Here is a 72089-nt window from a genome sequence, read left to right as displayed (position 1 = left end):
AGCAACCAGGCGTGGCACGCCAGTGTCATTCAGAGAGCAAAGAAGCATTGGGGCGTGCCACTTGAGTTCGTGGCGTGGCACGCCAAACAGAGGAACCACTCACTCACAAAAGGGGCGTGGCACGCCAGACCCTGGGCATGCCACGCTAGTGCAACTTTCCAGAGAAGCTTAGCCAAGCATAGATCAAGGGCGTGGCATGCCAGACCCTGGGTGTGGCACACCAGTTCAAGTTTCCAAAGGCAAAAAAAAGTGGAAAAAGGCAAAAGGCGTGCCACTTGAGTTCGAAGGCGTGGCACGCCAACACAAGAATTCCACTATGGCGTGCCACTTGAGTTCAAAGGCGTGGCACGTCAAGGTTGATGGAGAGATGAGCGTGCCACTTGAAGGATTGGGCATGGCACGCCAAGCTAGAAATGAAGGGCACGTGACACACCAGTAAAGCGCCAGCACACGCCAGCTGAGAAGTCACGCTTATTGAGTGTTTTCTTTTCCCTACAAAATGTAATTTTCTTTTTTCACTTTTGTGATTCTTTTATTTTACTAGGAGTAGTATAAATACCCCCAAGGAGTACTGAAGAGGGGGTTAAGCAGTTAGTTTTGGATCCACTTTTTACACTTCACTTTTGAGTACTTTTTGAGCTATGAGTAGCTAACTTCCCTCTCATTGAGAGAGGGAGCTCTATTGTACTTGATGGATTGATAATAGTAAAATTCTTCTTCTCTTCATCTTCTCTTTGATTTACTAGAAGGAATTTTGTTCTTAATGCTTAGTGTTCAATTATCTTGAAAAAGAGATTGAATGCAATTGGGTTTCATGGGAACCTTGGGAAAGGAAACATGAAACCATTCTTGAAATCCCTTCTCACACTTGAGTAAAATCTGTGTTTTGGTGTTTGGATATGTGACATATAATCCTCCCTCTACTTGGACCTATAATAGTGTGTGGTATAATCAGGGACCAAGCATATCTCTCTTCATGAGCAATTAGACCAAGGAATTGGCTATTGATCAAGATCTGAGAGATTGAGTCACCAAGGGATTGGGGCTCAATCAATCATGATTGCCAAGAGGTCAATGAGTTGCATGATTGAAGAGGATATAAGCTAGATTTGATCCAAAGAGACAACATCTCCCAATCTCAATGAATTTCCCCATTCTTATCTCTCCATTTCTCTATAGCTTAATTTTACATTCAGCAATTCCCCATTCCCATTTACATTTAAGTCATTTATGATTCTGTACTTTACATTCTGCCATTTATATTTCTGCACTTTATTGCTTTTCTTTATATTCTAGTCAGTTACATTTATGTCATTTACAATTCTACACTTCAGAATCCTATTGATCCGCTTGACTAATTCATCAATTAATTAAAACTGCGCGAATTTGCCAATCTCTATGGATATGATCCCACTCTACTGTGGGTAATTACTTGACGATAACTTTGGTGCGCTTGCTAAAAGAACTAATTCACCAATTTTTGAATGGGGTGTGAATTGGACTCATCAATCCCCTCTGCTACAAGTTGAACACGGCCATGGCCAGTGGTTGTGATATTCAATCTGACGAAGGGTAAAGCGCATAGCAATCCATTCTCTTGGCAATCCTACTCAAAACTCCACAGACAAGGTAGAATCTTTTGGATCAGAGAACGCTGCTTCTTGGATCTAGCCTATACCACGGAGACCTTAATCTCCATGGAGATCGGCTAAACTGGTGTCTCAAGAAGTCCTCAATGAATACGTGGATTAACCATCTGAGAGATGTAAATCCATAGCTTTTGGCTCGTGCTTTTCTTCCAGGTACTCACGCGAACCCAAGTAGACGTGGGTGTTTCTCAGACTCGTTCATCTTAATGTGATAAACAGAGCCAATTTGTCAGATTGTCCTGTTCACCACGATGAAGATCGAAATATACATCTTAGAGATAGATCAGACACGGATCGAAGAAGAAGAAATAGTACTTTTATTAATTCATAGGACTCAACAGGGCTCCTCCCCTCAACCTAGGAGGTTTAGAAACTCATACTAAAAATAAAAACAAAGATAAAACCTTGAATGATGCTCTCCTGAATCGGAGAGTCTGTAAAATTCTGTGAATTACATGAATAAGATCCCTTAAATACTAAACAGATGACTAGTAAGGATAAAACAATTTATTTAGTGCTAAAATCCCCTTCTGATGCCCACTTGGTGAGTGTTTGGGCTGAGCTTTAATGAGATCCACGTGCCATGAGGTCTCTGGGGCGTGGAATGCCAACTAGGGGTCCTCTCTGGGGCTTGGGATGCTAGGCTCTGCTCTTTGGGCGCTGGATGCCTGGAAGGGGCAGGAAGCTGGCATTGGACGCTAGTTTTAGGCCTTCTAATCTGAAGCAAAATATAGACTATTATATTTTTCTAAAACGCTCCAGAAGTCAGCTTTCCATAGCCGTTGAGAGTGCTCCAGTTGGACCTTTGTAGCTCCAGAAAAGCTCTTTCAAATGCAGGCAGGTTAGATTTGGACAGCATCTACAGTGCTTTCTCTGTCTCTGAATTAGACTTCTGCTCCAGCTCCTCAATTTTAGCCAAAAAATACCTGAAATTGTACAAAAATACAAAAACTCATAGTAGAATCCAAAAATTTCAATTTAAAATAAAACCTATAAAAACTCAATAAAAAATAAATAAAAACTACTAAAAACTATATGAAAGTGTTGTTAAAAAGTGTATAAGATATCCGCTCATCAGTTAGCAAGGGCTTTAGGCATGTTTTTTAGTAGAATTGGAGTATGAGTCATACCTGGGGCTCCAGTGTATTTATAGTGGTGTTTGGTGATCTTCTTTGGGGGGAAGATCTTTATCTTATCTTATATCTTGTTGGTAAGATCATATCTTTCGGTAACCGCCTTCTAGTAGACGGTGACCTTGCTGTATTTGGTCTCTTTGGGCCTTCTGATAGTCTTCCAATCTCTTCTAAAGTGAGAGGGACCGCCTTGAGATCGGCCCCTTTCCCTTTTGCCGACCCGACCCTAAAGCTCGGGTTAGGGTATGAATATTTTCGTTCCACCCAGATTCATAATATTAAGAACGAAAACAACCCCATAGAATTGAATCAAATATTAAATGTAATAGAAGAATAATAATATTAATCCATAGAAATAAACAGACTTCCTAACCTTAACCAGGAGGTTTGGTTGCTCATGACTTACAGAGAAAATGCAGAAGTGAGGAGTCCCCTTCCCAGAGGAGAGATCGAATATGTCATTGGGGAGGAAGGAGGCCCCTTATTTATAGTAAAAACCTCTAAGACTAATCCTAGAATTCAAATTCAAACTAAATCAAAACAAAATCAAATCTAGATCAAATCAAATCTTTTGATTTGAAACTTGAATTCTAAACCTAAAAGATATTGTTTGTAATTAAAAATTATAAAAAGAAAAGATAAGATAACAATTAAGAGCTAAACCCAACTAAAGATGCTCCATGAGTGAAGTGGGACTTATGCTACTAGCATTCAGCGCCAAAAAGGGGTAGTTCTAGCATTCTGGTGGGCATTCAGCATCGGGAGGGAGTGCTGGTTATGTCCCTCTTGGGCGCTAAACGCCAAGCTCGGCGTTTAGCGCCAGTTTTGGTAGTGATTATGGAAGAAAGTATAGACTATTATACATCGTTGGAAAGATCTAGAAGTTAGATTTCTAAAGCCGTTGAGACCACATCAATTGGACCTCTGTAGCTCAAGTTATGCTCGTTGGAATGCAAGGAGGTCAGTGTTGACAGCATCTACTATCCTTTCTTCGTCTTTGCACAAGACTCTTCCAAATTCGCCCAAAATTCACCTGAAATCATAAAAACACCACAAAAACTGAAAGTCATCCAAAGAGAATTTTTGCACTAAAATATAATAAAACTTAATAAAATCTAACTAAAAACAACTTGAAAATGCTAGGAAAAAGGGTATAAGATGCGGACGCATCAATATGCCTCAGCGAGGTGCCTCACGTCCTGTATTTGAAAACCACAAAATATGTATGGGGTGAGAACTAGAGGTTCTCAGTATGGTAATGGTGCCCACATAACTAACATATAAGGTCCCAGAAAAGGCAGAGGTGATCCTAGAACTTTTGACAACAGATTCAAATTTAAAACTAAAATTGAAAACCATAATTAAGGTGAAGTATCTAAGGATTATTAATTCTATCTCAAGTCTAACTTAGTCCCTAAATTCATAACCTTTCCTCCAATCCTCTGAAATACCAGTGGAACTGTCCTCGTCACTCCTCCTCCAAACAAGGGACATCTCAGTTACACAGACAAACAATGCATACAAGAAAAACACGGGTAGTTTATAGATACAGCAAACAGAACATATAGTAGTTAAGCATGAATATCAAATAGGCAAACCCAAGAATGCAAACCAAAGCAAACAGACAAATGTATATGATGTATGCCTGCCCTATGGCTGATGAGTCTCATCTGACGTGTGCCCCTCGCGTACGCGTGCATAGCAGAAGTTGCAAAAAGCTGCTATGTCCAGAATTCCTATTTTGCACACCAAACTTCGGACGCGCATAACTTTTTCATTTTAAATCATTTTTCATTCATTCTTAAAACAGTGTAAACCTCTCCGACCAAATTTTTATTCTAGACAAGTTTGATAAAAATCGAAGATCCAGATACTGAATTATGGCTCGTCGAAATTCATCAAAATCAAAGATTTCATTACAATACCAAATATCAACTTTCAAAACATTTAAATCCCAAACCCTTTAAAACTTAGCAAATCTTACCATAATGGCTCCAAACCAACCTCAATTATATCACAACACTTCTCAATATACTAATTCACCATCTCCATCAAGTTTTCAATCCAATATTTCAAGTTCAAAATAGCATTCTAATATACATCATCATCATCATTTATCAATCTCATATACAAGAATAAAGATCACAAATATTATAGCATACCACAACCTCAAATTGCTAACCCTCATAATCTCAATCATCAACATCATAAATAATTCAACCTATCCTACAAATAACTAACCTAAATTTTCACAACATATTATATTTTAGTTATGAGAAACCGAAGCCATACCTTGGTTGATTCCTCGTTAATGCACAGAACACCTAACAGTTCAGCGTTTTCCAAGCCTCAAGACTCCAAAACCACACTAAACGGCCCTCTAGCCACCAAAGTTCAATCCAAGCTCCACATTTTCAATCTTGACTCCAACCAACAATAAATTTTCAATCTAACATCACAATTATCACCACAATCAATATAAAGTTCACTAATTTAACATTCCACAAAGGATTTGAGGGTTCATACCTGACCCACAGTTGAAGTGAGCTAGACCTGACAATTCTCGCAAGTTAATTCGAATCTAAAACACCAAACCAACAAAATCTCAACATATACTCTCATAATTTTGAAAATTAAGGGGTACAGCAGCTGGGGTGAAAATGAGGGTTATCTATAAAATTGTTCCGATGGATTTGTAGAACCCGACGCGGTGGTCAAGTGGCCGTAAATGGTGCGGCGATCGGAGCTCCGAATTGAAAGTTATCTTGATTTGAAATCAAGCTTAGGTTTTGATAATCTCCTTCCTCCTCCCATTTTCTTTGTGTAGCGTGAATAGCTTATGAGGGAAGAAGAGGATGCTGAGTTCATTTTGTTTAATGAGGCTTAGGTTGGGTCATGGACTCGGTTATGGCCCAGTTCAACTTGTTCGAGCCAATCTTAGGACAAATTCTTTAAAATTAGTGTCAAAATTCATGTTTCAATTAATTTTACCACATTAAACTATAAAATTCCATTTTCTAAATTTTTGGATTAACAATTAATTTATTGGCTAATTATTTATTAATTATGTGAAGTTAAGAACAAGAACACTCAATTCTGTATCTCTCTCTTTTATGTCTTATTTTTAGTATCTTGTCTTGTCCTATTTTCAGAAACAAACGCAGTATAGAGACGAAGAAGCTATACCAGATGAAAAAGATGGACAACGCGTCGCGAAGAACGACGGGAAGATGGTAGTAAGAATGACCGCGATAATAAAAGCTAGAGTTTGTCACCTCTTTTCTTTTTTTGCAAGAGGGAAGAGCACTTGTTCTGGTTTTTGACGAGAGGAAAGAATTTAAAAAAAAATTTTAAAAATTTTTTAAAATTTTTATTTTTTTAAAAATGTCCAAACAATACCGTTTTAAAATAATTGGTTAAATTTTGATTCGATCTAACAGTTCAGTTTTTGAGCAGTTTAATTATTTTTTATTGATTTTTATAATTTGCAAACTTTTTATTAAATCAAATAAAAAATGTCATCGATTTTTAGTCGGACCAGCCTTTTAAAACATTAGTGTATATTATCACAAATTCGAAATAGACTAGTATTTTTTTTTTTTTAAGTATGGTTATTACGTATAATTGTCTAATCTATTAATTATGTAGCATTTTTAAAATAAATAAAATAAAAATTAAACAATTTAAATTCTTTACTTATTTTACATTTTTTCTTTCCTCCTCGTACTCATATTTTCATTTACATCTCCATCGCAGCTAGCGCCTAGCGCACTGATAACTCTAAATAATGAAACAAGTAAACACGAAAAATTTTTATAAAATAATTTTATTTTATTTTATTTTATTTTATTTTCGTTCTTTGGATTTTCTACAAATGGATAATTTGGTATCCTCACGTTTTGTTTGTGGTGCTAATTTGGCATCTTAAGCTTCAATTCAACTCAACAGTGTGAGAGAACACGTTAACCATAGTAGCACCAATGCAGTAACGCTGCACAGAAAAACCAAAGTGCGGTGAAGATTCTTAGGCTAAGTTTCCAATCATCAATGGCTGCATGTTCAAGCCATCAGTCTCACTAGCGTAGCTTAGCTTAGGTTACAATTGCAACCGAAAGAGAAGGAAGAAGAAAAATAGGGGGGAAATGCAATCGTTAAGCATAAAGAGTTTAGGGGATTTACGGTTATTGAGCTCGACCACGACGAATCGGAAGAGGGAATGGGCAAATTGCAGCATGAGAAGGAGAGTGACGATTTTGGCGTGTGCTTCGGAGAGAAACGGTTATGGAAGTGGCAGAGAAGACAGCACCACAAGCTCCTTTCAGTCTCGGAGCCACACTTACGCACTCTTAAAGCAGCAGATGGAAGTAGCTGCTAAATCTGAGGTGATGATCTTTTTGGAATCGCCAAAATGTTTATTGTAGCAGCAGATTTTCTTTGTTTATTTTCTGTTCAGTTTTTTATGATTATTTAAGCTTTTCCTTCCTCCCCCCCCCCCCCCCCCCCCCCGAAAAATTCATTGGCGTATGTAGGATTACAAAGAAGCCGCTAGGATTCGAGACTCACTCAAGCTGTTTGAGGAGGAGGAGCCTGTTTTGCGTTTAAGGAGATTGCTCAAGGAAGCCATTGCTGATGAGAGATTCAAGGTCTTTATTCTTATTTTTATTCTTTCAAGCATTTCATTTATTGTGCCTAACTAACTTTTCAAACTAAGCTAGTTAACTACTCTTCAAGCTGTACATGTATTCACGGTTAGTTGCTAACTGACTAACCACTAGGGAGGAAAATAACTAACTTCCTGTGTGAAGCTAACTAACTGAACTGACAAGAGGTTTTGGGGGGCATTCTGTTATGTGATTTCGATAGGTGAAGCTCTCAGGTAACAATTGGTCTTGGAGTGGAGTACTTGACTATAGGATCATTGTTTCGGTTGGTTAAATTTCTTGTTCAACTGGAAAATGTTTAAATAGGAAGCTTGCCCATTTCATATTTTGAATTAGAACATTAATGGGATATAACTGCATATCAATGTTTCGACATACATTCTGAGACTGAGACTGAGAGACAGAGATTGGGAGATAGAGACTGAAAAACAGACTAAATTAAGTCTCTGTACTGTGTTTGATATAAAATGTACTGGATTGAGTTATGTCTAACTATCATATTTGGCTTAAGATAAATATAAAGATTGAGGGGTAGATTTAGAATTTGAAAAATTAAATGAGAGCCTTTTTTTTTAAAAATATTATTAAAGTTTAGTCTCCATTTTCAAAAATTTCGGTCCCCTCTGTTCCCCACTTTCTGGAGGTACTGAAGGGACTGAACTTTTGTGTCTGGGACTGAAGTTTTAGTTCAAGTCTCTAACTACCAAATATAATACTGAGTCCTAGTTTCCCAGTCTCAGTTCCAGTCTATGGAAATAAACACTACCTAATAGTTTCTCGTTGTTTTGGTTTGATTTACTGTTGGTATAATTAGTTGTATACTATTACTGATCATGGGCTGCACATTATTATTAGAGTTCAGCTTTTTAAGTAGTATGGTATATGAGTAGGCTTGATAATCTTGCAGAAGAAAGCTTGATTGCATGCATGTATGCTTGAGTTCTGCTTGGTTATTCCATGAATACTGTCGGCTCCATGTGTTTTCAAAATCAGTAACTATTTGTTATAAAGCCAGCCAGTAAGCAAACAAAAGTTCAAGCAGTTATGCTTCTATGCTCAAGCTGATAGTAGCTCACTAGCACCATCTGACTTGAAATTAAATTGTCCTATTCTTCTCAAGTTGAATTTTCGTTCAAAGTTTGTTGGACTGAGATTGGTACCCTTATCCTTCATCTTCTATTGTGAATTGACAAAACTTGGCCTCTTTCCAGTGTTTGTGCTGTTACACATATTTTCTTAAAAATATGCATTCTGATGTACTCTCCCTTTTTCACAGGATGCAGCGAAATACCGTGATGAACTAAAAAGCATTGCCCCACATTCACTTTTAAAATGTTCAAGTGATGCTACAACATTGGTATGACCGCTACATTCAGTTAAATACTAATCTCATATTTTAAATTATTCGATCTTGACGTAATCTTATATCTAAACTGAATTAAATGTGACTTCCCTTTTTAAAACAGTGTTTAGATTCGATTGCCTTGATTAAACTATTAGTTTAATATAATTTCAAACATGGAAATGTCGATTCAGCTCTTGCCAAAATGTTCCAAATTTCTTTTTCTTTTTCTTTTTCTTCTTCTTTTCTTCTCTTGTAGAAACTGTTAAACTTGTCATTTCTGGGAGTAAATGCCTTTAGCGCTTTATCTAATCTGGGACATCACATGCTAGGACACAAGGGAATTCTGAACTCTTGACATATATTTCAACTTATTCAGGGAATCAGGGTTCAAGTTAGGAGTGTATATATAGAGGGAAGAAGTCAACCTTCGAAGGGGCTATACTTCTTTGCATATAGAATAAGAATCTCCAATAACTCGGACCAACCTGTTCAACTTCTTAGAAGGCATTGGATTATAACAGATGGTAATGGGAAAATGGAAAATGTCTGGTGAGCTTATTATCTTTTCCTTTTCTATTTTGTTGTATTATGCTTTCTAGGTGTTTCTTTTTCCTTTTGAATCCATGGTGTTTCCAGTTCAACATAACTTCTATGCTTTGTTTTTTAAATATCACAGGGGGAGTGGTGTTGTAGGTGAACAGCCAACAATACTTCCCGGGACTAGTTTTGAATACTCTTCAGCATGTCCATTGAACACACCAAATGGTAGAATGGTAAGAGATGCTTTTCTTTCAATTTTATTTATTTCATTATTTTGGGCAATTCTTTGTTCTCTAATGATGCAATAACTAGTAACTACCACTCTTTAATAACAAGGGTCAAAATGATTAATGATATAAAAATACTTTTTACTAATATCACTATTTGAAGTTTCATAATGACAATCAATTTGGAATATCTATAATTTTATAGAAACACTATCATTTAGAAATTGAGGAAGTAGTAGTAATATAACCACAGTCCACAACGAAGGATAGAAGCATAAAATTTCTACCCTTTACTTTATTTATATATTCCTGGAAAAATATTAATCATTTTGCTTCAATAAAATAAATTGTCTACTCGAAGTATATACATGACAGTTTTTCTGCTAATTCCCCATTGTTATAGTTGTTTATTTGATTCAAGATTGATTCTGAATTTCAAGCATTTGCATATATGCCTTCGCATCAGTCCCACATAATAAAACCATATTATACCTTAAATCTTGTCATTTTGGATTTTTATAATGCAGGAAGGTGACTTTGAGATGATACATATTGATAAAGTAGGCTCAAGATCGTTTAACGTGGCCATTGCCCCTTTTTCTCTGTCACTCCTTGGAGATGATGAAGGCAATTCTGTTTGAGACAGAATTGCAATACCACTTTCTGAGGTTTTTGTGTCGAATTAGCAGCCGAAATGTGATCAAGGATTGAAAGCAGTCAGAATTCATATTTGCATTATTATTTAAGTGTAAATTTTTGCCACTGTTGCGAAACGACGATCAACAAATATTTTTCCATGCATATGTACATAATGATGTGAAGAATTTGGGGATTTATACTATAGATAGTTCAAAGTTCCAACTCTGCTATTTCCAATCACTATTTCATTTCATCTCAATGTATGCAGAGGGCGGCGAAATTACACTATATTTTGTGTTTTTTGTTGACCGAGGTTTGCATTTTTCTTCTCGACAGTTATTTGAAGTGGTTGTAATGAAAATGGAGAAAAGCAAACAATGTTATCACCTTTTGAGGGATCATCTCACTATATGGATATGTTTTGGATGTCAGCAACCATGGGACAATATCTTTCCACTTTCAGCATCGTATCTGCTCGCCAGGAGTGGACAATTTCTGATCGATAGTGTGTGTATGTTGGGAAGGTAATAAGACTTATAGCACAGAGAAATATTGAGTGTGAAAGACTATTTTTTAGGGTTAATGATCAAATTGGTCCCCGAAAGATTGTACGATCGTCATTTTTGTCCCCAAAACATATTTTTAATCAAATTAGTCCTCGAAAGATTTGACATCAATCACGTTTGTCCTTCCGTTTATGGGCTCACAGCTTCCGTTAACGGGGAGTACACGTGGACCGTTAAGTGACAGGTATATTAACAGATGTGTACCCAGTTGGAAGCTTGTAAGATATGTTCACCTATTATGTCAAAATAGTCCCTATTCCCATTTTATAAATCGTAATCCCCAAATTGAATGGAAACGTTAATCCATCTTGAGGAGTGGTGTTGCAGTGGTGCAAAGACATCACCCAGGTTTTAGAAGCCATGATGTGTAACGACCCAATTTTCAGTATGTTTAGATCATACCGGAAACTGAGCGCTACTAACTTGTCCTCCTAATTATTACCTATTATTTATTACTAGCGGCTCAACAGGCACTAACGTGCCTGTTCAGCCGCCTTTCTATTGTTTTTAAGAAATTAATTTTATTTCTTTATTAATATATCATTCACTCTTTAAATTTATTAGATAAGTATTTTTTTTATTTTAATGTTGATGTGACTTTAAATATAATACTCTGTATAATTAATAATTTAAAAATTAAAAAATAATATTATCCCATATTATGAAGTAATTTAAAAAAGAAAAAATAAATTTAACAAAATATTAGACTTTTTCAATTCATCATTGATAGGTATAGATATATTTAAAAAAATAAAGAATACATATAAGATGAAAAAAATTAGTTCTTTCTTGGTAAGAGAAAAAGATAGAACACTATCTTTGTACGTAAAATATTGGAGACAAATTAAAAAGGTAAAAGAATGATGAAAATATTAATTGGGTAAGTAAATTAAAGAGAAAAAAAATATAGGTGGAAGTTATACGTGAATGTAGTAACTATAATAAAACTAAATGAAATTTGTAACGATGGATGTGATGAAAATTGAAATAGATGGTATTGAAGGTAAAAAAATAACGACAGCAAGAGAAATATAACAAAGTGTATTGAGAAGTAAAAAAAAAAGTAGTAGAATGGATGAAATTATAAAAAAAAATAAAAAAGATATATTCTTTATGATTACAAAAAAATTCTAATAGAATAATTAGAATGAAGATAAACTGCTAGTCAGACCATTAAAGTACAAACATACTCAAAATAACACTATACAAACAAAAACTAACATAAAATTAAACAAAATATAATTTAAATGAATACTTCAATATAATAAGATCTATACAAAAAACTATTTATCACCCCTGGTTAAACACTTGTTGGCTTCTAATTATTCTTTTTCTCATTTCATATATGGCTATGAAAATAAACTTTTTGACATCGTCTTTATCTAGTTTAAGATGTCACAAAAACTTATTTAAATAATTATTCCGTACAGAGAAGAGTTCATAAGATAAAGGAGAATTAGAAAAAAATAAAAAAATAAAAAAGAGAGATTGTGAGAATAAAAAATTGAATAGAAGTTATGCGTAAATTTTTGTAACTGTTAGTGAAATTTGTCAGTGAAATAAGTAACCGTAAAATATTTTTGAATTTTTTTAGTAGGGTTAAAATAAGAAATAGAAAATTGGACACCAAACTACCATGTATTGGCATTATATATTGTTATAGATATACAATTGAATATAAAAATATTGTAATATTGAATACCTCCCCTATTTTTAACACTTATTTGTAATCATTCTTAATCTTTCTCTAAATCTAATATGTCAACTTCTATGTCTCTAACTAATAATATTTTTAAGATTTTCTTAAAATTTTATTTAATTTCAAAACAAAATTGTAATTTTTATATTGTTATTTTTTTTAATATTTTTAGAAAATTAATTTTTATGCTTTTAAATTATAAATTTGAGATAAAAAATAAAAATTTTATAAGTTATTTATTTTTTAATGTATAGAATAATAAAATTTAAATTAATTTAAGTATGATACTAAAATTATTATGTTATTTTTATATGTAACAATTAAGATAAAGATTTATAAATATTTATAAATTTATTTATTTTTTCAATATTATTTAATTTGAAGCAGATATAAAATTTAAATTTATAGAACTCTTTTTCTCACATAATTTTAATTACTTTTTTTATTTTATATTCAATATGTTAAATTATCTTTTGTTTCATTATTTTTTAAAAAAATTTAATTTTTATTTTTATTATTTTTTACCATTCTCCATAGTCCATACACATATTTATCATTATTTTTTTTAATTAAGTGAAATAAAGATCGGGAGAGAGTACTATATGTACTCTATAGAACAAAGAAAAAGACAACGTGGGTAGAAGTTATGTGTAGAATAAAAAAGTAACTGTACAAAAAATAAAGGAAAATTAACTAATAATTCTATTTTTGACCAAATTTTAAGACGAAAATTATATTAAACACGATTTATCAATAAGATTAAGATAGAAAAGTGAAAATTGGACACTAAACTCTCATATTCCCTTTATATATTGTTATAGATATTTAATTTAAAGTACATTAAGATATTATAATAATATCTATAACAATTTTATTTAGGACAATTATGGAAGGTTTATCGAATCAAAACTTAAGAAAAAATAAATTATTATTAATTAAATAAATATACAGGATTCTTACCTATATTTGGATCATTCAGTCTATTACTTGGACCAACTTCACTATTGTTATTAGTACCTGAATATTTAAAAAATTTGTTATTAGCATGAAAATATATTGTAAAAGATAATTCATATTAAATGATATACTAACGGCAAAAATTTATTAATGGGATGTATAACTTAACTGGCACGCCGCCTTCTGGCGAAGTATTGCTGCCTTTGTTTTTCGCTCATGTTTTATCTTCGTCGCCACGCATAGTCTTGCCAAGTCGGTCGACCACTTCCATTAGTATCCTATCAACGGTAATTAATCAAAACAAACATATAAACATAGTTTCACACTTTTATTTAATGACAAAAAATAAATTATATTAGATGAAGTAAGAAAGATGCATGAAAAGATGAATGAGAAATGAAAGAAGTTTTTCTAGTAATAGCAACTTAAAGTGAGAGAGAATAAGGGAAGAAAGAGATAATTATTATAGAAGAATATGTGTTGTTAACGGTGGAAGTTTTTTATTTAAAATAACCGACGCATGCATGTACGGAGAACTTCTATCATTAAGGGTAATATTGGAACATAAAGTTGGACACCAAAAACTCTGTTTTGGCATTATATATTGTTATAGATGAGCCTAATTCGTTGTTAAAAACGTAGTTATTCTGCGAGGTACTTTTTCTTTTGAATGTGTTTGGGTTAATAGACGGATTCATTCATAATCAATTCACAACTGAAAACAGATAAAACAGTTATAAACAACCACACATAAATACATTTCAAGCACTTGATAACATTTCGTGAAACAACCTTTATTAGAGTATAGACTTTTAGTTAGAACACCCCTAGATATAGCTAGATAATAACTATATACATATATATACATACAACATCCCAGGCCCTGACCTGTACAAGAAGTCCCTAAGCTGGCACCCAGGCTAGCCTAGAATCTATACTCACCTAGTCCCTCTAAACTACCAAAGTGAGGGAAAGTACGTTCTAGGTCTTCAAAACTCGAGTCAGGTCAAATGTCATCAAAAGATGGGACATCATCTACTACTCCTCTGCACAATCAAACATTGCCATATGACGTTCCTCTGGTATCTCATCAAGTAGCCACTTAACAGGAGTCTCGTACACAGGATTTAAGTAAAAGTTTGCATACAAACGGGGTGTAGACGTTGGCTGGTCTCACAGTAAATATATATAAACAGGTAACAGAGCACTCTAGACTTAGAAGACTACCTACAACAGAGTCCTTTTTGCAGAACGATCATCAACGAACTACGGAAGGGTACTCTTGCTCCTATCTGAGGGGGAAAGGAGAGAGAAGGGGTAAGAACTAGGGAGTTCCTAGTAGGGTCGGGGTTATTAGTTACGTTCATTAATTCCGTGTTGTTTGGCAAACGAATAACAGAATATAGAGAAACAGTTAATAGAAGATAGATAAATAGAGGAAGTAGAGAAAATAGAAAACAGAACACAAACAGAAGAATACAAGAAAATAGAACACAGACACAGAGAATAAAAAACAAGCAAAGAAAGCATACATTCATACAATAATCATAATAGAGAAAATGCACAACCAAGTATGATGCATGTCTGTCCCAAGTATAGGTTCATTAAGTCTATACTGAAACAGTTTAACTTTTCATATAATACCTAACCTTAGTCGCAACTCAAGGACTAACTATGTTGCCTTAGTTCGTTTACTAATCTCTGTCTGTTTTTCTGTTATTAAAACTTTACAGACTTTTTCTTTGATTTTTATCTCTTCTTTAACTTTTTATCTTTCCTTTATCTTTGCCTCACTAATATGTTTTTACCACTTCGTAAGTGTTTTATGAATGTGATTATGAGATTCCGAGCTTAAAGTTGTCTTTCTAAAAGTTTTACGAAAAAATGCTTTTTTCGCATTATTTTATTATTTTTATTAAAATATTATTTTTAATTAAATATTATTATTTAATATTTTATTATTATTTATTATTTTATCATTAAATTTTTGAAAATTACCCCACTCTAACTTTTAACCTTTAAAATTCAATTTTTACCACCCGTAACTTTTAATATTTCTACTTTAACCACCCTAACTTTCAGAAATTACCAAGTAACTCCTCAAACACCAAAATAATTACAAAATTGCTCTTTTTAAGATCTAAATGGTGTTCTTCAATTTTCTTCACCACACTCAAAGTTTTCTTCGTGTTCTTCGTAAATTCTTCAGATTCTTTCTCTTTTTTCATCTGTTTTTCAGTCTTTTCAGCAACCGATTTTTACCATAATTCATAATAAAATTGAAGCCACCAAAGCCCCTTGTTTCCCACTTAATTTCAACACAAATTCAACCCTAATTTAAGGGTTAGGATTCGTTTTTCCAGCAGCCATGAAGAACATAAATTCAAAGTTGAATATCATCAAATTTCATCAAAATTTCAACAAAATTTCACCAAGAATAACTCATATAAGCAATCAATTTCAAGCATAACCAAACCATATCATAATCACACATCTCAAACACAACTAATCAAGATTAATTTCATCAAACCCTACCTTGATTTGCTGCTCCAAATCCGGTTACTCGTTGAAGTGTTCTTAAAGCACTTTTTCCTCCTAAAACACATCAAGAACAACTTTGAATCCAAAAAACCTCAACTGAACAAACCTTAATCAACATGTTAGGAAGGGATTTCTCATCTTAAACGAGTTTGGAATTGAATATTCTTGGCTCACGAGTCAAGCTAAGCAAGAGATCTAAGGAAGAACATCAAGAAAACACATGTTTAAGCATGTTTCCTTGAAAACCGATCTGAAGAGGGAGGGAGACAGCCATCTCACCTTATTTCCAACCTTGATATGTTATATGGTTATGTAGAGGATGAAGAGAGGATCATTTTGGTGAAATCGGAGTTTTGATATGAGTTTTAGTTCAGAAGAAATCAAGCTTTGAAGATTAAGTGTTCATAGAAGTTTCTCTCTTTTCTCTCTTTTTATTTTCAGCCAAAATGATGAAATGAGACAGCCTTGGAGGTCTTGGGGATGTAGGGTGAGTTGTGATTGGTTGGCTTGGAGGTGGGTTAAAATAATATTAAAATATCTCAGGTGTATAACTACTAAAACTAGATGTATCGGAACACTTGTAAAAACATCTCTAAAAATTATTTCTGAGCTACTAGCATAAATGACACTAGTAGCATATTTATTATGAGAATATAATATGTATGATGAGACCTTAGCATTGCTAAAATCATCAGGGAGTGTTGGTGTTAAGCTACACCAGTAAACTGTGAACCCGGTTAAATCGATTTCCTATTTTCAACTAAAACTGACCAGGTAAAACTATAATATCATTCAATAAGCTTTTAATACTAATATAATGATAATATTATACTATTATCTCTCTTCTCTCATGAATTGAGTCCGGTTCGTCAAACTGAGACTATTTAAGAAAATCAGAATCAAAACTCCTACCCGATACGGTTTAAAAACTAGGTTCTTCGTGATTGCGTTATCGAGCTTGCCCCAAAAGAGGTCCTAGCTTAAAGATGACATAATGACAATGAAGATTGAGATACTTGATGATATAGCAGAGGTTCTCCCCTTACTGATCTTCTGGAGAAATCCATGTCTTCAGAAAAGATCTCACGTACTCGAAAAACGGGGTTGTTACATTCTACCCTCTTAAAAAAAAATTTTACCCTCAAAATTTCAAGCACATGCAAGAAATCTATCTTCAAGAGGTCTATTTCCTTCAATCCATCCTGATGAAGAGATCGGTCCATTCCATGCAGCACCCAAATCTCACATAGTCAAAACCATAGAGATCATAATAGATATGAAGATAGCTGTGCCTCGCATCGATTCGTCGTTCAGAACTCGATTAAACCATGCCTGTTCACAGTCATTGAGGTCTTGTTTGCACCAAACAATTGTAACATCCCGCATTTTTGAAAATCTAATTATGAATAAATTGTGATTTTATTTTATTAAGTTTAAACTTTATAATTTTAAAAATTATTTTATTAGAAATAATTAAATAGATTCAGAGATAATTTCATTTTAAACCAATTAAGATTCTTAATGTAATTTTATATAATGGAATATTTTTTATAATTTTAGTAATTGAAAAATAAGAAAAAATTATATAATTTAATTTAAGTAACTTTTATACTAAAAAAAGTTACGATTTATTTTATTAATTTGATATCTTATTTTATAAATTAATTAATTAAGAGTAATTGAATTAGTTTACTAATATTTGGAGTTAATTCAATTAATATTCTTGTGTAAATTTTTATAGTTGGTTATTTCATGTATTTTGAAAATTATATAATTTAAATAATTTTTATTATGGATAAATTATGGTTTGTTTTATTAGTTTGAGCTCTTTGAGATTAATTTATTAGGAATGATTAAATGGATTTTTATAAATACTTAAAGTTTAAGTAATTTTATTATAATTAGATATTTTGTAAATTGAAATTAAAGTTTCGGTGATAGAAAAATAATAAAAAATTATATCATTTAATTTGAATAATTGAATATTGCTTTTAAAATACATTTTATAAAAATGTGATTAATATATTTACTCTATGATTTAAATTAAAAATAATTATTTGAGCTCGTTAATAGATTGATAGATAAAATCTCATGCATTTTAAAAGTAATCTTTATAGCATTATATTTGAATTCTAAATTGTTATCCTATCATGAATATTTTGTAAAATTGTTATATTACTTGTATATATTTTTCCCTAATTTATCAAATCAAAATCTAATTTAATTTAAGATCACAAATTTCCTAATTGATACCCTAATTTTACAAAACGCACACTACATACGTTCAGAGAAAAGGAAGGAAACAGTGAAGAGAGAAAGGGGAGCTCGAAGGGGGAAGAAGAGAGATCGAGAGGGGGAGATGGAGAAGTCAGGATTCGGGGAGTAAGGGAATAGGAGGAAGATGCTGGGATGATCAAGAAGGCTTCGACTTCGTCATCCTCGTGCATCCGTCACTGCTACCATCATCGATCAGAGCTGCTGCGCGTGGAGAGCAGGGGAGACGACGTTGCTATCTCTGTTTGGGATAGCCGCCGCCGTTCAAGTCACTACAGGAGGAGAACGCCACCGTGTGAAGCGAGGTGATGAGCGAAGTAGAACGCGTACAGGAAGAAGGAGAACACGACGACTAGGAGGAGGCAGCGCCGCTGCCGTTGCTACTAGGGTTTGTCTTTGGAATTCCTAGTCGCCGCTGTCGTTGCGGGTGAGTCAATTCTGTCCTAGCTATTAGAGTTACCATTTCTGAACCATTGTCGCTTTGAAATGATCCTGTCTCGGCCTCTAATATTCCTAATTATACTGTATTCGTTGGAATCGCCACAATTGGAGCTCATCGCTAGAGAAGACAAACTGTTGCGCCATCTTCTTCATTTTGACTCTGAACCTCCATTCATAATCCTGTAATGTTTCCACTCTTGTTCTATTTAGAATTTTGTTTCTCTGCTATATTCTTATTTTAATTACGGTAGCCGATACCTTTGTTTTAGTGTTGCTGTGTTCTGCTGGAGTTGTCAAAATTGTTGTTGTTGGAGTGTGATCATGGTTGATGCTGCTGCCGCGTCCCAATAATGTTGGAATTGTTGCTGCTGCTATGAATTCAAAAAGAACAGGTTTATCGTGGTTAATTCCTTCCGGTTTAGCTAATCGAGGTAGGGGGTTTAAATGATTTCAATTTAAGAATGCCTACAAGGTTTATTGAATAACTGCAAATAGATTTAATAGCTGTGAGTAATTGATTGATTATGTGAATATTGAATTGTGGCTGAAATTGTGATTGAAATGGTTAAGATTGTGATTTAGAATTGTTGATTAGTGATATTGATTGATTATGTGGATTGGGAATTGTTTGATGACTAATTGTTGAGAATTTCTGAATTTTAATGGGTAATGTTGGATTTGTTGTTGCTGAGCTGTTATTTGGTATATTGTAATGTTAATGAACTTGGTTGGTGGTTGATTTGGAATTGGTTTTGAGGGGTATTGAAGGGTTGGATTTTGAATACAAAATGGTTTACTGAAAATCAGGTTCTCTTGAAATTAAACAGCAACTTTGAAAGTGAATCAGTGGCTCTATAATGACTGAAATGATGAGAATTTAAATGTTAAGTAAATTATATTAAGTGTGATTGTTGAGATTTAATTTTGAAGGTTTCATATTAACTGGAACATTAGTTATGATTTTTTAAAGTTAAGTCGTGAATCTGATTTTCTGCACTAATTTAAATGAAATTAGAAATTTTGAAAATCTATAACTAATTCTATGATGATCGGATTTGCGTGGGACTAAGTCTGGATTAATATTGGGAATATAGGGAGTTGGACTGGTGAATTTGAGACTTTTTCATTAAGTTTATGATTTATGGTAAATTTTTGAATTATGGATGTCAAATCTGGTTTTTCTGCAGAACGTTTAACACAGCAGCAACTTGATTCCTCTATTGGAAATTCTGCAGTTTGAATTTTGAAATGGAACTAATTTTAAATAAAACTTTATTCCTATTATTTTAATACCGTAAAATTTCAGAACAATTGAACTTGTAGTTTTAAAGATATGAAGTTTTGAAGTATGATGCATTATGCAGAAAATGCCAGATTCTGTTTTCTTAATTTAGTAACTTTGAGAGTTTATAACTTTTGATCTTGGATAGATATTGAGATGCAACCAATTGGAGGTGAAAATTAAGTATGTTTAGCATATGTGATTTAAAGTTCAGGGTTTTCCATATTTTAATAAGTGAGTTATGGGACCAGGAAGAGGTTGTGTTTAATGATTTGTAAAACAGAATTCTGCAGAGAATTATCTACTTTCGAAGCTACGTTACTTCTTCATTAAAAATGGTATGACCCTGAAACTAATTGAGAAAGAAATTTGGATGAGTTATTTTTAATCACATTAATTTTAAAGGTAGTTGGATTTAATTTGGATTTTATATGAAATTTCGAATGTTGTATGCTGCTGCTGTCTTCTGATTTTAAAACACTGCAGAGCAGTCAGGGTTTTGCTTATATTTCCGAAGCTAGAGTCAGCGAAAAATTATGATTTTTGGTTTAATAGAAAGCTTAATGTGAGAAGGTCGCATGGATATCAAGTTTGCGTGATTCGGAATTCATTTGATATTTTAAAAACAAAATGGAAATCAGGCTGCCAAGTTGTGTTGGCAATTATTTTGGATATGGAATTTAAGAAATAGATTTTCTATACTATTATCAAATGTTTTTTGAGAATATATATTGCTGTGGCAACTGCTGAAAGAGGCTGATGAAATGTTGAGAAAGAAGGAACCTGTAAGGGTGGCTAAGTCCTATTTTTAAAGGAGATTATGTTCAAATTTTTATAAAAGTACAAGGACTTAATAAAAATCAATATTTAAGGCTTATTTAATGATAATAACTTCAATGATTCTTTTAAGAAAATATTATTTGGTATACGGAATTGTTGGCAAGGGCGTGGGTCTTGTCCTGCTTGCGTCATTGCAATTAAGAAAGAGAAAGGAAAGAGTAAAGTACTTATTGTATGATTATCTGTTGCTTAATGCAACCCAAGAGATGTTTGTTTGTTGCTTGTGGCAACCCAAGAGATATTATATATATATTTGTTGCTTAATGCAACCCAAGAGATATTATATATATATATTTGTTGCTTAATGCAACCCAAGAGATATTATTTATTTGTTTGTTACTTAATGCAACCCAAGAGATGTTTGTTTATTTGTTTGTTACCTTGAGGCAACCCAAGAGTAATTTTTCGTTCCCAGGAGTATATGTTTCCTGCGAGTAGAAAGCAGAGGCTGTCTCAATAGAGCTGCTAATAATTATATGCGCATTTATTTGAACGGAAAATCGTATCCCGGAAATCGTGAACTCGTGACCGGATAAATGTCGGGAAGGCAGGTGCTAATCGACACATGAGCTCATGGCCTGCACTAGGACTAGACATGCATCATATGCATCTATGTGATATTGTTTGGGTGTGTATATTGTAATTGGTTTGCCTAAGTGAATAATTCTGTTTAACTGCTAGTTGCTATACTTGATGTAATTGCTCTTGATTGTGTTTGAACCTCATTACTTGTGTTTGTAACTGATTGGCTGGATTGTGGTGAAATGGGTGTTGATTGAGTTGTTTGGGCCTAAGGCCGTGACTGGTACGTTTGAGGTCTTGTTTTGTATAAAGTATCTGACTGGTTCAGCATAGACTTAATGAACCTATGCTTGGAGCAGGATGATCATTTATACCGCGTAGGTAACTTCTTTTATGATATGGTCTAGTAAAGTATGAAAAATCAAATTGGTTCAGCATAGACTTAATGAACCTATGCTTGGAACAGGTTGGTCATTTATACAGTCTAGGAAATTTTTAAGAGTTTTATAAAGAAAATATGGTTCTAGGATTTTGAATAATTAACTAATGCTTTTAAAGAAGGTTAATTTTCTTTTAGATATCTCTGAATGAAATTAACTATTTGCGCTTTATTCTTTACTTTCACGGCATTCTCGACCTCTACTGAGAACATGTGGTTTGGTTCTCACCCCCAAATTTTCCACCCTTTTAGTGACACAGGTTTGAAGATGCAATATGAAGCTGCAAGCAATTAGTAGGCTTTCTTTATGGTTTTAATTGCTTTCATAGAGTCCCCTCGCTCTGGTCCTTTGAGGTTTTATTTTAACAGAGGGGTAGGTGTTGTATCTGGATTTATATGACTTCTTATGTATAAGAATTACTATTAATAATACTTATGTAATTGTTCTTATTATTTGCAATGTTTATCCTTGATACATGTCTTTAATAAATAAAAACAAAATTTTCTAGCATTTTCTTAAAACTGAAACGCGAAATCGATACAAAGGCTCAGAAATTAAGTAGTTAATATTGGAAAAGGTCACGTAACGTTCTTTCTAGTAGAAATACCCTGACTTAAGCAAGGTGTTTTGCTGGAAGGGAAGTTACAATATAGTATCAGAGCAGTTCATTCCTGTTAGAGCCTTAGGAATGGACTGACTATGCTTCATTTCATACTCTGAGTGTCTGTCATGCCTTAAGACTTGTCTTGGTGACGAGAGTTTTTGTTTTATATACATGACTGTCTGATGATTAACGCTATTAGTTTACCATTGCATACCTCATGGTATCAAATTTGGCCAACTTAATACTAATGATTTATGTATATGGAACACTAATGGGTTATCATAGACGAAATAGAAATGATAGGTTAATGCGAATTACGAGGTTTTGGGGACGTTAGAAACTAAATTCTAGAGATTAGTTCCGTTTCGACGTATGCTTTTTATTCGTGCTTAGTGTTATCTCTTTCTCTATTAATTGTATTAGAATTTCTAGTTTCTGATCTCTTTCCTGCTAACCTTGTATTATCATTTGTGCACGTCCTTGCTTGACTCTGTATCTGGTTGTTGTTTGAATCTTTTGAAACATTTATCTTTACCTTACAAACTCTATGCTCCTTGCTCTGAATTCGGAATTATTTCGGTGCAGCATACTATTTCTTGAAATTTCCTTCTTGAGTACTTGTTTCAGATTCTCTTCGAGAAAAATTTCAATTTACATCTTTTCTTACTTGATTGTATCCACAACCCTTGCTTAAATTTTGAGGGGATTGTTTTTAATTCAGCCTAGACTTTCTTACATAAACTCTGAAGCTTCTTTATGTAGTTTAATCTTGTTTATCTGTGATATACCACTTATCTTTTATTGATTTATAGAAAATTTTATTTCAAAATTTATTCTTTGAATTGAACCTGATTCTCTTCCAACTTTATTATAATTCTATGGCTATCCTTACCTAATTATGTACTTAAGTAATCCTCCAAGATTTTTAAAGAAAATATTTTACCCTTAGTGCCCAACAAGCTTTAATTTACAAACCATGCATGATTTGTTTTGATTTGAAAATTAAATTGATATAACATATTATTTATACTAAATTTAGTACTTTGAAAAATGTTAGATTTATATATATTCTTTTGAAAAAGATAAACTAATTCCCTCTATTTCAAATTGAAGTTGTTCAAAATTGTTGTACTATTTTCCCTAATGATGTTCATATTGAAACTGTTCGATTCAAAATTTCTTCCTAAGCTTCGAATTAACTCCCTTTATGCTCCATTTCATTGCTTATATATATCCTTGTTTGTTGACGATCTCATGTATTCCTTCAAAACCTTGCGAAATACCATCTTTGTCCAACTGTGAACTTGAGCATTCTTCCAATTTCTCGCATAAACCTTTCGTGCCGTTTGTCTTTCTTTTCTCATATTTCGTATTCCTTATATACGCTAGTTCTTAGGGACGCGATTTGTGCGTGTGGAAAGTGAATTTGGTTAGTATACGAAGTTATAAGGAGTTGTGGAGTTTTGAGACGACGAAAGGAAGTGCTCATGCTTTGTTAAAAGTTCTGAACGAATATTATGCCTATTTGATTTTGGATTTCAAAATTTATCATGAGTTAAGTTATTTTATCAACTCTTGCATTACCTAGTATATTTTCTTCTATGTTTATGTGATATGATTTTCTTGGTATCTTTAAAATATTCAAAAGGGGATGTGAATATAAATCTTTTCTTCATCTTATATCAATTTTCGAGGGCGAAAATTTTTGTAAGTTGGATAGAATGTAACATCCCGCATTTTTGAAAATCTAATTATGAATACATTGTGATTTTATTTTATTAAGTTTAAACTTTATAATTTTAAAAATTATTTTATTAGAAATAATTAAATAGATTCAGAGATAATTTCATTTTAAACTAATTAAGATTCTTAATGTAATTTTATATAATGAAATATTTTGTATAATTTTAGTAATTGAAAAATAAGAAAGAATTATATAATTTAATTTAAGTAACTTTTATCCAGAAAAAAGTTAGGATTTATTTTATTAATTTGATATTTTATTTTATAAATTAATTAATTAAGAGTAATTGAATTAGTTTACTAATATTTAGAGTTAATTCAATTAATATTCTTGTGTAAATTTTTATAGTTGGTTATTTCATGTATTTTGAAAATTATATAATTTAAATAATTTCTATTATGGATAAATTATGGTTTATTTTATTAGTTTGAGCTTTTTGAGATTAATTTATTAGGAATGATTAAATGGATTTTTATAAATACTTAAAGTTTAAGTAATTTTATTATAATTAGATATTTTGTAAATTGAAATTAAAGTTTCGGTGATAGAAAAATAATAAAAAATTATATCATTTAATTTGAATAATTGAATATTGAGTTTAAACTACATTTTATAAAAATGTGATTAATATATTTAATCTATGATTTAAATTAAAAATAATTATTTGAGCTCGTTAATAGATTGATAGATAAAATCTCATGCGTTTTAAAAGTAATCTTTATAGCATTATATTTGAATTCTAAATTGTTATCCTATCATGAATATTTTGTAAAATTGTTATATTATTTGTATATATTTTTCCCTAATTTATCAAATCAAAATCTAATTTAATTTAAGATCACAAATTTCCTAATTGATACCCTAATTTCACAAAACGCACACTACATACGTTCAGAGAAAAGGAAGGAAACAGTGAAGAGAGAAAGGGGAGCTCGAAGGGGGAAGAAGAGAGATCGAGAGGGGGAGATGGAGAAGTCGGGAGTCAGGGAGTAAGCGAATAGGAGGAAGACGCTGGGATGATCAAGAAGGCTTTGACTTCGTCATCCTCGTGCATCCGTCACTGCTACCATCATCGATCAGAGCTGCTGCGCGTGGAGAGAAGGGGAGACGACGTCGCTGTCTCTGTTTGGGATAGCCGCCGCCGTTCAAGTCACTACAGGAGGAGAACGCCACCGTGTGAAGCGAGGTGATGAGCGAAGTAGAACGCGTACAGGAAGAAGGAGAACACGACGACTAGGAGGAGGCAGCGCCGCTGCCGTTGGTACTAGGGTTTGTCTTTCGAATTCCTAGTCGCCGCTATCGTTGCGGGTGAGTCAATTCTGTCCTAGCTATTAGAGTTACCATTTCTGAACCATTGTCGCTTTGAAATGATCCTGTCTCGGCCTCTAATATTCCTAATTATACTGTATTCATTGAAATCGCCACAATTGGAGCTCATCGCTAGAGAAGACAAACTGTTGCGCCATCTTCTTCATTTTGACTTTGAACCTCCATTCATAATCCTGTAATGTTTCCACTCTTGTTCTATTTAGAATTTTGTTTCTCTGCTATATTCTTATTTTAATTACGGTAGCCGATACCTTTGTTTTAGTGTTGCTGTGTTCTGCTGGAGTTGTCAAAATTGTTGTTGTTGGAGTGTGATCATGGTTGATGCTGCTGCCGCGTCCCAATAATGTTGGAATTGTTGCTGCTACTATGAATTCAAAAAGAACAGGTTTATCGTGGTTAATTCCTTCCGGTTTAGCTAATCGAGGTAGGGGGTTTAAATGATTTCAATTTAAGAATGCCTACAAGGTTTATTGAATAACTGCAAATAGATTTAATAGCTGTGAGTAATTGATTGATTATGTGAATATTGAATTGTGGCTGAAATTGTGATTGGAATGGTTGAGATTGTGATTTGGAATTGTTGATTAGTGATATTGATTGATTATGTGGATTGAGAATTGTTTGATGACTAATTGTTGAGAATTTCTGAATTTTAATGGGTAATGTTGGATTTGTTGTCGCTGAGCTGTTATTTGGTATATTGTAATATTAATGAACTTGGTTGGTGGTTGATTTGGAATTGGTTTTGAGGGGTATTGAAGGGTTGGATTTTGAATACAAAATGGTTTACTGAAAATCAGGTTCTCTTGAAATTAAACAGCAACTTTGAAATTGAATCAGTGGCTCTATAGTGACTGAAATGATGAGAATTTAAATGTTAAGTAAATTATATTAAGTGTGATTGTTGAGATTTAATTTTGAAGGTTTCATATTAACTGGAACATTAGTTATGATTTTTCAAAGTTAAGTCGTGAATCTGATTTTCTGCACTAATTTAAATGAAATTAGAAACTTTGAAAATCTATAACTAATTCTATGATGATCAGATTTGCATGGAACTAAGTCTGGATTAAGCTTGGGAATATAGAGAGTTGAACTGGTGAATTTGAGACTTTTTCATTAAGTTTATGATTTATGGTAAATTTTTGAATTATGGATGTCAAATCTGGTTTTTCTGCAGAACGTTTAACACAGCAGCAACTTGATTCCTCTATTGGAAATTCTGCAGTTTGAATTTTGAAATGGAACCAATTTTAAATAAAACTTTATTTCTATTATTCTAATACCGTAAAATTTCAGAACAATTGGACTTGTAGTTTTAAAGATATGAATTTTTGAAGTATAATGCATTATGCAGAAAAAGCCAGATTCTGTTTTCTTAATTTAGTAACTTTGAGAGTTTCTAACTTTTGATCCTGGATAGATATTGAGATGCAACCAATTGGAGGTGAAAATTAAGTATGTTTAGCATATGTGATTTAAAGTTCAGGGTTTTCCATGTTTTAATAAGTGAGTTATGGGACTAGGAAGAGGTTGTGTTCAATAATTTGTAAAACAGAATTCTGCAGAGAATTATCTAATTTCGAAGCTACGTTACTTCTTCATTAAAAATGGTATGACCCTGGAACTAATTGAGAAAGAAATTTGGATGAGTTATGTTTAACCACATTAATTTTGAAGGTAGTTGGATTTAATTTGGATTTTATATGAAATTTCGAATGTTGTATGCTGCTGCTGTCTTCTGATTTTAAAACACTGCAGAGCAGTCACGGTTTTGCTTATATTCCCGAAGCTAGAGTCAGCGAAAAATTATGATTTTTAATTTAATAGAAAGCTTAATCTGAGACGGTCACATAGATATAAAGTTTGCGTGATTCCGAATTCATTTGATATTTTAAAAATAAAATAGAAATCAGGCTACCAAGTTGTGTTGGCAATTATTTTGGATATGGAATTTAAGAAATAGATTTTCTATACTATTATCAAATGTTTTTTGAGAATATATATTGCTGTGGCAACTGCTGAAAGAGGCTGATGAAATGTTGAGAAAGAAGGAACCCGTAAGGGTGGCTAAGTCCTATTTTTAAAGGAGATTATGTCCAAATTTTTATAAAAGTACAAGGACTTAATAAAAATCAATATTTAAGGCTTATTTAATGATAATAACTTCAATGATTCTTTTAAGTAAATATTATTTGGTATACGGGATTGTTGGCAAGGGCGTGAGTCTTGTCCCGCTTGCGTCATTGCAATTAAGAAAGAAAAAGGAAAGAGTAAAGTACTTATTGTATGATTATCTGTTGCTTAATGCAACCCAAGAGATGTTTGTTTGTTGCTTGCGGCAACCCAAGAGATATTATATATATATTTGTTGCTTAATGCAACCCAAGAGATATTATTTATTTGTTTGTTACTTAATGCAACCCAAGAGATGTTTGTTTATTTGTTTGTTGCCCTGAGGCAACCCAAGAGTAGTTTTTCGTTCCCAAGAGTATATGTTTCCTGCGAGTAGAAAGCAGAGGCTGTCTCAATAGAGCTGCTAATAATTATATGCGCATTTATTTTAATGGAAAATCGTATCCAGGAAATTGTGAACTCGTGACCGGATAAATGTCGGGAAGGCAGCTGCTAACCGACACATGAGCTCATGGCCTGCACTAGGACTAGACATGCATCATATGCATCTATGTGATATTGTTTGGGTGTGTATATTGTAATTGGTTTGCCTACGTGAATAATTCTGTTTAACTGCTAGTTGCTATACTTGATGTAATTGCTCTTGATTGTGTTTGAACCTCATTACTTATGTTTGTAACTGATTGGCTGGATTGTGGTGAAATGGGTGTTGATTGAGTTGTTTGGGCCTAAGGCCGTGACTGGTACGTTTGAGGTCTAGTTTTGTATAAAGTATCTGACTGGTTCAGCATAGACTTAATGAACCTATGCTTGGAGCAGGATGATCATTTATACCGCGTAGGTAACTTCTTTTATGATATGGTCTAGTAAAGTATGAAAAATCAAACTGGTTCAGCATAGACTTAATGAACCTATGCTTGGAACAGGTTGGTCATTCATACAGTCTAGGAAATTTTTAAGAGTTTTATAAAGAAAATATGGTTCTAGGATTTTGAATAATTAACTAATGCTTTTAAAGAAGGTTAATTTTCTTTTAGATGTCTCTGAATGAAATTAACTATTTGCGCTTTATTCTTTACTTTCACGGCATTCTCGACCTCTACTGAGAACATGTGGTTTGGTTCTCACCCCCAAATTTTCCACCCTTTCAGTGACACAGGTTTGAAGATGCAATATGAAGCTGCAAGCAATTAGTAGGCTTTCTTTATGGTTTTAATTGCTTTCATAGAGTCCCCTCACTCTGGTCCTTTGAGGTTTTATTTTAACAGAGGGGTAGGTGTTGTATCTGGGTTTATATGACTTCTTATGTATAATAATTACTATTAGTAATACTTATGTGATTGTTCTTATTATTTGCAATGTTTATCCTTGATACATGTCTTTAATAAATAAAAACAAAGTTTTCTAGCATTTTCTTAAAACTGAAACGCGAAATCGATACAAAGGCTCAGTAATTAAGTAGTTAATATTGGAAAAGGTCATGCAACGTTCTTTCTAGTAGAAATACCCTGACTTAAGCAAGGTATTTTGTTGGAAGGGATGTTACAACAATCAATATTAAGGTGATCATTCTTAATATCTCAAGTTAAGCACAAACATTCCCAAAATGAGTGCTCATAGACATTCATGCCAAATGTATCTTGAAGATACCCAAACAGCATGAGACACACAAGCAGAGTATGCAGTAAAGCATAGTCAGTCCACTCCCCAGGCTCTACTGGGAACGAACTGCTCTGATACCAAATTGAAATGACCCAATTTTCAGTATGTCTAGATCATACCGGAAACTGAGCGCTACCAACTTGTCCTCCTAATTATTACCTATTATTTATTATATGAGCGTAATTCATTGTTAAAAATATAGTTATTTTATGAGGTACTTTTTTTTTGAAAACATTTGGGTTAATAGACGGATTCATTCATAATCAATTCACAACTAATAACAGATAAAACGGTTATAAACAACCACACATAAATACATTTCAAACAGTTGATAACATTTCGTGAAACAGCCTTTATTAGAGTATAGACTTTTAGTTAGAACACCCCTAGATATAGCTAGATAATAACTATATACATATATATACATACAACATCCCAGGCCCTGACCTGTACAAGAAGTCCCTAAATTGGCACCCAGGCTAGCCTAGGATCTATACTCACCTGTCCCTCTAAACTACTAAAGCGAGGGAAAGTATGTTCTAGGTCTTCAAAACTCGAGTCAGGTCAAATGTCATCAAAAGATGGGACATCATCTACTACTCCTCTGCACGATCAGACATTGCCATATGACGTGTGATGCCAGGGCATTTTGGCCAGTTTCATAGACCTTTTCTTTACTGTTTTTAAGGTAGTTTCATGCATTTTCTTAGAAAATAAGCTAGTTTTGGGTAGATATTCACTTACATCTTGATTCAAGCATACATTGTGCACTTTACATGATTTCATGAGAATTTTGCATGAATTATATGACAAATTGGATGATGCATGACTCATGACTTGGACTAGAACTTTGATGCACTTTGTTGCTTGATTTCAGGACAAAGGAAGCAAAGAAGAACCACGTTAGCAGTCACGTTAGTCCCACTAACGTGGACTAACGTGACCTTTAACGTGGAATGGGTGCTAACTTGGAAAGTTAATGAGAAAGGTAATCGCCAAAAACGCCCTCGAAGCCATCATAAGCCCACGTTAAGAGTCACGTTAACTAAGTTAACGTGAACTCTAACGTGGAAGAAGACAACAAGGCCAACGTTAGTGACACTCTCCTTTGTCACTAACGTTGGACTAAGCTCATAATTGGCCACGTTAGTTGCCACGTTAACTTAGTTAACGTGGACTCTAACGTTAAGAAGCAAAAGAGAAGCCAATGTTAGTGACATTCACCTTTGTCACTAACGTTGGCCAAGCCTCCATAAGCCACGTTAACTCCCACGTTAACTTAGTTAACATGGAAGCTAACGTGGAGAGAGCAATTGATAGCCAACGTTAGTGACATTTACCTTTGTCACTAACATTGGGGTGAACCACCAAGAGCCACCATGAGCAACGTTAACTCCCACGTTAACTTGGTTAACGTGGAAGCTAACGTGGATAAAGAGATGATGAGCCAACGTTAGTGACACTCACCTTTGTCACTAACGTTGGGGATGGCTAGCATTACTACGTTAGAAGCCATGTTAACCTAGTTAACGTGGACTCTAACGTGGAAAAGGGGCACATTGGAACGTTAGTGACAAAGGTAAGTGTCACTAACGTTCTTAAAGAATTGGCACTGCTACGTTAGAAGCCACGTTAACCTAGTTAACGTGGACTCTAACGTAGAGACAAGGGAGGACTCTCCACGTTATTGGGAAAGGTAAGTCCCAATAACGTGTGCGAAGGACCAAGAGGCAACGTTAGTGGTCACGTTAGTGCCACTAACGTTGAAGTCAACGTGATCATATTTGGGTTAGGAATGTTAGTGAAAAAGGTGATTGTCACTAACGTTCTCGAACCCACACTTTCACTTAACGTTGACACCACTAACGTCCTGAGTCAAAGTCCCTGCCTACTTCACCTTTTCTCTCTGCAAGCAAAGCTAAGCCCAATGAAAAGGATAACTGCTTCAAACTCAAGATTCAGAGGCCCATACCCAAGACTTGAAGAGCTAACTAGAAGATGAGAAGAGTAGTATATATAGGAGTAGCTTTGAATTAGTAAGGGAGTTGGAAATTTTAGGGAGCCTTTGGCATTGAACTACTCTCTGTATTTTACTTTCTCTGCACTTCTAGTTTTACTTTCATCATGTATTCTCCATCTTGGTTTTCATTTTTCAGAGCTATGAACAATTAAACCCCTTTCATTGGGTTAGGGAGCTCTGTTGTAATTTGATGGATCAATATTAGTTTTCATTCTCCTTCTTCTATCTTTTCTCTTGATTTTACTAGAAAGCTTTCGATCTTCATCCAATTGGGTAGTTATCTTGGAAAAGAAGCTATTCATACTTGGATCTCTTCTGAACCTTGAAAGAGGAATAAAGAGATCATGCTAGAAATGCTTTCTCATGCTGGACCAAATTGGGTTTGGATGGATATGTGACTATAATCCTACCAACACTTGATTTGGAAAATGCATGTGGTATAATCAGTGACCATACTTCATCTCTTATCATGAGCAATTGACCAAAGAATTGGCTATTGATCAAGATTTGAGAGATTGAATTACCAAGAAATTGGAATTCGATCACTTAAGATTGCCATGGAGATCAATGAATGCATTGATTGAGGAAGAGATGAAAATGAACTTGATCCGAAGAATGCAACATCTCCTGAGCCCAATGAACTCCCCATTTCTGATCTTACCCATTCTCTTTAATTTCTGCCATTTACTTTTATGAGCAATTACCCCATTCCTGTTTAAGATTCTGCAATTTACTTTCCGCCATTTACATTCAGCTCTTTATTTCTAGCATTTACTGTTTCTGCTATTTACTTTCCCACCATTTAATTTTCTGCAAATCTCAAATCAAATTCTAGTTCGCTCAACTAGAACATTCCTCTAATTAAAATTGCTTGATCAATCAATTTCTGTGGGATTCGACCTCACTCTATTGTGAGTTTTTACTTGACGAAAAATTCGGTACACTTGCCGAAGAAAATTTGTTGAGAGACAAGTTTTGTGCGTATCAACGTTCCTCTGGTATCTTATCAAGTAGCCACATAACAGGAGTCTCGTACACAGGATTTAAGTAAAAGTTTGCATACAAACGGGGTGTAGACGTTGGCTGGTCTCACAGTATATACATATAAACAGGTAATAGAGCACTCTAGACTTATAAGACTACATAGAGCGGAGTCCTTTTTGCGGAACGATCATCAACGAACTACGGAAGGGTACTCTTGCTACCATCTGAGGGGGAAAGGAGAGAGAAGGGGTAAGAACTGGGGAGTTCTTAGTAGGGCCGGGGTTATTAGTTACGTTCATTAATTTCGTGTTGTTTGGCAAGCGAATAACAGAATATAGAGAAACAGTTAATAGAAGATAGATAAATAGAGGAAGTAGAGAAAATAGAAAACAGAACACAAACAGAAGAATACAAGAAAATAGAACACAGAGACAGAGAATAAAATACAAGCAAAGAAAGCATACATTCATACAACAATCATAATAGAGAAAATGCACAACCAAGTATGATACAAGTCTGTCCCAAATATAGGTTCATTAAGTCTATACTGAAACAGTTTAACCTTTCATATAATACCTAATCCTAGCCGCAACTCAAGGACTAACTATGTTGCCCTAGTTCGTTTACTAATCTCTGTCTGTTTTCCTGTTATTAAAACTTTACAGACTTTTCCTTTGATTTTTATCTCTTCTTTAACTTTTTATCTTTCCTTTGTCTTTGCCTCACTAATATGTTTTTAACACTCCCTAAGTGTTTTATGAAGGTGATTATGATATTCTGAGTTTAAAGTTGTCTTTCTAAAAGTTTTACGAAAAACTACCTTTTTCGCATTATTTTATTATTTTTATTAAAATATTATTTTTAATTAAATATTATTATTTAATTTTTTATTATTATTTATTATTTTATCATTAAATTTTTGAAAATTACCCCACTTTAACTTTTAACCTTTAAAATTCACTTTTTACCACCCGTAACTTTTAATATTTCTACTTTAACCACCCTAACTTTCAGAAATTACCAAGTAACCCCTCAAACCCCAAAATAATTACAAACTTGCTCTTTTTAAGATCTAAAAGGTGTTCTTCAATGTTCTTCACCACACTCAAAGTATTTTTCGTAAATTCTTCAGATTCTTTCTCTGTTTTCATCCGTTTTTTAGTCTTTTCAGCAAACCGATTTTTACCATAATTCATAATAAAATTGAAGCCACCAAAGCCCCTTATTTTCTAATTAATTTAAACACAAATTCAACCCCAATTTAAGGGTTAGGATTCGTTTTTCCAGAAGCCATGAAGAACATAAATTCAAAGTTGAATATCATCAAATTTCATTAAAATTTCAACAAAATTTCACCAAGAATAAATCAGATAAGCAATCAATTTCAATCATAACCAAACCATATCATAATCACACATCTCAAACATAACTAATCAAGATTAATTTCATCAAACCCTACCTTGATTTGCTGCTCCAAATCTGGTTACTCGTTGAAGTGTTCTTAAAGCACTTTTTCCTCCTAAAACACATCAAGAACAACTTTGAATCCAAAAAACCTCAACTGACCAAACCTTAATCAACATGTTAGGAAGGGATTTCTCACCTTAAACGTGCTGGGAATTGAAGATTCTTAGTTCACAAGTCAAGCTAAGCAAGAGATCTAAGGAAGAACATCAAGAAAACACATGTTTAAGCATGTTTCCTTGAAAACCGAATTGAAGAGGGGGGGAGACATCCATATCACCTTATTTCCATCCTTGATATGTTATATGGTTATGTAGAGGAAGAAGAGAGGATCATTTTGGTGAAATCAGAGTTTTGATTTGAGTTTTAGTTAAGAAGAAATCATGCTTTGAAGATTAAGTGTTCATGAAAGTTTCTGACTTAACTGAATTAAGTACGAGAGTATATCTTGGAGAAGAAGTAGGCGTGAACAAAGAGAAACAATAGTACTTGTATTACTTCATGAAGAACAGCAGAGCTCCACACCTTAATCTATGAGGTGTAGAAACTCCACCGTAGAAATTACATAAGAGAAAAAGTTCTAGGCATGGCTGAATGGCCAGCCTCCAAAACATAACATAAAAGTCCCAAGGTCATATTCCAAGCTCCTTAGATAATAGTAAAAAGTGCTATTTATACTAAACTAGTTACTAAGGATTACAAAAAATAAGTAACTAAGTGCAGATAGTGCAGAAATCCACTTCCGGAGCCCACTTGGTGTGTTCTTGGGCTGAGCATTGAGCTTTACACGTGCATAGGCCTTTTCTAGAGTTAAACGCCAGCTTGGATGCCAGTTTGGGCGTTTAACTCCAGTTCTGGTGCCAGTTCTGGCGTTTTACGCCAAAAAGGTCTCTGGTTGGCATTTAGACGCCAGTTTGGGCCATCAAATATCGGGCAAAGTATGGACTATTATACATTGCTGGAAAGCCCAAGATGTCTACTTTCCAACGCAATTGAGAGCGCACCAATTGGGATTCTGTAGCTCTAGAAAATCCACTTCAAGTGCAGAAGGGTCAGAATCCAACAGCATCTGTAGTCTTTTCTCAGCCTCTAAATCAGACTTTTGCTCAGGTCCCTCAATTTCAGCCAGAAAATACCTGAAATTACAGAAAAACACACAAACTCATAGTAAAGTCCAGAAATGTGATTTTTGCATAAAAACTAATAAAAGTATAATAAAAAGTAACTAAAGCATACTAAAAACTACCTAAAAATAATGCCAAAAAGCGTATAAATTATCCGCTCATCAAAAGGATTACTTTTACTTTTAATTAATTTTTAGTTATTGTCTATCATGACTTCCTTCTATTCCCTTTTTAATTTTGTGCAAGTAATTTTTATGTCAATGGAGTAGACTCCCAACTTGACTTGGGGGTTGATTAAATGGAGACCCTAGAGTTGGAATGCTCAAGTGATTAGTTAAATTGGAAGTTGTTGGCTAATTCTCTATTTACTAACGCTTGACTTTCCCAAGGGAGAGTACTAGGATTTGCGAATAAGAGTTAGCTCAATCACTTGACTTTCCTTTATTTAGTAAGGGTTAATTAAGTGAAAATAACAACCTCTTTATACTACACTTGAGAGAATTTCAACAAGGAAAGAACTTCCAATTAATCATTTCCCCAGTCAAGGCTTTTTATTTTGAATACATAAATCTCTTTTAATTTTCATTGTATTAATTTACATTTATTTATTTCTTGTTATTCAACTCTCAAAATTTCTCGGAAAACTCCTGGTTAATAAGATAGCACCCTTTTGTCAACTCGTTGGGAGACGACCTGGGATTCATACTCCTAGGATTTTTATTCTAATTTTGTGACAACCCTTCTAAATTGATAAGCGGATTTTGCTGGTTAAGAATTGTACTTACAACGCTATTCTTATATTATAAATTTCTTAACTGGCCGATTTCTGCCCGCATCAATTTTTGGCGCCGTTGTCGGGGAGTTGCAATTGTGTGCTAAATTATTAGTTAGTGTACATATTTTTAATTTTTGCGTATTTTATTTTGTTTTTATTACCATGAGCTGTATGTTTCTTTTATTGAATGACGCGTTCGTTGCCTGATCCGAGCTTAGCCGCATTTGATCCTGAAATTGAAAGAACTCTTTCACGTATTAGGCGAGCTCGGCGTAGGTTAGCCTCTGAGGGTGGTGAAGTGGTTATTATCAATTCACCTGTCTCGTCTGAGGGCGAATCCGAAGCGCCATCTGAGGAAGAAACAAGCTCCTTTTCTACTAATTCGGTTGATTTACATGCAGGTAACATAGCAGCACCTAGGAGGATCACTCTCCAGGAAGCTGGAGCCCCAGACTTTACTCTGCAACCGTATCAAGTGCGTCACCCAAATCTGGCTGCAGATTTTAAACTAAAGACTGCGCTAATCAACTTGATGCCCAAGTTTCATGGCTTACCTACTCAGGAGCCTATCAAGCACCTCAAGGATTTTCAAACAGCCTGTTCTACTGTTAGGCATCATGGTGCAGATGAAACTTCTATTCTGCTAATCACCTTCCCAATTTCTCTTGAGGGAAAGGTGAGTGAGTGGTACTACTCCCAACCTGAAGCGACTGTTATCAACTGGGAGACGCTCAGGAAAGAATTTTTGGAAAAATACTTTCCAGCTGAAGTTACAGATAGATTGAGAAAAGAGATTTCCTGCATTGTTCAAGGCGAATTAGAAACTCTCTATGAGTATTGGGAGCGTTTCAAGAATCTTTTGGACGCATACCCCCATCACATGATTGACATATTGGTGTTGATCAACTACTTCACTCAAGGCATGAAGCCTCAGGACAAGACTACATTGGATGGTGCAAGTAATGGTTCCTTGAAAAAGTACAAGACCACAGATGAAGCGTGGCAACTGATCAGCAACTTAGCTGAGTCCACTCGTAATCACAGGCACAGGAACAACCACCCCAAGGCTGGTGCAGAGGTTTCCTCTAGTAGTGAGACTACTGCCTTCACATAGGCTATATGTGAGATGACCAACCTACTGAAGCAGATACAACTAAATCAACAACAACCTCAGGCCCCCTCATCACAACAAAGTCAACAGTTAGTTCCTCAAAGAGTATGCGGAATATGTGCTAATTATACTCATTACACTGATGAGTGTCCGCAGTTCCAACAAGAAGACAACACCTTGGCAGCTACTCATAATTTCTATGACCACCCGAATCAAGGATACAATCAACAAGGCGGCAATTACAACCAAGGTGGAAACCACAATCAAGGTTGGCAAGACAACTCCAACCAGGGATGGAGAGATAATTCCATCCAAGGATGGAAGGACAACTACAATAGAGGAGGCAGAGACATCAATGGAAATTAGAGGTGGAACAACAACAACAGACAGCAGAATCAAAACCAACCTTACAGAGCACCTCACCAAAGGCTGTCCCAAGCACCTCAGAACAACCAACAGCAGGTCCCTCAAATCACTTACCCATCTTCCTCTCCCAATGACGAGTTGCTTCACTCTCTTGCACAAAGACAAACGACCATGGAAAACACACTTACTGGTCTGACTTCTGCTATACAAGCTCTTGTTTCTCATATGGGATCGTCGAGCACCTCCAACACTCAACCTTCAAGCTCCAGTACAATTCCTTCTCAACCTATACCCAACCCCAAAGGTGGCATCAATGCCATCACTTTAAGGTCCGGAACCACACTGCAAGAGAGGAATCATGAGGAGCCAAGCTCAGAAGAAAACATACAAGTTGAAGGCGTTGTGGAGGCAGAGGATGCTAAAGAGGAGGATGTAGTACAAGACTTGGTTGAAGAAGAAGCAGCTCAGCCAAGGAATGGTGCACCAAGGGACGCAGAAGCTGCAAGTGGCGCCATTCTTATCCCATTTCCACACCTTGCTAGGAAGTCCAGAAAGCAGATGGAACTAGACCCTAAAATGCTAGAAATATTTAAAAAGGTTGAGGTAACCATTCCACTTTTTGATTCCATTCAGCAGGTACCTAAATATGCTAAATTTCTAAAGGATTTGTGCATGCATAAAGATAAATTACAGAATTTAGAAATTATTCCTCTAGGTAGTTCCATTTCTGCATTGGTAGGTGATATACCTGAAAAATGTAGTGACCCAGGTCCATGCATGGTTACTATTACTATAGATGGTGTGAAATTTCCTGACTGTATGTGTGTTTTAGGAGCGTGTGTTAGTATAATGCCATTGTCTGTATATGATGCTTTGAGGCTCCCTCCCTTAAAAAGGTCGGCAGCTCGTTTTGTTTTAGCAGATAAAAGCATCATCTCTGTGGTTGGAATTGCTGAGGACGTACTGGTGAGCATTAAGGGGCTCACATTTCCTATTGACTTCTATATTTTGGAAATGCCCCCTAATGACTCAGGAAGACCATCATCCATCCTGCTTGGAAGGCCCTTCCTGAAGACTTCAAAGTTCAAGCTGGATGCCTTCTCAGGAACTTACTCTTTTGAGATAGATGGCAGAGCAGTGAGCTTCAATCTGGATGAAGCTATGAAGCATCCCCCTGAAAATCATTCTATCTTCCAATGCGACATCATTGATGAGATGGTAGCTGCAATTCACCAGGAGGAAGTAGAAGAGAGGCATATGGAGCAAGATGTAAGTGTGGGGACACCCCCTGGACAAGATGAAGCCACGTTACAACCATCACTAGCTCCAGATGATCAAATGCCCAGCCATGAGCAGAAATTGGAATTAAAGCCCCTTCCACCCCACCTCAAGTATGCTTACCTTGAGGATAATCAGAAGCTCCCAGTTATCATTGCAAGGAAACTCACTTCCCAACAGGAGGAGCAGCTGCTCAGTGTGCTGAGAAGATACAAGAAAGCAATTGGGTGGAGCCTGGCAGATATAGTAGGCATTAGCCCTCAAGTTTGTGAGCATAGGATATTTTTAGAAGAAGCAAGACCTGTCCGTCAACCCCAAAGAAGACTGAATCCCACCATCTTAGAAGTTGTCAAGAAAGAAGTGACCAGGCTACTTGAAGCAGATATCATTTACCCCATCTCAGACAGTGAATGGGTCAGTCCAGTACAAGTGGTGCCCAAGAAGTCTGGAGTCACAACAGTAAAGAATGAGTGATGCCAAGGCATCTTAGGCTAGTTTCACTAGCATTTTTTTTGATAGTTTTAGTTGCTTTATGCATTTTCTTGAGCTTAAAGTAACCAAGAATGGTTAAAAGAAGAACAAAGCAATGAACCATCCAAACAGTATGATTTTGATGCAAATTCCATGAGTTTTTAGTTATATTACTTGAATGCTATGAATGGAAGATTTCTCATGAAATTTTGCAAGACTTTGATGCAATTGTTTGGATGATTTCAGGGAAGAAGAGGCTAGGCAAGGAAGCAACAAAGTCAATAAAGGAAGCTTGAATATCACATGTGGAGTTTAAGTTCCAGTTTAAGCCTAAACTGGAGCTTAAACGCCAGAATCATGAAGGCTAAGAAATGCTGAAACTGAAGTTTAACCTCCAGTTTAACCTTAAACTGGAGGTTAAACGCCAGAATGAAAGTCTCACCAAAGAAGCATTTCCACGTTTAACCTCCAGTTTAACCTTAAACTGGAGGTTAAACGCCAGAATGAGAATGCCAATCAGGAAGCATTTCCACGTTTAACCTCCAGTTTAACCTTAAACTGGAGGTTAAACGCCAGAAATGGGAAGTGCACCAGGGAGCCATTTCCACGTTTAAGCTCCAGTTTAACCTTAAACTGGAGCTTAAACGTGTTCGACCAAGTTTTCTCCTCCAGGGTTGCTTTCTCCATTTCCACGTTTAAGCTCCAGTTTAACCTTAAACTGGAGCTTAAACGTGTTCGACACCTCCAGGGCTACCTTTCTCAGCTTCCACGTTTAAGCTCCAGTTTAACCTTAAACTGGAGCTTAAACGTGTTCGACCTCCAGGATGCCTTCTTCCATTTCCACGTTTAAGCTCCAGTTTAACCTTAAACTGGAGCTTAAACGTGTTCGACCTCCAGGGCTGCCTTTTCTATCTCCACGTTTAAGCTTCAGTTTAACCTTAAACTGAAGCTTAAACGTGTTCGACTAAGTTACCCTCCAGGGCTGCCTTCTTCCATTTCCACGTTTAAGCTTCAGTTTAACCTTAAACTGAAGCTTAAACGTGCTTCCACAAAAGGCATCACTGGAAGTGTCTGGCATTTAAGCTACAGTTTAAGCTTAAACTGCAACTTAAACGCCACTCTTGGAAAAGGTTTCAGGGCCAACAATATTGCGGTTTAAGTTAGTATTTGAGCACAAACATTAACTTAAACTTACTCTGGTATGAAACCCAATTGAATATCATGGTTTATGGGATTGGGCCTGAAGGATTGATGAGTCTGAAATTTCAATTTATTGAGTCATGTGTCATTATTTGATTATCACTAAGTTGGCTCAATGAATGTTACAGAATTTGGATCAACAGCCTCATCAAGATTATGGATCATAAACCCAAGGCAAAAGGAAAGCAGGGAGAGGCCTCAAAGCCCAAGAAACACAACAGAAGCTCAATATAGAAAGTGTATAAATAGGATAGAATTTAAGTTAGGAAGGACTTTTACTTTTTCATTTAGCTAGTTTTCATATCTTTGTAATTGAATTCAGAGCTATGACTCACTAAACCCCCTTTCATTGGGTTAGGGAGCTCTATTGTAATTCAATGAATCAATAATAGTTTATCTTCTTCTTCAATCTTTTCTCTTGAATTTTGTTAGAAAGCTTCTCGATCTAATTCCATTGGGTAGTTGTCTTGGGAAAGAAACTACCCATAATTGGAATCCTTCGGAACCTTGGGAAAGGAATGGAGGATTCATGCTAGAGAAGCTTTCTCACAGTGAATTGGATTGGGGTTTGGATGGATATTGTGACATGTAATCCTACCAAATTGTGGTTCATGAAACTGTGTGGTATAATCAGTGATCGAGCATCATCTCTTCTTATGAACATTTAAACCAAGGGATTGGGAATTTGTTTGTATTTAGAGAGAATTGGTGAGCCAAGGGATTGGGATCCAATCATATAAGATTGCCAAGCAAAATTCAATGAACGCATTGGTTGAGGAAGAGATAAACATGTTTTGATTCGGAGATCTCAATATCTCCTATAACCCAATGAATTCCCCATTTCTGATTTCCACTTTCTCTTTACATTCTGCAACTAAATTCATGCAATCACCCCCATTCCCTTTTAATTTCAGCAATTTAGCTTATGCTCTTTAATTCATGCAATTTAAGATTCCGCCATTTCAATTTCTTGTCATTTACTTTTCCCGCCAATTTTACATTCCGCAATTCTCATCTAAATCTTGATTCCGCTCAACTAGAACACACTTCTAATCTGAATTGCTCACTCAACCAATCCTTGTGGGATTCGACCTCACTCTATTGTGAGTTTTTACTTGACGATAACCGGTGCACTTGCCGGAAGGAATTTTGCCGATCGTGCAATTTCCTAAATCGTAGCATAACAAGTTTATGCGCATCAATGAGCATGGAGAGCTCCTGACAACTAGAGCGCAGAATTCATGGAGAGTTTGCATTGATTACAGGCATCTCAACCAAGCTACTCGCAAGGATCATTACCCCTTGCCATTTATTGATCAGATGCTTGATCGCCTGTCAGGTAAATCACATTACTTCTTTTTAGATGGTTATACAGGCTATTTTCAAATACATATAGCTTCTGAAGATCAGGAGAAGACTACTTTCACATGTCCCTTTGAAACGTATGCATACAAAAGGATGCCTTTTGGCTTATGTAATGCACCGACTACTTTCTAAAGATGCATGATGAGTATCTTCTCAGATCTTATTGAGAACTGTATGGAAGTTTTCATGGATGATTTCAGCATATATGGTGATTCATTTAGCCTTTGCTTGGATAGTTTAGCTAGAGTATTAGACAGGTGTGTTAGTTCAAACCTTATTTTAAATTTTGAAAAATGTCACTTTATGGTAAAACAAGGTATTGTACTAGGACATGTTGTTTCTAATACTGATATTTCTGTAGATCCAGCAAAGGTAGATGTCATTTCTAGTTTGCCTTACCCCTCCTCCATGAGGGAAGTCCGTTCGTTCCTTGGCCATGCAGGTTTCTACAGGAGATTTATCAAGGACTTCAGTAAGGTAGCATTACCTTTATCCAGAATGCTGTAGAAAGATGTTGAGTTCGAACTGAGAAAGGACTTCATGAATGCATTTGATCAGCTGAAGGTTGCCTTAACTCAAGCCCCGATTGTGAGAGGACCAGACTAGAACCAGCCATTTGAGATTATGTGTGATGCTTTCAATCATGCAGTAGGAGCGGCGTTGATTCAGCGCAAAGGTAAGGATCCTTTCGTAATTGCGTATGCTTTTAAGACCCTAGACACTGCTCAGTCTAATTACACTACTACTGAAAAAGAGCTTCTGGCTATTATTTTTGCTCTGGATAAATTCTGAGCCTATTTACTTGGTAATAAGGTGGTAGTGTACTCAGACCATGCAGCTCTAAAATATTTATTAGCTAAAAAGGAGTCCAAACCAAGGTTAATATGTTGGATACTGTTGCTACAAGAATTTGATTTAGAAATCAAGGATAGAAGTGGTAACCGGAATTTAGTGGCAGACCACTTGAGTCGCCTTGAGCACATTAAGACTGACTCCACTCCTATCAATGATGCTTTTCCATTTGATAGCTTGCACGCAGTATCTGAAGTAGTTCCTTGGTATGCACCTGTAGCTAATTATCTAGCTAGCCATACTTTCCCTCCTAACTTTACTAAGCATCAAAGAGACAAGCTGAAAAGCGAGTCTAAATATTATATATGGGATGACCCATATTTATGGAGGTGTGGTGCTAACCAGGTAATTAGACAATGTGTGCCCCAATCAGAATTCCAGTCTATTTTAGAGGCCTGCCACTCTTCTGAGAGTGGAGGACACTTTGCCCCTCAAAGAACAGCTAGAAAAATTTTAGACTGTGGATTCCGGTGGCCCACTATTTTTAAGGATACTGCTACCTTTTGTAAATCTTGTCCCCATGCCAAAAGTTTGGTAATATATCCAAGAAGGATGAGATGCCCCAACAAATTATGCTTTTTCTGTGAAATTTTTGATGTTTGGGGCATTGACTTCATAGGTCCATTTCCAACCTCTAGTGGTTACCTTTATATACTGTTAGCTGTAGATTATGTTTCTAAATGGGTTGAAGTAATTTCTACCCGCACTGATGATGCTAACACTGTTGTCTCCTTTGTTAGAAATCATATTATCTGTCGCTTTGGATCACCATGAGCAATCGTGAGTGATCAAGGCACTCACTTTTGTAACAGGAGACTAGCAGGACTACTGAAGAAGCATGGGATCGTTCACAAAGTGGCAACGGCTTACCACCCCCAGACCAATGGACAAGCAGAGGTGTCTAACAAAGAAATAAAGCACATTTTGGAAAAGATAGTAAAGCCTCATAGGAAGGACTGTAGCACCAGACTTGTTGATGCGCTCTGGGCGTATCGGACAGCGTACAAGACACCCATTGGGATGAGTCCCTTCCGCTTAGTGTACGGAAAGGCTTGCCACCTTCCAGTAGAAGTGGAACACAAGGCTTTCTGGGCTGTAAGGGAATGCAACATGGGATTGGAGAAAGCTGGCGCTGAAAGGAAGCTACAACTAGCAGAACTAGAGACCCTTCGACTCGAAGCATATGAGAACTCCAGATTATACAAAGAGAAGGTGAAGGCTGTGCATGACAAGCATATCAAGAGAAGAGAGTTCAGACCTGGAGATCTGGTTCTCCTTTACAACTCCAGGCTGAGAGTCATGCCAAGAAAGCTGAGATCCAGATGGGACGGTCCCTATAGAGTGGAGAAAGCAAAGCCATATGGAGTCTTCCACCTGCGTCATCCGTCAAGTTCCAATTGCATCATGGTCAATGGACAACGCTTAAAGCTTTATCATGGTGAGAAGGTGAAGGAACACAAAGAGCTAGAGGTATTCCTATTGGAAGATCCACCAGCAGAAGCAGATTGAGCTTGTGAACCGTCCAACTTAAGGACGTTAGAGCAAAGTGCTAGGTGGGAGACAACCCACCATGGTATGATCGTTCTTTTTTTCTCTTAGTTTTATTTAGTGACTCTTTTCATGATTTTTGCATATAATCTGCATTTGTATCTGCATTCTGCACAAAAAAATGGCAGAAAGTTACGTGGGAGCAATGCAGAAAGTGTGCCAATCGCACAAGCAATACCACGCGCACGCGTCCCTCACGTGTACGCGTCATTTGAAAATTTGGCACCTCACACGTACGCGTCAATAACGCGCACGCATGACCTAGGAAAATCGATGTAAAGAGGTGTCAGGCCGAGAGTTGTGCTGGCCTGATGCGGGAACTGTGCCCATGGCACAAAGTCACTCACGCGTGCGCGTCATTTTAAAAATCTGAACACTCACGCGTACGCGTGGTGCACGAAATTGTGATCACACTTTTCACAACTCCGCACAACTAACCAGCAAGTGCACTGGGTCGTCCAAGTAATACCTTACGTGAGTAAGGGTCGATCCCACGGAGATTGTCAGCTTGAAGCAAGCTATGGTTATCTTGTAAATCTTAGTCAGGAGATTAATGATAAAAATGATTTTGTTTATGAAAAGTAAATAACATGAAATAAATGGTACTTGTCGTTCAGTAGTGAGGAACAGGTTGAGGTTCCGGAGATGCTCTGTTGTCTGAATCTCTGTTTTTCTACTGTCTTCTTCTCCAAACACGCATGGCTTCCTTCAATGGCAAGCCGTATGATCCTCTCGGATGAAAAATACCAGGTACGATATCTGCACGGCTAATCAACTGTCGGATTTCTCGTCTCGGATGAAAAATACTAGGTACAGCTACAGCGCGGCTAATCATTTGTCGGTTCTCACTAGCTCGGAATAGGATCTCTCTATCCTTTTGCATACTGTCACTGCGCCCAACATTCGCGAGTTTGAAGCTCGTCACAGTCATCCCTTCCCAAATCCTACTCGGAATACCATAGACAAGGTTTAGACTTTCCGGATCCTAGGAATGCTGCCAATTGGTTCTAGCTTATACCATAGAGGTTCTAATCTCAAGGACTTTGTCCGTGGATCAGAGACCCAAGAGATACACACTCAAGCTGTCACCCAATGACTACGTTGAGCTCAGATAGAACGGGAGTGGTTGTTAGGCACGCGTTCATAGATTTGAGAATAATGATGAGTGTCATGGATCATCATGTTCTCTATATTGAAGTACGAGTGAGTATCTTAGAATACAATCAAGCATGATTGAATAGAAAACAGTAGTAATTGCATTAATCCATTGAAACACAGCAGAGCTCCTCACCCCATCTATGGGGTTTAGAGACTCATGCCGTAGAAAATACAATAAGAGATGTAAAATGTCATGAGTTACAAAATGAATCTCTAAAAGTAGTTTTTATACTAAACTAGTAACTTAGGTTTACAGAAAATGAGTAACTAAGTGCAGATAGTGCAGAAATCCACTTTCGGGGTCCACTTGGTGTGTGCTTGGGCTGAGCATTGAAGCTTTCATGTGTATAGCCATTCTTGGAGTTAAACGCCAGCTTGGGTGCCAGTTTGGGCGTTTAACTCCAGTTTTGGTGCCAGTTCTAGCGTTTTACTCCAGAAAAGGGTCTCTGGCTAGCGTTTAACGCCAGTTTGGGCCATCAAATCTTGGGCAAAGTATGGACTATTATATATTTCTAGAAAGCCCAAGATGTCCACTTTCCAACGCAATTAAAAGCGCCCCAATTGGGCTTCTGTAGCTCTAGAAAATCCATTTCGAGTGCAGAAGGGTCAGAATCCAACAGCATCTGCAATCCTTTCTCAGCCTCTAAATCAGATTTTTGCTTAGGTCCCTCAATTTCAGCCAGAAAATACCTGAAATTATAGAAAAACACACAAACTCATAGTAAAGTCCAGAAATGTGATTTTTGCATAAAAACTAATAAAAATATAATAAAAAGTAACTAAAACATACTAAAAACTACCTAAAAATAATGCCAAAAAGGGTATAAATTATCCGCTCATCACAACACCAAACTTAAATGGTTGCTTATCCCCAAGAAACTAAAAACAAATTAGGATAAAAATAAGAGAATATACAATAAATTCCAAAATATCAATGAAGCTTAGTTCCAATTAGATGAGCGGGACTAGTAGCCTTTTTGCTTCTGAACAGTTTTGGCATCTCACTTTATCCTTTGAAGTTCAGAATGATTAGCATCCATAGGAACTCAGAATTCAAATAGTATTATTGATTCTCCTAGTTTAGTATGTTGATTCTTGAACACAGCTACTTTATGAGTCTTGGCTGTGACCCTAAGCATTTTGTTTTCCAGTATTACCACCGGATACATAAATGCCACAGACACATGACTGGGTGAACCTCTTCAGATTGTGACTCAGCTTTGCTAGAGTCCCCAGTTAGAGGTGCCCAGAGCTCTTAAGCATACTCTTTTGCTTTGGACCACGACTTTAACCACTCAGTCTCAAGCTTTTCAATTGGACCTTCATGCCACAAGCACATGGTTAGGGACAGCTTGATTTAGCCGCTTAGGCCAGGATTTTATTCCTTTGGGCCCTCCTATCCATTAATGCTCAAAGCCTTGGATCCTCTTTACCCTTGCCTTTTGGTTTAAAGGGCTACTAGCTTTTTCTGCTTGCTTTTTCTTTTTCTTTCTCTCTCTCTCTTTTTTTTCGCAAGCTTTGTGTTTTTCATTGCTTTTTCTTGCTTCAAGAATCAATTTTATGATTTTTTAAATTATCAATAACATTTCTCTTTTTTCATTATTCTTTCAAGAGCCAACAATTTTAACATTCATAAACTTCACTATAAAAAATATACACTGTTCAAGGATTAATTCAGAAAACAAAAAGTATTGCCACCACATCAAAATAATTAAACTAATTTCAAGATAAATTTCGAAATTATGCACTTCTTGTTCTTTTGCAAATAAAAACATTTTTTTAAGAAAGGTGAGAGATTCATGGAATAATTCATAGCTTTAAGACATAGACTCTAAGCACTAAAATAGTGTAATAAAGATAAGAACAAGACAGAAACTAAACATAAAAGCAAACAAATAATAAGAAAGGAAATTAAAGACATAAAAATAAATGACTCTAATACTAATACTCATGCAACTCTTAAAATAGGTCTCTAATAATAAAAGTTATCACAGAGTTAGGACTCAACAACCTTTATTTTGAGAGATACTTGCTCCTTCAATCTGTGGGACGTCTAGCTCTTCAAGGGGCAACTTCTGGCGCTTTAGTTCCTGTATCTCACGCCCTTATTTCTCTTGTTCTTTGAGCAGTGATGCCAAGGCATCTTAGGCTAGTTTCACTAGCATTTTTCTGTTAGTTTTAGTTGTTTTATGCATTTTCTTGAGCTTAAAGTAACCAAGAATGGTTAAATGAATAACAAAGCAATGAACCATCCAAACAGTATGATTTTGATGCAAATTCCATGAGTTTTTAGTTATATTACTTGAATGCTATGAATGGAAGATTTCTCATGAAATTTTGCAAGACTTTGATGCAGTTGTTTGGATGATTTCAGGGAAGAAGAGGCTAGGCAAGGAAGCAACAAAATCAATAAAGGAAGCTTGAATATCACATGTGGAGTTTAAGTTCCAGTTTAAGCTTAAACTGGAACTCAAACTACCAAGCCATATAATGCTGGGAACTATCAGTGGCGTTTAAGCTCCAGTTTAAGCTTAAACTAGAGCTTAAACGCCAAAATCATGAAAGCTGAGGAAAAGCTGAAAGTGGCGTTTAACCTCTAGTTTAACCTTAAACTGGAAGTTAAACGCCAGAAATGAGAAATGCACCAGGGAGCCATTTCCACGTTTAAGCTCCAGTTTAAGCTTAAACTGGAGCTTAAACGTGTTCGACCATTCTCCTCCAGGGTTGCTTTCTTCATTTCCACGTTTAAGCTTCAGTTTAACCTTAAACTGAAGCTTAAACGTGTTCGACAATCCACACTCCAGACTTGCCTTCTTCCATTTCCACGTTTAAGCTTCAGTTTAACCTTAAACTGAAGCTTAAACGTGTTCGACAACTCCACACTCCAGACTTGCCTTCTTCCATTTCCACGTTTAAGCTTCAGTTTAACCTTAAACTGAAGCTTAAACGTGCTTGAATTATACCACCTCCAGGAGTGTCCAACGTTTAAGTTGCAGTTTAAGCTTAAACTGCAACTTAAATGCCACTAATTGAAAAGGTTTCTGGGCCAAAGATATTGCAGTTTAAGTTAGCATTTGAGCACAAACATTAACTTAAACGTACTCTGGTATGAAACCCAATTGAATATCATGGTTTATGGGATTGGGCCTGAAGAATTGATGAGTCTGGAATTTCAAATTGTTGAGTCATGTGTCATTACTTGATTATCACTAAGTTGGCTCAGTGAATGTTACAGAATTGGATCAGCAGCCTCATCAGGATTATGGATCATAAACCCAAAGCAAAAGGAAACAGGGAAAGGCCTCAAAGCCCAAGAAACACAACAGAAGCTCAATTTAGAAAGTGTATAAATAGGATAGAATTTAAGTTGGTTGGTACTCGGGGGGGGAATTTTGGGGGATCACTTTTTCTAGTTTTCATACTTTTTGTAATTGAATTCAGAGCTATGACTCACTAAACCCCTTTCATTGGGTTAGGGAGCTCTATTGTAATTCAATGAATCAATAATAGTTTTTATCTTCTTCAATATTTTCTCTTGAATTTTGTTAGAAAGCTTCTCGATCTAATTCCATTGGTTAGTTGTCTTGGGAAAGAAACTATCCATAATTGGAATCCTTCGGAACCTTGGGAAAGGAATGGAGGATTCATGCTAGAGAAGCTTTCTCACAGCGAATTGGATTGGGGTTTGGATGGATATTGTGACATGTAATCCTACCAAATTGTGGTTCATGAAACTGTGTGGTATAATCAGTGATCGAGCATCATCTCTTCTTATGAACATTTAAACCAAGGGATTGGGAATTTGTTTGTTTTTAGAGAGAATTGGTGAGCCAAGGGATTGGGATCCAATCATATAAGATTGCCAAGCAAAATTCAATGAATGCATTGGTTGAGGAAGGGAAAAAAAAATGTTTGATTCGGAGATCTCAATATCTCCTGAAACCCAATGAATTCCCCATTTCTGATCTATCACTTCTCTTTACATTCTGCAATTAAATTCATGCAATCACCCCGATCCCTTTTTAATTTCAGCAATTTAGCTTCTCGCTCTTTAATTCATGCAATTTTACATTCCGCAATTCTCATCTAAATCTTGATTCTGCTCAACTAGAACACACTTCTAATCCGAATTGCTCACTCAACCAATCCTTGTGGGATTCGACCTCACTCTATTGTGAGTTTTTACTTGACGATAACCGGTGCACTTGCCGGAAGGAATTTTTGCCGATCGTGCAATTTCTTAAAATCGTAGCATCAAGTTTATGGCGCCGTTGCCGGGGATTGGTTTTCGATTGACAATTCTCAAATTGGAAGTTAACTAGATTGAGCATTTTTCTTGCTTTGTTAATTCAGTTCAAGTTACTTGTTGAATTTTAATTTCTGCACTCTGTTACATGCTTTCTTTCTTTATGCCTTTAAATTCAAGCAACTAACTCACTGACTCACTAACTATTTGAATTAATTCCTCAACTGCTCTAACCATACTCTTCCATTAACCAAGAGTATTTCACTTGTTTGTTGCCTGTGCTGTGTTTTTGTATGACAGGTAGGAGAGGAGAGACATCAACTCCTCATTATACCGAACCAGAGAGGACCCTTCATAAACTTAGAAGGGAAGCAAGAGGGAAGAGAGTACTGGGAGAAGAAGAATCTGAAGGAGAATCTGAGGACAATTTTGAGGAAGCTCTAGATCTCAACATGGATAGAGAAGTTCACAACCATGAGAGAGCTGATGGAAACAATGCCATTCCCGAGAGGAGGGTTCTTGGTTCATACATAAACCCAACCTCTGGGAATTGTGGTAGCAGCATTCAGAAACCACCCATTCAGGCCAACAATTTTGAACTCAAACCACAGCTAATATCACTTGTGGAGGATCATTGTTCATTTGGTGGGAGTGCTAATGAAGATCCAAACCAACATCTCACAAAATTCCTGAGAATTTGTGACACTGTGAAGTCCAATGGAGTCCAGGAAGATACCTATAAACTGCTCTTGTTCCCATTTTCACTTAGGGACAAGGCAGCTAAGTGGCTGGAATCATTCCCAAGGGGGAGCCTAACAACTTGGGATGAGGTGGAAAGTAAGTTTCTGGCACGTTTCTACCCCCCACAAAAGGTCAATAGGCTTCGATCTGAGGTTCAGACTTTTAGACAACAAGATGGTGAAACTCTCTACGAGGCATGGGAGAGGTTCAAGGATTTGACAAGGAAATGCCCACCAGACATGTTCCATGACTAGGTGCAATTGCATATTTTCTATGATGGACTTTCTTATGAATCAAGGAAGGCTGTAGACCATTCATCAGGAGGTTCATTGAACAGGAAAAAGACTGTGGAAGAAGCCATTGAAGTGATTGAGACAGTGGCTGAGAATGAGTACTACTATGCTTCAGAGAGACACAACACTAAGGGAGTCATGGAGCTGAACCATGTTGATACAATTTTAGCCCAAAACAAGGTGTTTGCCAAGCAACTAGCAGAGCTCACCAGGAAATTAGAAACAAAGCAAGTGGCTGCAATACACACACAAGATCAAGAGGAAGTAAGCACTGAAGGAGGTGATTGGGAAGAGGCCAATTATGTAGGAAATCAACAAAGGCAACCATATGATCCACATTCCAACACTTACAACCCAGGCTGGAAAAACCACCCAAACTTTGGGTGGGGAAACCAGCAAAACCAACATAACAAGTCCACGTACCAAAACTCCAACCAAAGATCATACCAAGCCACACAAAACACTTACTCCCAACCATCATATCATGGCCAAAATAATCAACCTATCCAACCTAATCCGAACCAACAATTTCAAGATCAATTAAACAGGATAGAAAGAATGCTGGCAAACATGGGTCAGGACATAAGTGAGTTGAAAAGCTTTAGGGATGATGTGAGATCTACCTTAAGGAACCATGGTGAAAAACTCAAGAGGATGGAGTCTCAAGTAGGAGAGCTATCTCAACAGGCCCCCAAGTCAACTGCAGTGTTCCCTAGTGACACAGAAAAGAATCCTAAAGGGGAACAAAAGGGAGTGAGATGGGAAGAATGCAAGGCCATCACCATATTGAAGGAAGTCTCAGAAGAAGAAGGAATCAGACCCTCAGAACAGGAGCCAGAAATCTTGAAGGAAGGTGTGGAAGAAGCTAAGCAGGAAAGTGAAACTGAGCAAGCCAAGGAACTGCAAAAAGGCATGCTGGAAACATACCAACCAAAAGCACCATTTCCTCAGAGGTTAGGAGGAGGTGAAAAAGGGAAAACCTATTCAAGGTTTTTAGAGACATTTAAGTCTCTCCATATCAATATTCCCTTTCTTGAGATTCTCCAGCAGATGCCTACACATATCAAGTATTTAAAGGAATTGCTGAGCAAGAAAAGAGTTTTGAAGGGAGGACAAACTGTAATAATGAACAAAGAATGCAGTGCCCTTATCAAGAAGGACATAGTCTCTAAGAAAACAGACCCAGGAAGTTTTCATATCCCCTGCATCATAGGGGAAACAAAAATTGACAGAGGATTCTGTGATCTAGGAGCTAGCATAAATGTGATGCCTCTGACTCTTATGAAGAGGCTACAACTGAATGAGGTGAGATCCACTGATGTAATCATACAACTGGCTGACAAAACTCAGAAGCAAGCTGAAGGGGTAGTTGAGAATGTGCTGGTGAAAGTGGGAAATTATTTCTTCCCCACAGACTTTGTCATTTTGGACATGGAGGAAAGCTACCTACACCCTATCATTCTGGGAAGGCCATTTCTAGCCACTGCTAGAGCGCTCATAGATGTAGAACAAGGAGAGCTAATTTTGAGAATACATGATGAACAGCTCATTTTCAATGTTTTCAAACCTGCATCTGAGCCTGAACCAGAACCTGAAAAGCCTAAGGATGATAGTAGCCATCTGTGTTTGGAGGAAAGCAATCCAGCAGCTGAAACTCTGAAACAGTCCTTGGAAGGCAAACAAGAATTGCAAGAGTTAAAGCCACAAGAATCAATAGAAACAGATCAGAAGGATCCTCCTGGCATAAGGGTCAATGAAGAAATCCTCAAGAGAAAGGGAAGAATTGTAAAGAAATTGCCAAGAGGGTGGAGAAACAAGAAAATTCCCACTGAAGGTTTCTCTCCGGGAGATAAAGTGATATCAAGTCATTATCTGCCAATCCCACCTGGCCTCAAAACCATTCCTTCCCAGCTCCCTCAAGTGTTCACAATCAGGAAAGTTCTTTCTATGGAACATTTGGAAATCATGAAGGAATCAAATGGGGACGTTTTCATAGTGAGAGGAGAGGACATCAAGCACTACAATCCACCCTAACAAGGGGCAACCATCAAGCTAGTGACGTTAAAGAAGCGCTTCATGGGAGGCAACCCATGTTTTAGTATCCTTACTCTTTATTGTTTTGCTTTGCATCTAATAAAGCATGGTTTCTTATGCATGAACTTGAATCCTCAGGACAACTGTTGAAAGAGTGCACTAAACATTGCATGTAAAATACAATTGGTCTCTAAGTTTGGTGTGCCTGAAGGCACACCAAATTTTATTCAAATTGTATTCAATCTTTCATTCAAAGTGCACAACCAAACATTAAGTTTGGTGTTCCTCTTTAAACACAGTTAATGAAAAGCAAGAAGTTCCTCTGGATTTAGAAATTCATGACAAGTATACCATTTGCATGTTTTAATACTTTGATTTCAATTACTTTAGGTAGTAAAATTGTTTAGGATCAAAGAGCCAAAGTGACTATGATTTATTAGAATTATGCACATTCATTAAGGACAACCAACATGGATTTCATGTCATCAGGAGACATTACCAAACACTAAGTTTGGTGTCCAGTAATAAGTGTGCATAAATACAAGAGTCACGGCTATAAGCTCAGGAAGTCAATCATTGATTTACAATTCAAAAAGAAGGAAAAACATGTACAAGTACTATTCATTATTCACATGGACCGAAAAAAATGATATCAAAGTTGTTTGTTTGTGCAGGTACAAAAGGAAGGATAAGAATGGATGAAAAAGACAAAAGGGGAGGAAAGAAGGAGAAATGAAAAAGGCAGTGATCCTTGAAGAAAGAGTTGAAGAAACAATGAAAAAAGCTGGATTCTGGACAAAGCTCATAAGAAAAGACAAAGGAAGTACAAGTGGTCAAAGAGAGACAAGAAGCAAGAAGAAACAGGACCCCAAGAGTCAAGAAGAACCAAGCAACAAATGAGAGGTGGTCTTGTTCCTTAATAATCAAATAATAGTTTGTGAAGTGTCTTTATGAGCTTTCTTTCATTTTAAGTCATTTAAGTTTTATGTGAAATTTCTAGTATGTTTGTCTGTTTACTGCTTTGAATAAAGTGAATGCCTAGATGTTTGGATATAACTTCACCTTCTTAAACAAATGCTTGCCATGCTTGTTCTGTTTTCCAAAAATAAAAGAAAAGTTTGAACAAAAGTAGCTTGGCTCAATTAGTGACAAATTAAGTAGAATTAAGTGGTGGTATGCATGCTTGATTGTTTAGTCAGATCACTGGAAATTGAGTGTAGAATTATCATTTTTGTGTAGAAGTTTGAATACTGTCTATGGATCTTGATGAATAAATGTCTTTGGCCATGAAAAAGAAAGAAAAAGAAGAAGAAAAAGCCACTGAAAAAGGGCAACCAAAAAAAAAAAAAATTTTGAGAAAATAAGCTAGGCACCAATGGTTTGAACTTCTGAGACAAATGCCTGTGGTGTTTATGTATTAAGGATATGCTTGGATGAATAGGTTCTGAGGAGTGTTTCAACACTTGGTAACTTGGGTTAACTAACCCGGGATTATCAACCAAAAGTCCATTATCAAGAGCAACCTAAATACAAAATATTTAGTCACACAAAGAGGTGCTGGGCACCAATGTCTCAAGAAGAAATGTGAACTAAAATGCCTGTAGTGGATATGTGTAGTGCACTGATAAGAAAAAGAAAATGCCAAAGGCTTGTGCAACACATGACACTAAGCAAACAAGGAGCAAAGGAGCTCTAAGAAAAAGAAAAGAAAAACAAAGAAGAGAAAAGTGCCAAGGACATAAGAATAACAAGAGGCCATAGCAGTGTTTGATGGATGCAATGAAAAAGTGATAATCTTACCTGATAAGAATGAAAAAGTGATGCTGCAACTTTCTGCATAAAACCCTTTTGATGAACTTCAAATGCTTGCTAATATAGCCAATGTAATTGCTTTCTGTTTCATACTTTCCTCTCAAATAACTCAGGACTTGCTTAGGGACAAGCAAGCATTAAGTTTGGTGTTGTGATGCCAAGGCATCTTAGGCTAGTTTCACTAGTATTTTTCTGTTAGTTTTAGTTGTTTTATGCATTTTCTTGAGCTTAAAGTAACCAAGAATGGTTAAATGAATAACAAAGCAATGAACCATCCAAACAGTATGATTTTGATGCAAATTCCATGAGTTTTTAGTTATATTACTTGAATGCTATGAATGGAAGATTTCTCATGAAATTTTGCAAGACTTTGATGCAGTTGTTTGGATGATTTCAGGGAAGAAGAGGCTAGGCAAGGAAGCAACAAAATCAATAAAGGAAGCTTGAATATCACATGTGGAGTTTAAGTTCCAGTTTAAGCTTAAACTGGAACTCAAACTACCAAGCCATATAATGCTGGGAACTATCAGTGGCGTTTAAGCTCCAGTTTAAGCTTAAACTAGAGCTTAAACGCCAAAATCATGAAAGCTGAGGAAAAGCTGAAAGTGGCGTTTAACCTCTAGTTTAACCTTAAACTGGAAGTTAAACGCCAGAAATGAGAAATGCACCAGGGAGCCATTTCCACGTTTAAGCTCCAGTTTAAGCTTAAACTGGAGCTTAAACGTGTTCGACCATTCTCCTCCAGGGTTGCTTTCTTCATTTCCACGTTTAAGCTTCAGTTTAACCTTAAACTGAAGCTTAAACGTGTTCGACAATCCACACTCCAGACTTGCCTTCTTCCATTTCCACGTTTAAGCTTCAGTTTAACCTTAAACTGAAGCTTAAACGTGTTCGACAACTCCACACTCCAGACTTGCCTTCTTCCATTTCCACGTTTAAGCTTCAGTTTAACCTTAAACTGAAGCTTAAACGTGCTTGAATTATACCACCTCCAGGAGTGTCCAACGTTTAAGTTGCAGTTTAAGCTTAAACTGCAACTTAAACGCCACTAATTGAAAAGGTTTCTGGGCCAAAGATATTGCAGTTTAAGTTAGCATTTGAGCACAAACATTAACTTAAACGTACTCTGGTATGAAACCCAATTGAATATCATGGTTTATGGGATTGGGCCTGAAGAATTGATGAGTCTGGAATTTCAAATTGTTGAGTCATGTGTCATTACTTGATTATCACTAAGTTGGCTCAGTGAATGTTACAGAATTGGATCAGCAGCCTCATCAGGATTATGGATCATAAACCCAAAGCAAAAGGAAACAGGGAAAGGCCTCAAAGCCCAAGAAACACAACAGAAGCTCAATTTAGAAAGTGTATAAATAGGATAGAATTTAAGTTGGTTGGTACTCGGGGGGGAATTTTGGGGGATCACTTTTTCTAGTTTTCATACTTTTTGTAATTGAATTCAGAGCTATGACTCACTAAACCCCTTTCATTGGGTTAGGGAGCTCTATTGTAATTCAATGAATCAATAATAGTTTTTATCTTCTTCTTCAATCTTTTCTCTTGAATTTTGTTAGAAAGCTTCTCGATCTAATTCCATTGGTTAGTTGTCTTGGGAAAGAAACTATCCATAATTGGAATCCTTCGGAACCTTGGGAAAGGAATGGAGGATTCATGCTAGAGAAGCTTTCTCACAGCGAATTGGATTGGGGTTTGGATGGATATTGTGACATGTAATCCTACCAAATTGTGGTTCATGAAACTGTGTGGTATAATCAGTGATCGAGCATCATCTCTTCTTATGAACATTTAAACCAAGGGATTGGGAATTTGTTTGTTTTTAGAGAGAATTGGTGAGCCAAGGGATTGGGATCCAATCATATAAGATTGCCAAGCAAAATTCAATGAATGCATTGGTTGAGGAAGGGAAAAAAAAATGTTTGATTCGGAGATCTCAATATCTCCTGAAACCCAATGAATTCCCCATTTCTGATCTATCACTTCTCTTTACATTCTGCAATTAAATTCATGCAATCACCCCGATCCCTTTTTAATTTCAGCAATTTAGCTTCTCGCTCTTTAATTCATGCAATTTTACATTCCGCAATTCTCATCTAAATCTTGATTCCGCTCAACTAGAACACACTTCTAATCCGAATTGCTCACTCAACCAATCCTTGTGGGATTCGACCTCACTCTATTGTGAGTTTTTACTTGACGATAACCGGTGCACTTGCCGGAAGGAATTTTTGCCGATCGTGCAATTTCTTAAAATTGTAGCATCAAGCAGTTTGCAGATCATGCTATTTTGATTCTACTGCTCTTCTTTGAGTTGATCCATAGCCTCTTGCAGCTTGGTAACAGATGCTTCTAAGCGGGCCCAATCCTCAAATTGAGGAATTTCTGGGAGGAGCTCATGCGCCCTTCTTTTGATGGGGTTGTCTTAAACTTGAGGTCCATCCATCACCTTTTTGGTGATTGGGCGTTCAACTGGGATATATTCATCCACGCCTATTTGTACCCCCGCATCTTTACATAACAGACTGATCAAGCTTGGGTAAGCCAATTTAGCATCAGTGGATTCCTTGTTTGCAAATATGTAAATTTCACCAGGAATCAGCTGATGAATCTCTACTTCTTTCCCCAGCATAATACAGTGAATCATTACTGCTCCCTTGACAGTGACTTCAGAACGGTTGCTGGTTGGGAGTATAGAACGCCCAATGAAATCCAGCCAACCTCTAGCAACTAGTTTGAGATCTCCTCTCTTTAGCTAGTTTGGGACACCTTTTGTATTGGTAATCCACTCAGTTCCAGGGAGGCATATGTCCTCTAGAACTTGATCTAGCCTTTTATCTTTGGCCATTCTCCTATTAAAGGATTCTGGATTATCTTGTAGTTGAGGAAGCTTGAGAACTTCTCTCACCTTGTCAAAGTGGAAGTAAATAATCTTCCCTCTAACCATGGTCCGAAAGGAGTGGAAAGGAGTTCCCTCTAATCTTTGCTTATCCGTCATCCACAGATTTGCATAGAATTCCTAGATCATGTTTCTTCCAACATGTATCTCAAGATTGGCCAGGACTTCCCAGCCCCTGTTTCGAATCTGTTTTTAGATCTCCGGGTATTCATCTTCTTTCAGATTGAACCTAACTTCTGGGATCATTAATCTTCTGCACACAATTTTGAAGTAATGGTCTGCATGTTCTTTGGTGAAGAAATTCTCATGCATCCACAGTGGCTTTGGATTGCTTTCTTTCTTGCCTCTTGAAGTGGTTTGTCTTCTTTTGGGAGCCATGAGATTCGTTTGTTTTAGCTCAGGGACCACGGAAATCACACTAAACTTAGAGATTTGCTTGTCCTCAAGCAAAATAAAAAGAAAACAGATGAATAGATGGAGAGAAGGATTCGAATGATGGGTGAAGAGGGGCTGGCTGAATGTGTATTTAAAAGGAGGGAGGGAATGGGTTTCGAATTATTTTTGAAAAGATAAGATAGGAAGATATGATTGATAAAGGATATGATTAGTAAAATATGAAAGATTTGAAAATGATATGAGGAAGTTAAATCTGAATTTTCGTTTATGCATCTAAGAAAAAGATAATATGAATGAATTAAAAAGATTTGAAAAGAAATTGGAAAGATAGATGAGTTTTCAAAAACATTTTGAGAAAGAATTAAAAAGAATTGAAAAAGAATTAAAAAGAGTTTACAAGATTATTAATTTTTGGGAATGGAAATAAAAAATGAATATTTGTAATATTTTGATGCAGATAATTATGAATTAAAACATGAAAATTCTAAAAAATTTGAATTGGAAACGAAATTACCTCCCCATAGCTGTTCTGGCGTTAAATGCCCAGAATGATAGCCATTCTGGCATTAACGCCCATCTGGTGACCATTTTGGGCGTTTAACGCCCAGCCAGGTACCCTGGCTGGCGTTAAACACCAGAAATCCTTCTTTACTAGGTGTTTTTCTGAATGCCCAGAATGCTGCCATTTCTGGCGTTAAACGCCCAGAATGCTGCCTATTCTTACGTTTAACGCCTAGAATGATACCTTTACTGGCATTAAACGCCTATAATGGTAGCCATTCTGGCGTTTAACACCCAAATTGCCTCTTTACTGGCGTTTTAACGCCAGTGAGCTCTTTTTCTTTGTGATTCCTTTTGTTTTTGTTCTGAACCTTTATTTCCTTGACTTGTTCACTGAAAAGCATCAAAATTAAATGGACTTATATAATTGTTATAAACATCTAATTTTTTTATAATGACTGGGTTGCCTCCCAGAAAGCGCTTCTTTACTGTCTTTAGTTGGACTTTTACTGAGCTGTTAATTTAGTCTCAGTTTTGAGCACTCTTGCTCAACATTGCCTTAAAGATAATGTTTGACTCTCTGTCCATTAACAATGAACTTTTTGTCAGAATCAATATCCTGAAGCTCCACATATCCATATGGTGACATACTTGTAATCACATATGGTCCTTTCCACCGGGATTTCAATTTCCCAGGGAACAATATGAGTCTAGAGTTAAACAGCAGAACCTTCTGCCCTGGTTCAAAGACTCTAGATGATAACTTTTTGTCATTCCATCTTTTTGCTTTCTCTTTGTAAATTTTAGCATTTTCGAAAGCATTGAGTCTGAACTCCTCCAGCTCATTCAACTAGAGTAATCTTTTCTCTCCAGCTACCTTAGCATCAAGGTTGAGGAATCTGGTTGCCCAGTAGGCTTTGTGTTCTAGTTCCACTGGCAGATGGCAGGCTGTTCTATACACAAGTTGGTAGGAGAGGTCCCTATAAGGGTCTTGAATGCTGTTCTGTATGCCCACAGAGCATCATCTAGACTTCTTGCCCAATCTCTTCTACGGGTACTTACAGTCCGTTCCAGGATTCGTTTTAGTTCTCTATTTGAGACTTCAGCCTGCCCATTTGTCTGCGGATGATATGGAGTCGCCACTTTGTGGTTAATTCCATATCGGACCAGAGCTGAGTCAAGCTGTTTATTGCAGAAATGAGTGCCTCCATCACTGATCAGTATCCTAGGGACACCAAACCTGCTGAAGATATGCTTCTGGAGGAACTTCATCACTGTCTCAGTATCATTAGTGGGTGTTGCAATTACCTCTACCCATTTAGATACATAGTCTACTGCCACCAGAACATAAGCGTTTGAATATGATGGTGGGAATGGCCTCATGAAGTCAATACCCCATACATCAAATAACTCAATCTCTAAGATCCCTTACTAAGGCATGGCATAACCGTGAGGCAGATTACTAGCCCTCTGGCAACTGTCACAGTTACGTACAAACTTTCGGGAGTCTCTATAAAGAGTAGGCTAGTAGAAGCCATATTGGAGAACCTTTGTGGCTGTTTGCTCACCTTCAAAATGTCCTCCATATTGTGATCCATGGCAATGCCATAGGATCTTCTGTGCCTTTTCTCTAGACACACATTTACGGATTACTCCATCTACACATCTCTTAAAGAGATATGGTTCATCTCACAGCTTTATAGTTTGCAATGTCTGCAAACCATGGTACTTCCTGAATGGCAAAGAGTTGCTCATCTGAAAAAGTTTCAGAGATTTCAGTAGGAGGGAGAGACGCTCCTGCTATTGGTTCTATCCGGGACAGGTGATCTGCTACTTGGTTCTCTGTCCCTTTTCTGTCTCTTATTTCTATATCAAACTCTTGCAGAAGCAACACCTATCTTATGAGTTTGGGTTTTGAATCCTGCTTTGTGAGGGGATATTTTAGAGTAGCATGGTCAGTTTACACAATCACTTTTGATCCTACTAAATAAGATCTGAACTTGTCAATGGCATAAACCACTACAAGCAACTCCTTTTCTGTGGTTGTGTAATTCTTTTGCACGTTATTTAAAACACGGCTAGCATAATAAATGACATGCAGAAGCTTGTTATGCCTCTATCCTAATACTGCACCTATGGCATGGTCACTGGCATCACTCATTAGTTCGAATGGTAACGTCCAGTCTGGTGCAGAAATAACTGGTGCTGTGACCAGATTAGCTTTCAGAATCTCAAACGCCTGCAGACACTCTGTGTCAAAGACAAATGGCATGTCAGCAGCTAGCAGATTGCTCAGAGGTTTTGCAATTTTTGAAAAATCCTTTATAAACCTCCTATAGAATCCTGCATGCCCCAAAAAACTTATGATTGCCTTAACATTGGCAGGTGGTGGTAACTTTTCAATTACTTCTACCTTAGCTTGATCCACCTCTATTCCCTTATTCGAAATTTTGTGCCCAAGGACAATTCCTTCAGTCACCATAAAGTGACATTTCTCCCAGTTTAAAACCAAGTTAGTCTCTTAGCACCTTTTCAGAACAAGTGCTAGATGGTTAAGACAGGAGCTGAATGAGTCTCCAAATACTGAGAAGTCATTCATGAAGACTTCCAAAAATTTCTCTACCATATCAGAGAAGATAGAGAGCATGCACCTCTGAAAGGTTGCAGGTGCATTGAACAGACCAAATGGCATCCTTCTGTAGGCAAATACTCCAGATGGACATGTGAATGCCATTTTCTCTTGGTCCTGAGGATCCACTGTAATTTGGTTGTAACCTGAATAGCCATCCAAAAACCAGTAGTATTCATGGCCTGCTAGTCTCTCTAGCATTTAGTCTATGAATGGTAAAGGAAAATGATCCTTCCTGGTGGCTGTGTTGAGCCTTCTGTAGTCAATACACATACGCCACCCTGTAACTGTCCTTGTAGGAATCAGTTCATTCTTTTCATTATGAACCACTGTCATGCCTCCCTTCTTGGGGACAACTTGGACAGGGCTAACCCAGGGGCTATCAAAAATAGGATAAATAATCCCAGCCTCTAGTAACTTAGTGACCTCTTTCTGCACCACCTCCTTCATGGCTGGATTCAGCTGCCTCTGTGGTTGAACCACTGGCTTAGCATCATCCTCCAATAGGATCTTGTGCATGCATCTGGCTGGGCTAATGCCCTTAAGATCACTTATGGACCACCCAAGAGCAGTTTTGTGTGTCCTTAGTACTTGAATTAGTGCTTTCTCTTCCTGTGGCTCTAAAGCAGTGCTTATGATTACCGGAAAAGTGTCATCTTCTCCCAGAAATGCATATTTCAGGGGATGGTGGTAGTGGTTTGAGCTCGGGTTTAGGAGGCTTCTCCTCTTCCTGAGGAGGTTTCAGAGGTTTTTCTATTTTTTTTGGTTCCTCCAGATCAGGCTGAACATCTTTAAAAATGTCCTCTAGCTCTGATTCGAGACTCTCAGTCATATTGACCTCTTCCACCAGGGAGTCAATAATATCAGCACTCATGCAGTCTTTTGATGTGTCTGGATGCTGTATAGCTTTAACAGCGTTCAACTTAAACTCATCCTCATTGACTCTCAGGGTTATATCCCCTTTTGGGACGTCAATGAGGGTTTGTCCAGTTGCTAGGAAGGGTCTTCCTAGAATGAGAGTTGAACTCTTGTGCTCCTCCATTTCCAGCATTACAAAGTCAGTGGGAAAGGCAAATGGCCCAACCTTGACAATCATGTCCTCAATTACGCCTGATGGATTTTTAATGGAGCCATTAGCAAGTTGGAGACATATTCGGGTTGGTTTAACTTCATCAATTAAACCAAGCTTTTCGATAGTGGATGCAGGTATTAGGTTGATACTTGCCCCAAGATCACATAAAGCTGTCTTGGTACATGCATCCTCTAATGTACATGGTATCATAAAGCTTCCAGGATCCTTAAGCTTCTCTGGTAGGCTTTTCAAAATGACTGCACTGCATTCTTCAATGAAGAAAACTTTTACAGTTTCTCTCCAATCCCTCTTATGACTTAAGATCTCTTTCATGAACTTAGCATAAGAGGGTATTTGCTCAAGTGCCTCTGCAAACAGAATCTTTATTTCAAGAGTCATGAGATAGTTTGCAAAGTGGGCAAATTGTTTATCCTGTTCCGCTTGGCGGAGTTTCTGAGGATAAGGCATCTTGGCTTTATATTCTTCAACCTTAGTTGCTGCAGGTTTATTTCCTACAGAAGTGGTTGGAGAAGCCTGCTTAAGGGGTTGTTATCAGCACTTGCAGGTGTCTGATCCCTTATTGGCGTTTGAAAGCCAGAATTGGGTGCAGTATGGGCATTTAACGCCAGATTACCACCCTTTTCTGGCGTTTGGACGCCAGAACTGGCCATCCACTGGGCGTTTGACACCAATTTTCCCCCTTTTCTGGCGTTTGAATGCCAGAATCATTCCTCTCTGGGCTCTTGATATCCTCAGAGGGATTTTGGGCAGTGGCTTAGTCATCCTCTGTCAGTTCTTCCTTTCTTGGCTTTTTGCTGCCTTGAGTTGAAACATTCAATGTCTTCTCACTCCTTAACTGAACAGTTTGGCACTCTTCTGTTATCTGTTTAGATAGCTGCTATCTTGTCTGGTCCAATTGTGCTTCCATATTCTTGTTAGCATTTTTAGTGTCTTGTAGCATCTCTTTAAATTCTGCTAACTATTTTGTTATAAGAAGCAATTGCTGATTGAGTTCAACATCTTGTTCTGGAGGACTAAGTTCAGTGGATAGTGCTTTAGCCTCTTCTTTCATGGAGGACTCACTACTTAAGTACAGATGCTGATTGCTAGCAACTGTATTAATGAGCTCTTGAGCCTCTTCAATTGTCTTCCTCATGTGTATCGATTCATCATGTGAGTGGTCTAGAGACATCTGGGCCTTTTCTGTAAGCCCGTAGTAGAAGATGTCTAACTGCACCCATTCTGAAAATATTTCAGAGGGGCATTTCCTTAGCATCTCTCTGTTCCTCTCCCAGGCATTATAAAGAGATTCATTATCCTCTTGTTTAAAGCCTTGGATGTCCAGCCTTAGCTGTGTCATCCTTTTTGGAGGGAAATATTGATTCAGGAATTTGTTTGATAACTGTTTCCATGTTTTTATGCTTGCTGTGGGTTGGTTATTTAACCACCTCTTAGCTTGATCTTTTACAGCAAATGGAAACAGTAATAATCTATAGACATCCTGATCTACTTCCTTATCACGTACTGTGTCAATAATTTGTAAGAACTGTGCCAGAAACTCAGTAGGTTCTTCCTGTGGAAGACCAGAATACTGGCAGTTTTGCTGCACCATCATAATGAGCTGAGGGTTTAGCTCAAAATTGCTGGCTCTGATGGGGGGTATACAGATATTACTCCCATATGAAGCAGTAGTGGGGCTAGCATACGACCCCAGAGTCCTTTTGGACTGTTCATTTCCACTTAGGTCCATGATGGAGAAAGGGAGATGATGTGGATTATAAAATAAAAAATGTTATTTATTATTATTATTTTTTGAAATTAAGGAAATTAAAATAAAGTAAATGGGAATAATGGTATAAGTTTCAAAAATTGAAAGAAGAGAAATGAAAGAAATTAAAAAACTAAATTAATAAATTAATTAAAAAGATTTGAAAAATTATGGGTGAGGATTTTCGAAAAATGAAGAGAGAGAAAGTGGTTAGGAATTTTGAAAAAGATATGACTTAAAATTAAAGATACTTGTAAGAAAATAAATAAATAAAAGAAAAGACTTGAAAAAGATATGATTTTAAAATTTTAAAGGTTGAAACTTTCTTAATAAGAAAACACCAAACTTAAAATTTTTCAATCAAAATAATAAAATAGGACAAGCAATTCAAAAATTGAAAAAAAAGAAAAAGATTTTGAAAAATTTTATAAAAGATTTTCGAAAAACATAAAAAAAGGAAATTGAAAAAGAATTTGTTTTGAAAAAGATTTAAAAAAAAGATAAATTTTTAAAATTGAAATTTTAACCTGACTAACAAGAAACTACCAAATTTTAAAAATTTTGACTAAGTCAACCTAAAGAATTTGAAAATGATGAGTAAATAAAGGAAAATATATATATATTTTTTAATTTAATGAGGAGAGAGAAAAATAATAAAATGACACCAAATTTAGAATTTTTAGATCAAAATAAAGAAAATAAACAAGAAAACTTTGAATGTCAAGATGAACACCAAGAACACTTTGAAGATCAAGATGAACACCAAGAACAAATTTTGGAAATCTTTAAGAAAATAAAAACACAAAGGACACCAAACTTAAAGATTTTTATACTTTGGACACTAATAATTCGAAAATGCACAAGAAAAACAAGGAAAGACACAAAACAAGAAAAACTAAAGATCAAACAAGGAAAATAAACAAGAACAACTTGAAGATCAAGAAAGAACAAGGAACATGAAATTAAAAATATGAAGAAAAATAAAAACATGCAATCAACACCAAACTTAAAACATGAAATTAAACTCAAACAAAAGACTCAATTATTAGTTTATTAGTTTTTATTTATTTATATAGAAAATTTTGAAAAAAAAATCTAGAAAAAGGAAAACAAGGATTTTAAAATTTTAACCAAAAACAATAATAGAAGACGCAATTTTAGTAACTCTAAACCAAAAAGATAAATTTTTCCTAATTTAAGCAACAAGATGAACCGTCAGTTGTCCAAACTCGAACAATCCCTAGCAACGGCGTCAAAAACTTGGTGCACAGAATTGTGATCACAATTTTCACAAATCCGCACAACTAACCAGCAAGTGCACTGGGTCGTCCAAGTAATACCTTACTTGAGTAAGGGTCGATCCCACGGAGATTGTCGGCTTGAAGCAAACTATGGTTATCTTGTAAATATTAGTCAGGAGATTAATGATAAAAATGATTTTGTTTATGAAAAGTAAATAACATGAAATAAATGGTACTGGTGGATCATTAGTTAGGAACAGGTTGAGATTCCGGAGATGCTCTGTTGTCTGAATATCTGCTTTTCTACTGTCTTCTTCTCCAAACATGCATGGCTTCCTTCAATGGCAAGCTATATGATCCTCTCGGATGAAAAATACCAGGTACAATGTCTGAACGGATAATCAACTGTCAGATTTCTCGTCTCGGATGAAAAATACTAGGTACAGCTACCGCACGGCTAATCATCTGTCAGTTCTCACTAGCGTTGGAATAGGATCTCTCTATCCTTTTGCACACTGTCACTGCGCCCAACATTCGCGAGTTTGAAGCTCGTCACAGTCATCCCTTCCCAGATCCTACTCGGAATATCACAGATAAGGTTTAGACATTCCGGATCCCAGGAATGCTGCCAATTGGTTCTATCTTATACCACAGAGGTTTTAATCTCAAGGACTCGGTCTGTGGATCAGAGACCCAAGAGATACACACTCAAGCTGTCGCCCAATGACTACGTTGAGCTCAGATAGAACGGGAGTGGTTGTCAAGAACGTATTCATAGATTTGAGAATAATGATGAGTGTCACGGATCATCATGTTCTCTATATTGAAGTGCGAGTGAGTATCATAGAATAGAATCAAGCATGATTGAATAGAAAACAGTAGTAATTGAATTAATCCATTGAAACACAACAGAGCTCCTCACCCCCACCTATGGGGTTTAGAGACTCATGCCGTAGAAAATACAATATGAGATGTAAAATGTCATGATTTACAAAATGAATCTCTAGAAGTATTTTTTATACTAAACTAGTAACTTAGGTTTACAGAAAATGAGTAACTAAGTGCAGATAGTGCAGAAATCCACTTCCAATCCACTTGGTGTGTGCTTGGGCTGAGCATTGAAGCTTTCACGTGCATAGGCCATTCTTGGAGTTAAACGCCTGCTTGGGTGCCAGTTTGGGCGTTTAACTCCAATTTTGGTGCCAGTTCTAGCGTTTTACTCCAGAAAAGGGTCTCTAGCTGGCGTTTAACGCCAGTTTGGGCCATCAAATCTCTGGCAAAGTATAAATTATTATATATTTCTGGAAAGCCCAAGATGTCCACTTTCCAACGTAATTGAGAACGCGCCAATTGGTCTTCTGTAGCTCCAGAAAATCCATTTTGAGTGCAGGAGGGTCAGAATCCAACAGCATCTGAAATCCTTTCTCAGCATCTGATTCAGATTTTTGCTCAAGTCCCTCAATTTCAGCTAGAAAATACCTGAAATTATAGAAAAATACACAAACTCATAGTAAAGTCCAGAAATTTGATTTTTTCATAAAAACTAATAAAAATATATTAAAAAGTAACTAAAACATACTAAAAACTACCTAAAAACAATGCCAAAAAGGGTATAGATTATCCGCTCATCAACGCGTCAATGACGCACACGCGTCGTATGAAATTTTGGCACACATCCCACTACAAACAGAGAGTTATGCGCGCGCAAAGCTGCCTTCGCGCGAGTAGCACCAGCACGGTCACGAGTACGTGTGACCGACGTCTACACGTCGCTGATGCGTGAGTATCTTTCCTTTCTTTTCCTAATGAATTTGCATTTAAATTGTTAAGTTTAATCAAGAATTAATTATCTTTTAGCCACTATGGATGCTACTTTGAGTCTTGTGCAGTTTTATTTATTTTAGGTAGTATTTGGATGGATTTTATGGAGTTTCTGCAGAGAAAGAGAAGAAACCAAGGAGCTGACCAGCGAGGAGTGACGCGTGCGCGTGCCTAACGCGTGCGCGTGACTTGGAGCTATCCATGGCGACGCGTGCGCGTACATGACGCGTACGCGTGAAGAGCGAATCTGCTCAGTGATGCGTGCGCGTACCTGACGCGTACGCGTGACACGCGAAAAAGACCATCGACGCGATGACGCGTACGCGTGACATGCGCGACATGCCGAAAATGCAGAAAATGCTGGGGCGATTTCAGGCCGAGTTTTGAGCCAGTTTTCAGCCCAGAAAACACAGATTAGAAGCTGTAGAATGGACGAAACATTTAACGGCCCAACTTCCAGCATGTCATGATCATACTAAAAGTTGAACGTTACCAACTTGTTTCCCCAACATAAGTAATATTTAATAAATATAAGCCTGTTCGTTGTTAACACCTCGCGAGTTTCGAGTAATTTTTTTTTAAAACAATAGTAGTTTAGAGTCGCATACATAGAGTATAACAACGAAATATGAGTACACACATTCAAGGAATTGTAGAAGGCAATACATAGAATATCACACCACAATATACATCATAATGCAGAAGCAGCTCAGTTATACTAGTAAGGAATTATAACACAGCATCCTTCAGTTAGTGACTCATATAATATATACACATATATACATAAGACGTCCCGAGGCCTGGCCTGTCCAAAAGCCCCTAAGCTGGCACCCAGGCTAGGCTAACTCTATGACAGGCCTATTCTCTCTGAGCATGCTAGTACAAGTGAGGGAAACACTCTAAGGTACCGTGGTTAGAATGGATGCCTCAAAAGTCTCCTCATCTCTGATCCAAAAGCCCCTCACTGAAAACCGTTGGGTGGGTGATGATGCCTGCTCGCTGGTGCCCCATCTGGCTCATTGCTACCAGAAGAGATATTCTCGATCTCAGGGTCACGTACTATATAATTATGTATACATGGTGCCGCACATCGGATGTAATACTCGTAGCTGCGCACTGGGTCATTGTGGATGTACGGATGATTAATCTCGTAGGGCAGGACTCCCGTGTCCATCTAAAGAGGTGTAAGGGGTAAGAACTGGGGAGTTCTTAGTAAGGTCGGGGTTCATAGTTAAGTCCATTTATAATGTCTGCTTGCAAGTATCTAAATCCTTTGAAAATTGATGGTTTAACAATCAAATATTCAAAACCTTTTCAAAAGAAATCAGTTAATTAACCATAAATCCAAACTTCTTTTCCAGATATAAGAATCTGAAAAGTTTTCTAATGGTATGAATGACCAACTTGTCCCAAGCATAGGTTCAATTAAGTCTATGCTGTAAGAGTTTGATTTTTCATACTTTACTAGACTATAAACATAAAAGAAGTTACCTACGCGGTATAAATGATCATCTTGTTCCAAGCATAGGTTCATTAAGTCTATGCTGAATCAGTCAGATACTTTATACAAAGCTAGACCTCAAACAAACCAACCACAGCCTTAGGCCCAAACAACTCAATCAACATCCAATCACCACAATCCAAACAATCAGTTACAAACACAAGTAATGAGGTTCAAACACAATCAAGAGCATTTACGTCAAGTATAGCAGTTAGCAATTAAACAGAGTTGTTCACATAGGCAAACAAATTAAAATATGCACAAACAAGTATGATGCATGTCTGATCCTACTGCAGGTAATGAGCTCATTTGTCAGTTTTGACCCGCACCCGACGCAATCCGACCCTCCAGGTCAAATAAGGCCTTCCCAGAACTTAATCCCAGATTAAGTACCGCATACCCTCTACCAAGTACTCTCGACTTGCAGGGCTGGTATTTGCTCAAATCTCAATATACCGCAGGTATGCGAATCAGGCCTCTACCAAGCATTCAGCTTGCAGGGCTGGTACATCTCTACTGCAGCCTGTCTGGGAAGCAACATCACAATACGGGCGTCCCCGCATAATATTCACAAGCATCGCCCGAAGGCTCATAAGTCACATATAACCATACTTTTCATCACTTAGTAATCATCTTCATCATCTTTCCACAATCATAAATCAAGCATCACAACATCACAGTGAGCTCATTTTACAATTCTCTGCTTACTCTGTAAGGTCAAGCACACTGCTATATAGCTTTTATTTCCTTTTCTTTCCAACATGTATGAAAGTTTCTAAAACCTCTTTCATTACCATACATACCTCAATACTTTCTCTTGAACTCTTCCTTAGGTGTTTAATAAAGAGAATTAAGGAATTCTGGACTCAAAACTGCCTTCCTGAGGCTTTTAGGAAAAACTGTCTTTTTATCGATATTTTATTCAACTTTCAAAAATTGCATTTTGACCCCTTAACTTTTAATATTTGCACTTTGGCCCCTTAACTTTTCTTTAATTAACTTTCAACCCCAAACTTTTTAATAATTATAATTTGACCCCAAAATCATCAAAACCTACGTTTTTCTTGTCCTTCAAAGACCAAAAACATTTTTTCCAAAAGTTCATCCGATTTCAGCTTGATTTTCAACTAGTTTTTCAATCTTTTCGGTAACCGATTTTTACCTGATTTTGACCAAACCAAAGAGCAACGTTTCAGCCATCAAATAGACATCAAAAACACATCAAATATCATGAATTTCATGGCTGGAAAGCCACGTTTTCCAGCAGCAACAACAACAACTTCAGAACCATCAAAAACTTGATTTTCAAGCATTAAACAACAAGATCTCATGATCAAACCATCATAAAAACACTCAAAATCAAGCCTCAAGCAAAAAGATCTGATTTAGCACTTCAAGAAAACAACCATTCATTGATTAATTTACCAAACCTTACCTCCTTTGCAGCTGGCAAGAATTGAACCAAGAACAAGCTTCCAAAAGCACTTTTACGCCTATTTTAACATCAAAAACAACTTTAGAAACATATGAACCATGAAGGCTGAAGCTTCATGATGGTGAAAAGTAGGTTTTCCTCACCTCAAGGCAGCTAGAAATCATGTTTTCTTAGAGCCTGTGGTGATTGAACAAGAGATATTAAGAGAAAACATGAAGAAAACATCATCAGCTTGAGTTCCCACCATGGATGAAACTTCAAGGAGGAGGAGCAGCCATCATGCCTTGATTTACTCCATAAAAATTGATATATAAATGAAGAGGAGGAAGAGGTGATCATTTTGGTCGGATTAGATTTTTGATAGGGGTTTTAGTTTGAAAAAGAACGGAGAAAGAAGCTTAGGTGTTCATGGAAGTTTTCATGGAAGTTCTTCCATTTCTCTCTTAAGAATTTCGAATTCTAACTTGTTTAGAAAGTAAAAATGATAGTAATGATCATACATGGGAGAACGTGGGGTTTGGATAAGCATTATCCTAAATTTTGGTGTAAAAATATCTCAAGAAAGGATAATTACGGAAGCTAGATGTATTAGAACACAAGTATTTCTTACTTTCTCTTTAAGAAAGCTTTGCTTGGAGAGCAAGAAAGGAAACATGTGGTGGCTAACTCTGGGAGAGCCACGTGTCACTGGGTGCTGACTCATCAGAGTTTAATAATAAAATATCATTCTAAAGATAATTACGAAAATTAGACACATCAGATTATACTACTTAAGGATAAGCATGAGCTTTACTAGTATAAATAATACTAGTAACATGATAATCATGAGAATAAAAGATATATGATGAAGCATTAGCATTGCTAAGTTCATCTAAGAATGCCGGTATTATCCATTACCGATAAATTTCAAGCTCAATTATTATATTACTAAACATAGATCAACATTAATCACAGTAGAGAAGATAATAATATATGAATATTATATTAATATAATTTTTCTCTCAAAATTCATGACCGGCTCGTCACATAGAGACTAACCACGGAAATAAGAATTTTGAAATTCGGACCCGAAGTGGTTCAAAAATGCAACTTTTCGCGACGTGCCTGCTTAGATTAGGAGAGGTGTCTGGTGCAGTCAAGCTGCTGACTCAGCAGCTTGATGACATAGCACCTGTGTAGTGGAGGTGCTTATATGCACTAAAATTCTTAAAAATTCCATAAAAATTCCAGTTGATCCTGAAAAAGCGCCGTTTCTTCGAGGCTAAAGGCTAGGCCGTTACATTCTACCCTCCTAAAAGAAAATTTTGCCCTCAAAATTTTAATTACCTCTAAAGAGAAACAGATAGTCTTTCCTCATCTTGTCTTCTAGTTCCCATTTGTACTCTTCAATACTAGTTTGTTCCCACACCACCTTAACCAATGGTACTGTTTTCCTTTTCAGCTGTTTGTCACTTCGTTCCACAATTCTGGCTGGTAAAGTTTGATATGTTAAGTCGGCTCGTAGCTGAGCTATCTTTGGTTGTAAAATGTGGCTTTTGTAGGGATTATATTTCTTGAATTGTGTGACAGGAAAAATATCGTGAAGGTTTGACAAATAAGAAAGGAGGGCTATTTGGTATGCTACTGGATCGACTCTTTTAAGAACTTGAAAAGTACCTAAGTATCGTGGACTCGATTTCTTAGTTCTAAGAGCTCTACCTATCCCAATTGTAGGTGTCACTCTTAAGAAAATATGGTCACCGTTACTAAACCCTAAGGGCCTATGCCTAATATCTGCATAGCTCTTCTGTCGACTTTGAGCAGTTTGATTCTCTTCTCGAATGTGCTTAATCCATTCAACAGTCTCTTGTACTAATTCTGGCCCCAAAATCCTACCTTCATCCTTGTCATATCAGCATAATGGTGACTGACACTTTCTTTCATAGAAGGTTTCATACGGTGCCATTTTGATGCTTTGTTGATAACTATTATAATAAGAAAACTCAACCAACAGCAACTATTTGTCCCTGTTACCTTGTTGATCTTTCACCCAAGATTTCAACATATCTTCCAAAGTATGAATCGTTCGTTCTATCTACTCATTAGTCTGTATGTGATATGTTGTACTAAAATGCAGCTTTGTCTCTCTTATTCCTAATTTTAAGCTTTCAAAGACTGAGATCATCTCTTCTTCCTTGATCATCATCAGGGATATGCCCAAACTCTTTCGACTCAAAGCATCTGCGACTACATTTGCCTTTCCAAGATGATAGCTTAACTTAAAGTCATAATCTTTTAGGAATTCCATCCATCGTCTCTGCCTCATGTTAAGGTCTTTCTGATCAATGATATACTTCAAACTCTTATGATCAGAGAAAACTTTCAATTGAGCTCCATGCAAATAGTGTCTCCAGATCTTGAGTGCAAAAACCACTGCCACTAATTCTAGATTACGTGTCGGATAATTCTTTTCATGAGGTCTCAGCTGTCTCAAAGCATATGCCACTATATTCCTATGCTGCATCAATACGTATCCAAATCTCTTAAAAGAATTATTATACTACACCTCAAAAGGTTCCTGTGGGTCTGGTAACACCAAAACTGATGCCGTCGTCAACTTTTCCTTTAAAGTTTCAAAACTTTCTTTGCACTCTTTTGTCCATTCAAACGGAACTTCCTTCCTTGTGAGGTAAGTCAAGGGTAAAGTTATCTGTAAAAAACCTTCAATAAACCACAAATAATATCCTGCTACCCCAAGA

The 72089-nt window shown here is 36.5% G+C and overlaps 1 protein-coding gene, 2 long non-coding RNA genes and 2 other non-coding genes across 5 annotated transcripts; 3 read left to right on the top strand and 2 right to left on the bottom strand.

The window, feature by feature from the left end:
* The first annotated feature begins 6683 nt into the window (after positions 1 to 6683).
* LOC107632781 (uncharacterized) lies at positions 6684 to 10419 on the top strand. The gene is made up of 6 exons (XM_088501563.1): positions 6684 to 7164; positions 7312 to 7425; positions 8720 to 8800; positions 9165 to 9337; positions 9465 to 9561; positions 10083 to 10419. Exons 1-6 carry the CDS (start codon positions 6925 to 6927, stop codon positions 10194 to 10196), a joined length of 819 nt encoding a protein of 272 aa, XP_088357689.1. The 5' UTR covers positions 6684 to 6924; the 3' UTR covers positions 10197 to 10419.
* A 7843-nt stretch (positions 10420 to 18262) lies between these two features.
* On the top strand, positions 18263 to 22133 carry LOC107632776 (uncharacterized). The gene is made up of 3 exons (XR_001618709.3): positions 18263 to 18854; positions 18942 to 19103; positions 22008 to 22133. It is a non-coding gene; the product is annotated as an uncharacterized LOC107632776 (long non-coding RNA).
* A 3390-nt stretch (positions 22134 to 25523) lies between these two features.
* Positions 25524 to 28969, top strand: LOC107632769 (uncharacterized). Its single transcript, XR_015902469.1, has 3 exons — positions 25524 to 25608; positions 25696 to 25857; positions 28721 to 28969. It is a non-coding gene; the product is annotated as an uncharacterized LOC107632769 (long non-coding RNA).
* Positions 28970 to 36376: 7407 nt separating this feature from the next.
* On the bottom strand, positions 36377 to 36480 carry LOC148577565 (small nucleolar RNA R71). The gene has a single exon (XR_015904578.1). It is a non-coding gene; the product is annotated as a small nucleolar RNA R71 (small nucleolar RNA).
* Positions 36481 to 50071: 13591 nt separating this feature from the next.
* On the bottom strand, positions 50072 to 50175 carry LOC148577564 (small nucleolar RNA R71). Its single transcript, XR_015903220.1, has one exon. It is a non-coding gene; the product is annotated as a small nucleolar RNA R71 (small nucleolar RNA).
* Positions 50176 to 72089: the final 21914 nt, after the last annotated feature.

This window comes from Arachis ipaensis, chromosome B1 (genome assembly GCF_059453495.1).
Source record: "Arachis ipaensis isolate K30076 ecotype BB chromosome B1, ASM5945349v1, whole genome shotgun sequence".
Lineage (NCBI taxonomy): Eukaryota > Viridiplantae > Streptophyta > Magnoliopsida > Fabales > Fabaceae > Arachis > Arachis ipaensis.
The sequence above is the reverse complement of the archived record's forward strand: the minus strand, read 5'-3'. Positions and strand labels throughout refer to the sequence as shown.

Excerpts from the sequence above, each read along its gene's own strand:
- LOC107632781 (XM_088501563.1), top strand. The coding sequence starts at position 6,925 with ATGCAATCGTTAAGCATAAAGAGTTTAGGGGATTTACGGTTATTGAGC. Across the intron at positions 7,426-8,719 it reads TTGCTGATGAGAGATTCAAG|GATGCAGCGAAATACCGTGA; the intron begins GTCTTTATTCTT and ends CCTTTTTCACAG. Across the intron at positions 8,801-9,164 it reads CAAGTGATGCTACAACATTG|GGAATCAGGGTTCAAGTTAG; the intron begins GTATGACCGCTA and ends CAACTTATTCAG.